The sequence below is a fragment of the Zea mays genome, chromosome 5 (genome assembly GCF_902167145.1).
Source record: "Zea mays cultivar B73 chromosome 5, Zm-B73-REFERENCE-NAM-5.0, whole genome shotgun sequence".
In the NCBI taxonomy this organism is placed as follows: Eukaryota; Viridiplantae; Streptophyta; class Magnoliopsida; order Poales; family Poaceae; genus Zea; species Zea mays.
In genome coordinates this window covers 15967356-16037989 of record NC_050100.1, presented here as the reverse complement: position 1 = coordinate 16037989, position 70634 = coordinate 15967356, and the positions used below count along the sequence as shown (strand labels likewise).

Genomic DNA, 70634 nt, shown 5'->3' with positions numbered 1-70634 from the left:
AACAACTATGTATTACGGTATACCTTCCTTCTTGCCCCATTCCACTAAAGGCATTAGGTATTGACACACTGTTCTGATATATGATAGAATTTAATTTTCTGTTTAATATTTAGTCCTGCTGCTCTTACATTTCTGATTAGATGTTTTTCAAGTATAGGTTGTCCAGGGAACTTTTAGTGGCTGTTGCCAGTGGATGGGATAAGCATGTGGTTATCATCGACAAAATAATTCCCCAGGCTTGGAAGGTTAGATACCTTTTCCTAATCTTCTATGTTGATTCATCAATCCCTTCTACATGCATCACAGCATCAAACTATTTATATGTTCAGCAGTCTGGTTCAAACATGTACTTATTCTGTATATTACACCACTGTTTTTCACACTACACTGTACTAGTGAACAATCACTCTGATGCATACCAGAAGCTGTTTACAGTTTGGTTTGAACATATCCTTATTCTGTATATTACACCACTGTTTTTCATTGCACTGAAATAGTGAACAAGCACTATGATGCATAACAGAAGTGTATGACCATCAAGGATGATTTTCTGCCTTGTGTTTCAGCATGCAGTGAAATATTGAGATCTCACATTGTTATTTAATTATTTTAGACTAATGCCTTACCTTATTACGAATTAATTTTCTAGCATAGTTAATTAGTTATTTCTGTTTGCCACCCCAAGGATGAGGAAGTGATACATAATCTGAAGAATGTACCTTCCTTAATCTGAATCACTTTGTTTCTATATTTGTTTCTACTACCAGAGCTCAGATGTTTTTATAGTAAAAAAAATATATGAAACACAATATACTTTGCTTTCAGTTTATAATCTACCGGTTTTTTAACTGTTGTCCTAATATGTGTTTGTATATATTTTAATATTTAGTTTTTTGCGTCCTGTTTTATGGCATAACCTGCTGTTGGTACATGGAAAATTTCATGGTCAGGATGAACCTGTGGCAAGGATTCTTGAGCTCTGCATTCTACATATTGCTATGGCTGAGATGGCATCAAAAGGAACACCCCACAAAGTTGTCATTAATGAGGTGCTTATTTTCTCCATATTTATTAGTTTCTCCATATTTTGACTCTACGAATCTCGCACCTGCATGTTTTGTTATAGCTATTACTCTTTCCATTTTTGAGTACTAGTAGAATAAACGGCTCTCGACCCTTGCCTTTCAGGCAGTAGATCTGGCAAAGCGATTTTGTGATGGTGGTGCCCCTCGGGTAATCAACGGATGCCTTCGAACATTTGTGAAGGATCATGTTGATGTTGCAGGCACGAGCCAGGAAGCTAAATCAAAATCATGATTTTTTGCAAATACTCATACAACAAAATGGTGGCTGAAGTAAAGAAGTACGGAGAGAACCTTGCTGTCTTGAGTTCAGGCGAATACCTTCTGTCTCCAAGGTTTAGCCTTCAACCTAAGGGAATCTAAAAGGTAAACATGATGGACTCATCAAGGAGCCACAACACGTTCATTCTTTTAGAATGTTCGGTTATTAGGTGAAGTATACAGAGCTGTAAACCGGTGATGCACATTCATGCTTCATCTAAAACAACCGAAGGTTATGGCTTCTGATAGCCTACTCGACGCAGATCGTTAAATGATCAGATATTAAGATGACCAGGAGTTGTGTAAAAGCTTGATGCATATGTAAAATGTTATATATACTTGGCATTGGCTCATTGCAATGGGAGAAGGATATTCTAGTTTCATAAGTTGATGTAAGACATGTACGCTCATTTTAGGATTATTAATCGCATATTGTGTTTGCTTCTATTTGGATTCAATTTAGTCCTTTAAAAAAACAAAATTCGTTTCAGACTTCTGTTCATTTTTTTCATACTGGTCTTATTGCCTATCTCTTCATTTTATTATGAAAGATATTTTAGCTAACATTTTATATAATGCAAGATGTTGCAGTTAACACGAATGTGCAGAGCAGCAGTGACGAAACGCGAATGTTCAAGTAGTCAGGTCTGTTTGATCCACTGCGATTATAATAATTAGCTAAAAGAATTTAATTATGATCTAAACAGACCAAGATTATGATGTGGACTATATAATTAAGACACAATATGCTTTGCTTTCAGTTTTTAATCTAACTCAAACATGTTTTTGGTCATTAAGATTTCTCCCTTGAACAAACCCATCACAATATAATTCAAATAGTCTGATTATTAGTTCAACATTTCATAATCTATATATAATTCAGATTATAGTAACAAACCAAACAGCTGCTGAGCCCGGAAACGGTCACAGATGATCTTAGGATCGAAACCCGTCAAGCGCACATCATACCCATACACTGACACCGGGCCCCATCGCATGCTATGACCCACAGGTCAGTTTGCATATCCCAAACGAGCGCGTGGGCAACCCATACCCTGGGTAACCGGCTGCGGCCGGTGTACCCTGTTCCCCTATAAAATCCAAGCGATCCCCAATCACCGCCTGCTCCCCGTCCCGTCCACCGATACACAACCCAACTCCCGCACGCATCTACCCCCACCACCAGACGACCTCCCCCCTCCCCCGCATTCTCTCACGCCGCCTGCGCTCTCCCCCTCGCGAGATAGACAACCCTAGCTCCCGTCTCCTTGCTTACCCTCCTCTCCAACCCCTCTCCGATCTCTATAAAAGACCCGAATTTCGAATTCCCCCTCGAACCCGCGATCCGCGCTTTCCTTCCCGCCCATTTCGGTCTCTGATTCGGCGCGGATTCGCTGCGCGGGAGCCCCCGAGGTTGCGTGCGTGATTCGGATGGCGGAGCCGGGGCTCGAGGGCAGCCAGCCGGTGGATCTGTCCAAGCACCCCTCTGGCATCGTCCCCACGCTCCAGTAAGTCCCGGATCTTGGTCATCTGGGGTTGGGGGTTGCGGAGAGATCCTGTACCGTACGTGCTAGGGTCGCGCGGCGGATGAGTTTCTTGGGTGTGCTGGAGTTGTCAGGGCTTGGGTCTGGGCAACGGGGTGCCTCCCTGTCTGTGGGTGGTGGTGTGGTGTGGTTTGGTTTGTGTCGTGTTTTTTTTCAGCTTCCCGGTACTGGGTACATCGAAATGAGCTAATATTGTGCATCGAGATGAGCTAATATCGTCTTAAATAGTTGTGGCTTTGATTGGAATTATTTAGTTGTCGTCCACTCGCGGAGGGTTAATTTCAGGTATTGGGCTTGTAAAACGAGACAGGACCAAACTGCAGAGTAGATCTGTTATGATTGAAGTTTATTCTTGGTGTAATAGTTGTAGCAACCATAATCTCTTCTTGACCGTATTTTCCATTCCATGTTTTGATTGGTCGGTGCATAAATTGTGTAATGTGATAATCAATCAGCCTCGTGTACTGAGATTTCGATATGTCATCTCATGGGTTAAGGTAAATGCTTTGGTTGATTTGAGTTGATCATAAAAAATAGGTGTCTAAGGTTGCCTTTGGTTCGAGGGATGTACCAGACAGGATGGGGCGATCTCTTTTTCATCAGTGTTTGGGGATGAGTTTATCCCTGCAGTGGCATATTCCTGAAATGTGTGGGCAGCTCGGTCCCGTTGAACCGGGGGATGAAGCCATTCCTTGCGGCCATCTCTGTGTCACCAGGTGCGAGCGCATTCAAACGGAGGGGCACATGGGGAAGCTTCGAGCTCAAGGAAAGCGGAGGAAATGAGATGGATGGAGAATATGCAAGGCACTGGATGAGCGCGGACGTGAAGAGTAGGGTGAGCTCCAGCGTGGGAAGGAGCGGGTCCGATGATCTCTTCCGGCCATATGAGATCTCTGGTTGGGCAGGTTACGCATCTCTGGTGGCAGCAATTCTGAAATTGCACGAGACTGTGCGAATGGATTGGCCAAACTCTTGGGCGGCTGTAGTTCCCAGCTCTTCTGTGATGTTGCGCGACTGCGGTACAATGTTGAAAATCAGGCTTTGCTCACACGAAGAAGGCAACAAGGATAGGTGTAGAGACAATGGCTGGTGGTGCCATGGTGGCATTAATACACCAGCTGGTTTCATCCCACCAAATCCTTCAAACTAAACAAAAATTGGAATGGACATATCCCTCCAACCAAACAAGAGCTGGGTCAATTCCGCCCAAAAAATAGGGACATGACCATTCCATCCTACTTAGTGTCCAAACCAAAAGCAACCTAAGGGACTGGTTTTTGTGAAAGATTTTTTATTATGATTTAGGTAAAAAATCTACAGGAGATTTCAACTTCGTGTGGGATTTAAGTGCTATTTGCTTATTAGTGCCACAACGAGTCCTGAAATGACTTTGATACAAAACTTTTTATGATCCAACCATTATAATGTAGGTTATCTTGAATGATAGTCTTACATTTATTATGATTTGTAGTTTTGTACATGTTGGAAATTGGCAGGAACAAGAAATTAATAGCACGCATATCATATGAAAAGGAATGATGAAAATCATTTTGTAGTGTCCCTACAATGCTAAAAACTTACAATAAGAATCATATGTTGCTTTTACAAAACAAAATTCACATGTTTACTGAAGTTCTTCAATCATTGTCTGCTTGATGTGATGTCATTTTTTCATGACAGGAATATCGTATCAACAGTTAATTTGGATTGTAAACTTGACCTCAAAGCAATAGCTTTGCAAGCACGAAATGCGGAGTATAACCCAAAGGTATACTGATTATCTCAAAGCAATGGCTTTGTACGGTATTTCCTGGTGGTTGTATCTAGCATATGATTTCATGGATATACAACACATGTTGATCCTTTTTCCTTTGTAATGATGTGCAATCTTGTCGGTGTTCAAATAACTTTGTGCTTGGATGGCCTGGCATATGAGATGTGTGTGGTTAATTTTGAACCAGCTGCATGCTCATATCTGTGAATAACCACAATATTCTTCGACAAATTTTCAGCTTCTATATGACTTGCTTGCTCTTAGGGCATTCTATTGAATGCAGTCTTTCTCAGTTATGATGATAATGATATAATGTCACATGCTGGTTTTTGCTAAGTTTTCTCTCTATTATTATATTTTTATCTTGACCCTTTTATCTGTAAACAGCGTTTTGCTGCAGTCATCATGAGAATAAGAGAACCCAAAACCACAGCACTGATATTTGCATCGGGTAAAATGGTATGTCATCAATGTCTTCTCTTATACTGTCAATTTTCAAGGATTTGCTTACTTTTGGTGGCAGAATTTCCCTTCTATTAAATTTATTGACATCAAATTATTGTTGCACATGTGGCCTACGTGAGATTTGATCTGTTTTTGCTGTGTCCCAATCTACCTCTCAATCATCAAGTATTGAAGAATAACGTTCTTACCCTCTGTAGCCTACACTAGGAAAATCTATGTTTTCCTTACCAGTTGATATATCACGGTGGGTGTTTACTTGGGATTTTGTTTTTATCAATATCTTCAGTAATCTAGACTTTCTTGGTTGTCATATTAAATATTGGTTTAATGCATTGATGCATCAATACTTCTCTTCCAAATGAAAAAGTTAGAACTGCATTTCTTTCATATAAAACTACAATCTTGTATCAACCCATCATAAGTGTTGTAGTGCTGAAACAAGTGGCCCGTAATTTTCTAGGTATGTACTGGAGCGAAGAGTGAACAGCAATCCAAGCTTGCAGCAAGGAAGGTGTGATATGGCTTGATATCATTTTATTTAAGTTGGATCTAGTTTACGGAGAGGCTTCTGCATTATAACACTTGTCTGTATTTCCAGTATGCCCGCATTATTCAGAAACTTGGTTTTCCAGCTAAGTTTAAGGTAACTTTTTCATACTTGTGTACATTGACCTGTTCTTTGAACAATATGTACATCAGTTGCTAAGTTGCTGTTCTAAGCCAGGATTTTAAGATTCAGAATATTGTTGGCTCTTGTGATGTCAAGTTTCCAATTAGGCTTGAGGGCCTTGCATATTCTCATGGTGCCTTCTCAAGTGTATGTCCAAGGATGGTTTATTTTATCACCACAGTAATTCTTTTACCCTTTTTGTCTGCATTCTTGGATAATGACATTTTTCATTTGTTTTATAGTACGAACCAGAACTCTTTCCTGGCCTTATCTATCGGATGAAACAACCAAAGATTGTTCTTTTAATTTTTGTTTCAGGCAAGATTGTTTTGACTGGAGCAAAGGTTAGTCGTCATTTCTTCTTGCACATGCTTAATAATACCGCCATTTGCTTCTCTTTTCCCTTCATTTCATACTCCATTGTTTGTAGGTGAGAGAGGAGACCTACACTGCCTTCGAAAACATCTATCCTGTACTGTCAGAGTTTAGAAAAATTCAGCAATGGTATGTAGTTCCTTTTATCATGCTTCAACCATAGTGCATGCATGACTCTTGCAACGGTTGAGATTATCTTGTTCTGTTGATAAAATGGTAGGGTGGATGGCTACAGCGTGCAGTTGACTTATGTCATGTACTCATTTATGGAACATGTGTGGGACTGGGCACCTGTATGTTATTTGTTGTTAGACTTGATAGTAAAATGTAGGAATCGTGTTTTCTACTGTGTATTTCTGGAAACATACTTTTATGATGGTATTCTGGTTATTCAAATCAGAAATAAGAAGCCCCTTTTAGAATGCTGGATCCCCCCCCCCCCCTGTTTTCTATGAAATTGAACTGATTCCCTTGAATTTGTACATGATTTCAATGAAATTCATCTGTTCCACAAGGACCCTATATTGCTTATATAACTCGTGACAGTGTGTGCGGTACTAAAATTAATTATGAAAAAAACTGATCTTTCACTTCTGATGCCCTCTTTGCAGATGACATGTGATGTGAAGGTCACGTTCTTCAAATTACAAGCTTCCTCGAGGATTCTCGTGTGACCATGAATTCTAAATGTACATAAAAGTCTGGCGGAACTTATAGCATCCTGTAATCTCTGTGAGCCGCGGTCTGTCAGTATTGGGTGGGCTTGCTGTGGTAACTGGTGGACATGTCGAGTTCATCCATTTGGGTAGGCCTTGGTGAACACGGACGCCCCACATCATGTCTCAGTTTGAGTAGTTTGTGTGAACTGAAGGGTACGTGCTTCTCCCATGTGGTTGCAGCGTTAACTTGAGTCAAGTGCTAACAAGAGTAGATAAAATTTTGCCCCAGTTCGTCTTTGTGACAGTCTTTTAAAGTCTTTTTTCTGAGTATCTTTCAAAGTGTTTTCAGAGTATCTTCCAGTGTGCTACTGCTGTGCGATGATGAGAAGGCTGGCACTGTATGTAACGGGGGCAACGTGACCGGTTGTAAGTTATGTATTGTAGTTGAGATGCTGTAGCGCCTAGGGCACTGGGATTGAACTTGTGGAGGAACCAGTCAGTCGACCGTTCTATTTGTGTGGCCCTCTGCTACTGACTAATGTGGCCTGTTCCAAATGTCGCTGCGATTTTCGTTTCTTTTACCATGTTGATGTTGCATGCTAAGGAGCAAGGGTGAAGAATTTGGATGCCACCAGAGATGCGTGTCCGGGAAAGAATGCTCAGCGAACATGATGTTCCTGGGCTCATGGCGCAGCCACATGCCTGCCTCGCTCGAAAACACTTTCGTATGCAATGAAATCGACGTTGACGAGTTGCTGGGTTGCGCATATCTATCCTGCAGCTGCAGTGATAAAGTTGTCGGCATACGTTAGCTTCTTGAGGCACTCACTACTGATTGACGCCTTGCTCTCTGCAAATGATTGAAGTGTTAAACGGATTAGGCTTATCCCACTGACAAAGCTACCTTTGAAGTGTCGCATTCAGTCGAGAGGCGATGTTGTCCTTGAGGTTTTCCACTCGAAAACAACTCGGGAGGTTTTCCACCGCTAGCACAATGTTGTCCTTGAGTAGGGATGGCAACGGGCATATTTTACCCGCGTGTCCGCGGGTAAAAACCCTATAGTGTGCGGGTTTGGGTGTGAGTTTATACCCGTGGGTACGGGTACGAGTTTGATTCTCAACCCAACGGGTTTTTTCTTGTGGGTATGAAAATGTTGTACCCGTGCCCGCAAACCCGCGCGTGTGTGTATATATATATATATATATATATATATATATATATATATATATATATATATATATATATATATATATGTATGTATGTATGTATGTATGTATGTATGTATGTATGTATATGTATGTATATATATAATATGACAACTTGTGGGCATTGTGCCCGCGGGTGCCATAAACCCGCGGGTAGCGGGTTTGGGTAACATACGCTACCCGTTGCGGGTAACAGGTGCGGGTACGGGTTTAACATTAATCTTGTAGATACGGGTTTGTAATCTCTATACCTACGGGTTTTAAACCCGTTGCCATCCCTATCCTTGAGGTTGATGTTCACTTTTCAGATTAGGATTGCAAAAACAAAACATAATAGCGGCTGTGCTAGTTCCCACTTCCAAACCTCAGTCCAAAAATATAAGAAGATGAATCTAGACACATATATAAAACAATTACTGTATGGATTTATTAATTATCTAAAAAAGAATTTTGATTTGGGATAGAGAGAGTATTTTATTTTTGATGCATAAAAAAACCATATGCGCCATCGTCCTAATTACTAGGACAATAACAGAGTTGATCGGAGCGTGCAGCAACAGCCAATCCGCACTCAACATCACGTTGCGCCGGCGCAAGGCGTCAACCGGCACCGGCAGCACCAGCCACCTGCCGCCGCCGTCGTCCGTTGCGCAGCGAAAGAGATGGAACCTGGAAGCAGCGGCAGCCAGAACTGATGCATGCGTGGCGCGACGCCGGCCGGCCTTCCTCCTCGCGTTGTCAGGTGTCACCCTGACCCGGCCGGCCCGGCGCCGAAGTACTGCGCGCCCAGCTCGTATCTGTTGGAGGCGCCGCCGCCGCCGCCCTGCTCCGGAGCCGCCGGCGGCGCGGCGCCGTGCTGGTGCGCGCCATCGTAGACGACGCGGAGGGCCGCGCTGGGGTCGCGCGGGTGCCACTCCACCTTCTTCTTGGCGCCGCACAGCCTGTGCCGGCACCGGAAGTAGCTCCTGCGCCATTGGACCATACACACATGACACATGCATGGACCCACCCACACGCCACGCCCACCATCAGTTCTGTGTGCAATTTGCTCGCCCGGCCGGCCGGCATTATTTGCTGGTTGACCGTGATTAATAGAGCGAGGACTCTTCTTCGGTTGATTCTTCTTCTCGTGACGATAAGATCAAGCAGCAGAGCATTGCATGCACGGTGGGTGATCGATGGGCGTCACATCGACTCAATTAAAACGATTTGATGCACAGGATCGGAACGAACGAATAAGATGCGTGGACAGCTATATATATAGTCAAAGTTGCACTAACTACATGGAAATGGATCGAAGGGAGAAAGTACCTGATTTTCTGGATGTTCTTGATGAACTTCTGGCCGTACTTCTTCCACTCGTACCCGTCCTCGGGCACCACCATCAGCTGGCTGCCGTTGCCGGCCTCTGCCTCCGCCGCCGCCGTCTCCTCGTCGTCGTCCTCCTCCCTCCTTTGGTTTCTCTCTTCTCCTCCGCTCACTCTGCATGCATCACTACAGTTGTGGCTAGAAACGTTAGCTACGCATAAATCGTCGTCGTCGAGAACCTAACCTATCTGTTGGGTGCTTAATTACTTTATAATCCGCTTCGTCTACAGTGATGCAGAACTAGTAGTATATAGCAGCGTAAACTAGGCGGTTCATACTTAGATCTATTTATTTGCTCCAAGCAGCCAGGGATGATATTTGAGACGTATACATAGGAAAGTGAGTCTATATATAGTTCATATATAGTATTAGGCCACGCATACATATATCATGAACTTGAACGACATCTGTTTGTGGACGACAATATATATACATCTCCATGTTGCTGCATGAGAATTTGACAAAAAAAAAAAAAACAATAATAACGAACCATGCTGCATGAGAACCAAAGGTATGATAAGTTGTCAACCAATAATAAACCGAGTGTGGTCCCGTTTTAGGCAAACGCATCAAAACATCATAGAAAGAAGAATAAAACCATTCTTTTGATGATTGCCAACGAACGAGAGAGAGAGAGAGATGCATACATTGTGGCTGGCTGTGAGCTTGAATCGTCCATGGATGCCGGCCGGTGACCGTACGTCGTCGTCTACGTCCTGCGCCCTAACGCTGCTCCCATGTCATCGCAAAGCTCAAGGAATGAAACGTTGAGACTAGAGAGGGCCGGGAGAGCAGTGACGAGAAAGCTCTTTGGGTGGTATATTTATTATCAAGGCTTAGTCAACCGAATTGAACCTTCTTAGATGCGACGTCAACTTCTGTCAAGACGGGATGGCAGAACTTTTGGGTTTCACATGCTGTCCTACCCAACTTCGCCATGCACTTTTGATCGAACCAGAAAAACACTGTGATCTCATCATCTCCTTATACTCCTTACACTGTGATCTGTCAATAGTGCCTAAATCCACAATAGATCAAAATCCCTCTCAAAGCTCTCTCGAACCACTTCAATCCACCTCAGCTCAACCCAAGCAACTAGGTGTACGTGGAAATAAGATACACAACTAAGAACTTGTTCGGTTAATCCTGTTACCCATAAATTGGATGAGATTTTAAAAAAAAATTAAGAAGAAATTTAACTCGTTTGAGATTTAAACTCACTCGATCCACATGGATTGAGAGCTAACCGAACAAGGCCTAATATTTGCAACAAAAAGTTACAACTGGATATTAGTCCCTTTAGTCACTAACCGTCCGATTGGTTACCCGCATAATCTCATCATTAGCCGTATTCTAAGGATGGGCACGGATGCGTGGCTGACGTCACTTGTCTTACGTCAGTGACAGTTCCTCGTGTTGCGTGGTATTGTTCCAAGAAGCTGCTGCTGCCTCGTTTCCTTTTGCCTTTATTTTTTTGAGAGAACAGGAGAGGAGCCCTACTGAACCTTTTGCCTTTATTAGCCAGCGGTAAAAAAAAAGTAATTGCCCCAAAAGGAAAAAAACACTCCTATGGGGAACAGGAACTGTACAGACGAAATAAAAGCGTGGTACGTAAAAATAAACCGATCTTTTTTGTTGTATGAAAATAACATCGTCATCTGATAATGGTAATACATGCTGGGATGCCAATTAAAACTATTTGTCGCCCTGGCCTATATGCGCCCCTGCTGTGATGTGGCCCATGCATCGGCGTGCTCGTAATGTTCATGGGCACAATGGTCCGTTCCGATGCGACGACAGTGGCGCGCGGTGGTGGCTGAGGAGGATCTGGATGCGGATGAGAGACGCGCTGGGGATGAGCCAAGACTATACTCTGGTTTGAGGCATCGCCTAATTATTAAGAACGGATGCGCTGGGAAAAGAAAAGAAGCAGCGTGAGTAGTGTGATTGATTTCTAGAAATGTCATTTTCATTGGCGTGGGGGCTAGTTTGGAAAATTATAGATGTTAATTTAGAAAATCAAATCTCCTCTAAGATTAGAGGGGCCCAATCTCCCCTCGATCCTAGAGAGGATTTGGGTTTTCAAACTAACACTAGAAAATTAAATCCATTCTATGATTAGAGGGGATTAAAGATGCTAGTCTAAAAACTTAAATCTTCTTCGAAATTAAAGGAGCCTAATTTTTCTCAATCCTAAGGGATTGAAGATGCTAATTTGGAAACTCAAATGTCCTCCGAAACTAGAGGGGATTTGAATTTTTTTAGTAGTTTGTTTATATATGGGTGCCGGAGGAGGGAGGACTCTTTATTGGTCGATCTCTCTTCTGCCTGCCCATGTAGCACTGCCTACCTATACAAGGACGAGACGGAAGCTGACCTGGTGGATCTCTCCTTTCTGCTACGGGGGGCCGATTGACGTGCTCAAGTCTTTATGTATGGTAGGCAATAATCCTGCCATACATAGGGGTGAAAACGGGACGGGATTACCCGGCAGGTACCGGATATGGGTACTTAAAATACCCTGTTTTTCGGGTACCGGATACGGGTAATTTTGTATACGGGTCGGATATGGATACTACCTGGATATGTATCAGTCGGATATGTGTAGGATACAGGATAATCACTATCCGGCAAATACCCGAGAAGTACGGGTAGGATACGGGTACCCGGTTACGCTTCCGTTCCTGCGTGTGTTGTGCCTGTGCGTTGTTCCAGCGTGCGTTTCAATTTTCTAGTGCCTGCTCGTTTTAATTTTGAAGTCTAGTCGGCCCACCACATGCAAACTAAACAGGCCCAGTCAGCCAGCCAGCCCCGGCCAGCCCATCCGACCATCTGTTCGTCGTTCAGACTTCAGACGACCACGCGACCAGCCGACCACGGACTCACACGGAGACAGGCGCCGCACCCGCACGGCCGTAGCTAGCCCTAGCCGCCAGGCACCAGCGGCCAGGCGGAGGCCCGAACGAGGACGACTGGACTGCCGAGCATCTCTTATTTTGTTTAGTCAGGTGTTTATGTCACTGAGATGGAGGATGTAAATCAGTTTTCATGTAACTGAGAATCTCTTATTTTATTTAGGAATTGACAGCACCATAGATGTAAATCATATCAAGATGTAAATCATATCACCTGTGTGAAATATCTACTATTTGTTATATACCTGTGGACTTGTGGAGTATGCCTAAAAGAGGGGATATGCTGCTGATTTTTTTTGAAATTGTGTTTTTAGTTCTATAATGAACTTGTGGTTAGTAACTTGAATTGTATGTGTCTATTTTGTCAATATTTGGCTTTTTCATCAGGACGGACTATCCGACTAATATCCGTTATCTATCCGGGTAATATCCGATATCCGTTTCTTACCCACTCTATTTATTACCCGATCTCATCCTGTATCCGTCCCGGATTTTAACTATCCGTATCCGATCCTGTATCCGAGAAAATTGTATTAGGATAGGATATGAGATGACCTAGTATCCGTCCCGTTTTCACCCCTAGCCATACATTCGGAGACAGCTGAAGCTGTTAGCTCATTTTCCGACCACAACCGAGTCTTGCTGCTGCTGCTGGATCGCCTCTCGCTTGACTAGCAGTAGTATGGCAATGAGTACCCGCGATTCGATACCTGATGGATATTTACTCCATTAGGGTATATATGTGGGCTAAATATTCTACCCGTGGGTCTGTTATTGGACAAAAATCTTCACCCAATGGGTAGGCAGGTATTAAAACGTTCCGTCTGCACCCATACCCGTTGACCCGTGGGTATAAAATAACCAATATAAACTTAGCCCAAACATGAACTTGGACTTTAGTCATCCATCTTTTTTACTATTTAACAACCTTTTAAACCATAATGTCATAGAAGGCTTAACGGCAATTAATGACCATTTGTAATGATGCTAGAAAATTTTGTAATGGTATTTATATGGATATACTTGATATTTGTATAGTATAATATTTTGATAGATTTTTAATTTTTGTGGGTACGGATGACCCGATGGGTGACCCATACCCACTTAGGTATGGGTATGGAGGTAAATTCATACCCACCAGTATATATGGGTGATCCGGTAGATTATTTTTGTGTCGTGGGTATGAGTATGGGGTAGTAATACCCGGTGGGTATTTACCTATTGTCATCTCTAAGTAGTAGTACGTGTCCCTCTCCTTGTAGTAAAGAATGCGATGAGAACAGTTGCAGGGTGATTAATGCGCACAAAGATTTTTGACCAGTCGGCCTTTCATTCACTTCTCCGGCCCAGCAAGGCGAAGGCAATCGTTATGCCATTGCCAGCCAGCAGCGGAAAGGGCAGTTGCCTCCTTTCTTCGGAGAATCGGAGTTGTTTGCCGCCGCCTCCACCTCTCCACCTCCAGCATATTATATTCTTTCTGGCTCTGCCACCGGAGTACAATGGAGGCTCGCGTTCATCTTCAACCCCCCCCCCCCCCCCCCCCCCCCCCCCCCCCCCCCCCGGGATCGGCCACAGCACGCCGGCGGTGGTGAAGTCTTTTCTTTGAACTGAAAATTAAAGCAACCACTTTTGGGCAGGCAGATTTGCTTTCACGTTTAGTTTATATATACCAACAGCAGTGACACCACGGTGTGTATATACATAATAACAGCCGCATACTAAAGTTAGAGTTTTTTTTCATGTGTGTGTGTGGTTCTCCATGACATAATGTTTATTTATTTTCTTTTTTATGTTGGTCGTCTTGCGATCCACATAATCTTTTTGGCAAAAAAAAACACCACGTACGACATACTCTGGGTTATTTTTGTGGCAACATAATACCACCACCACATATATATTGGTAATTTAGAAAACAGATGTTTTGTTATTTAGGCTATATTTCTAATGACGGAAGAGGCGTGAAACAAAAAATGGGCATCAGGGTTTTAGTTCTTTGTTTTGTTAGCCATATGCGTGGATAGTTTATTGAAAGTGGTATTTGGTCAAGTATTCGATCTGCTGGATTAATCCTAGCCGGTTTTCTCAGGTTGAGTCTGAGGGCAACGAGGATCACGTCGACTTATTAATCATTGCAAATCGGCTCTCATCTCATTACAATATATATATTTGGACCTAATTCAGCACCTCACAGGAAAAACAGGCCAACAAGACGATTGGCTGTATCAGCCAACATTACGTAGGGAATCCGGTCTAGCCGGGTTGGTAAACTAGCTCTAACTTAATCATTGCACGCGTGGACTTTTTATGTGAAAATTATGATCTCTGTCTCTGGCGTCAAAATTCTGACGCTTGTTGAGTCGATCGACGCATTAGCCTTACACTGGCCTCATGTCTTAGAATAAGCTAAATCTAGAATTTCACCAGTAAAACATTGAAAAATACCAGCGACTTGCTATTTTCACCAGTAAAATCAGCAAAGGATTCAACATGTATATATATAAGTCTCTTATTATAAGACCGCTCTTAAAACACCAATTAACTGATATGACACCATATTAATTTGTTTACGGGAAGACTTGTCATCTGCTAGTGGAGCTAGAATATAGGCCTTATTGGGCTATACTAGTGAGATGAAATTAAATCTCTTGTGCTGTTGAAAACGAGGATTCATATTCATGAGGTGGAAGAAGTGAGATTGAAAAGCATATCACAATGCTAGTATGAACAAAGAAAGGATAAATAAATGTTTTTTTTTCAAAGTCAGGATTTTAAAGGTGACATATATAAAGTTGTATTCAATTCAAGGTTCAGGTATATTCTACGGGAAAGGAAAATTACAATAATTCACCAGTGCCTTAGCTGAACTTATTATATATAAGTGGAAACAATTACATGCATTACATTACAACATTCAGTATAAAGGCATACATCTTGAAAATTGGGAAACCATACTACATAAACCATTTTTTCAAAAAAAAAAGCCTTTCATCTACGCGCGTACTTCGCATTTCTGATTTGCTGGTCACCGCTCGTACGTGCTTTGGGCATCTCACGTACAGTAGGCTGATGCGTGATCTTGAAGTCTTGCTCTAGTTCGCTTTTCTTTATGAGGTTTAGTAGCACGTTCGTATATTTATGTGTATTAGATATGACCAATTAAAACCTACTCATATTCAATTGTCTCTTTAGTTTTTTTATTACACAACTATAATTACTAACGAAAAAGCATATTTTTAGTACCCCGTGTGCAAATCTTTTCCAGCAATAAAATTTCATGCTTTTGCAAGAAGCTGGATGTGAAAGCCTTCCGGAAATCGTAGACCGGGATAAAACACCATCGTTCCTTTGCTGATGGGCTTCCAACTACATTCAAGAAAACACATATATACGTATTATGTTAGCATCGTTTTACAGTTTGTGGCCTTCGTACTGTCATCATCTGTAGGGTTCAGGTATATTAATTCATATTCTTTTTACCTGTACTTGGTAACCAAGCAGTGGATGAACATAGCCATTTGCAGCTTGGCAAAGTCAGCTCCAACACATAACCGCAAACCACCCCCAAAGGCCATAAAATCCTTTGAACCACCAACTGGTTCGGGAGTATCCTGGAGCATGTAAACATATATAATGTCATGAAAACAGTAGTACTTTAGGCCAGTTAATAGTTGTTGGTAACTATGAATTTCGCTACCTTCCATCTCCATGGATTGAACGCCGTGGGGTCCTCGTAAACCTTTGAGTTCAGGTGAGCTGCAGATGGACAGATCATGATCTTTGATCCTTCTGGGATAGTGTACCCTGAATGCATGAGTTGGGAAATGAGGATTTATGTACTGAAGTATTCCCAAGAACAGGGTATCGTCCTGAGTGTGCATGAGTTAGAATTGTTTTACTGCAAAGGCATGCATGGTGGACACCAAATGCATATACCATACATACCCTTTATGTATACGTCTTGGTTTGCCTGTCTGAACACCACCGGAGCGATGTTTGCTAGCCTAAGAGATTCATGTATAACCTGCATGTGATGTAGAAAGCCTATTATTATTAGGTGCCAGATAACCAAAAGATGTGATTTTTTGTTTGTTTGTTTTTACAATTAATTATAGCGTACGTACATGAGATGTGAATCTCATAGACTTGTACTCCTCCCAGGTGATATCAGAGTCCGGATCCACCCTTGTTTCCACGATTTTTTCATGCTCCTCCTGAAAGCAGGCATCGATCTCACATCAATACAAATCTGAGGTATACAGAGAGCTTTGACTGAGAAGTACGTGGACACCAAACGATGGAGATGTGTGGTAGTAAAGCGCGCGCGCGCGCGCGTTTACTTACGGTCAATTCTTGCAGGGCCTTTGGGTTGTCCGTGAGGAACTTGAGTATCGCGGTCAGTCCCATCGACGTCGTCTCGTGGCTCGCGAAGAGGAGCAGGAACAACAGGTCCAACGCGATGTTCTCGTTCATTATAGGGTCGGGCTTGTTGAGCTCGTCGATCACGAGGTCGAAGAAATCCACGGTCCTGCGCTCGGCCGTGTTCCTGCGCTCGTCGAGCTGCTGCTTCAGTATCTTCATGACGTTCTTGCGTCCCTGCATGCACTTGTAGAAGGCTGTCCCCGGAACGCAGAGCGGGAACGACAGCAGCCCCTTGGTCCAGGCGTCGAAGCATTTCCACAGGCTTCCTCCCGACGCCGCGTCGTCGTGGCTGATCAGCTTCTTCGCCGTGACGGCGAATATCATCTGCATATGCACACACAGATCGTCGTCCTTGTCGTGCCTGATGGAGTAATAGGTCTTCGACTAGGTATAGTCGTATAGATAGCATGCATGCATATGCAGAGTTTATGGAGTAAATTAATTACCCTGGAGGTGGCCGTCCTGACCTCGACGTCCGGGTGGTCGAGCCATGAGCGCAGCTCGTCGCGCGCGCTCCGCTGCACGTCACGGAGCAGCACCAGGCGGAGGGCCTCGGGGCCGAAGAGGCGGAGCACGAGGTTCCTGATGTGGCGGTGGAGCGGGCCGAGCGCGGAGATGATGTTGTCGTCGCCGAACACGCGCATGAAAGAGGAGGGGTACCAGATCTGGAAGCCGCGCTCCTCCTGCTGCAGCACGCGCGCGTTCAGCTCCGGGTCCAGCGACACGATCAGGTCCTCGCCAACTATGTTCGTCCGGAAGATGGGCCCGAACCTCTCCAGCCGCCGCTTGAAGAAGGGCACTAGCTCAAGGGTCGGCGACGCCGCGAAGAACTCGAGCGTCTCGCCGAGGAGCGGCAGGCCCCTCGACCCCGGCGGCAGCATCCGCCCTTCGTCTTTACCCGTCCGGGCGCCGTTCATCCATTTGAAGGCCGAACGGAGAAGCAAGATAGCTCCCAGAGCCACCGCCGACAGAGCGGCCAAGTAATGCATCGACATTATATTGCTGATATATAGCAATCTACTTGCTCTCTGCAACTCGTCTAGCGAGCTATATATGCTACCTTTATTTGCTGCTTAAGGATGGCCGCCCATTCATGCATATATATAGCCGCCGGCCGCTAGGCGGAGAGCAGCAGTAGCATACTGCATACCTTCTGCTGCTGCGGTGGCGGACCGCCCTGGGCGCGTGTGTTCAAAAGTACTAAGTCCTTGTTCGTTTCTGTCGGATTGGTGGGTCAGAATAATTTCTGACCGGATTGTTTCTCTAATTTATATAAATTTGATTAGCTGGAACAATTCCGGGTCCAATTCGACGGAAACGAACAAGGTCTAAGGGCGCGTTCGTTTATGCCGGATTTGACCAAGAATCATTCCAGCTCATCAACTCTTATATAAATTAGACAAACAATCCAGCTAGGAATCATTCCGGGTGCTCAATCCACCGGAACCGAACAGGCCCTAAGTGATAAAAAATAGCGTTTATAATACCACTATATTACATATTTATACATAGCAACAATTTTATAGCATAAACATGCTATATATCAACCAAAATAAAGTCTTATATGAGCACAAGGTTGATGAGAATTGAAATTATTCAATACTAGAGATAAGAGCTAACATTTGAAATATATAAAGGAAGGATACTATCGTAATTGGAATTCTATCCATTAATAATTTGCATTCCAGTAACGTTTTCATTGCTGCAAAAATAAACTTGGACTTACAAAGTATATCTATATAATCATTTTTAGCCAAATTAATCTTTATTTTTGAACATAATATGGCTATCGAGCTTATAAGAAAAATAGAAAAGTCGTTGGACGCTCAACTAATGAAGATTTGGACTTTAGCCAAAGAGCGGGGGCAGGGCCGCAGGGGACGGTGGCAGGGCGTGCCGTGGCACCGCGCTCGGGCTAAGCCGCTGAGACTAGGGATGAAAACGGATGGAAACGGATGGAAAAACCCCTCTCCCGTTTCTGTATCCGCATTTTATTATCGGAAACAGGAACGGGATAAAAGGAATTGCGAAAACGAACGGAAACGGAAATAATAATGGAAACTCATAATTTAATACAAATAGAAATGTTATTGATGTTTGACTAGTGATTGATTGTCAGAATAATAACATAAAACAAATAGATATAGAGAGGCAACATTCTATTGTTGTTTGGTTGCTAAATGTATATATTTAGCTATATCTGATGTTGTTTAAGACTTCAGATCACTTGTCATTTGTAAAGAGTCGGTGGTTACAATGGTCAATTGTGGTATAATTTGTCACCTAAATACACGAGGATTTAGTTTATATACTAATGCATATTATGCTCATCCCATATTTGTCAAATACGGAATAAATACGGATTCAATCCAGAAAAAACGGGATCCCGCAAAAACGGACGGAATAAGTCCTCTCCCGTTTCCGTCCCGTTTCCATATTTTTCCGTAAATACGGAAACGGTCGGGTCAAATGTAGAAAACGGTACAGATCGGGACGAGATTTTTTCCGTCCGTTTTCAACCCTAGCTTAGACCCGAAGCAGAAGTTATATGTCCATGTATTTTCTTTAAGTTATATGTGTTTATTTTATACTCCCTTCGTTTTATCTCTAAATTTTTATGTCCATATATATAGATGATTATAAACCTATGCATATATACACAACACGTACATTAATTATTATATAAATATGGCAAAAAAGTAAAACGAATTTTAATTTAGGACATAAGGAGTATGAAAAATCTTAGGTATTAATTTAAATACACATGTGTCTATATACTAGCCCAAAAGCAGCACAATGTAGTACGTAAGTACTATCGGGTAGCGCGTTTACGTATACTCCCGCAATCCATGACAAATAGTTCCTTTAGTCTATATACTAAAGTTTAGTTTTAGTCTATGTACTAAAGTTTAGTCTATATACTATTTGGTTTTAGGGATTAAAATTATTCAAAACACATTAAATGAATCATAAAAGGACTGAAATGCTTCTTAGTGTTTTCTCTCCATTAGTGCAACTGAAATAAAGGAGGGTCAAAAGTGGAATTTATATGATTTAGTCATTTTTAGTCACCTATCGAGAAACTAGAGAGACTAAAACAATTTAGTCTCTGTTTTATTCCGACCTTTGACAATTTAGGGACTAAATGATACTAAAATGGAGAGACTAATCTTTAGTTTCTAAAACCAAACATGACCTAAATGAATCATAAGAGTATCAAAGTACCCCTTAGCATCTCGTCATTAGTACAACTGAAATAAAGGAGAGACAAAAAATTGAATTTATATGATTTAGTCTCTTTTAGTCACTCCTTGAAGGACCAGATACTAAAACAGTTTAGTCTCTATTTTAGTCCATCGTTTGGCAATTTAAAGATAAAATGAGACTAAAATGGATAGTCCCTCAAAACAAACAGGATAATTGCACACACACGTGCTTGTGGGAAGAATCCTCAACCTCTAGTAGACTAGTAGAGTGTTAGTGACTGGTGTAGACTGTAGACTAACTAGCTGAATAACTGTAGCTTGCCTTACATTTCTTCCCGTCGAGCTATGGCATTGCATGCATCAAATTTGTATCGCATGACTTGCTTCTGGTGTGTGGGCGCAAATTAAACACGGAAAATTCGATCAGTCTTGAGGTCGGGATCGGAAGCAACGACGACGCAATTAATGCTCCATCGAAGAAAACAGGCGCCACGTACTGCACCTGAAAGTTACATGCATGGACGTCGACATTTCAGGGTTGATGAATGAATAGTCAGTTCGTCTTCGATCAAAGGCCGGCCGCCACTGCACGCGCGCGTCGGTCAGGCATGTCAGCTAGCCACAATAATAGTCGCTATATGTACTAGTATTACAAGTTGACTATTATACATGCACGGGATAAATGCAGGACCTGACGCGATGAGTCTTCCCATATAGAGACGTACATCTATATTATATTCGGCGGAAGGTTACCATAACTAACAAAAAATTATTAATGTTATAACAGTTAAAAATTTCAGGCAGAGTAAGTAGGGTATCAGCACTTACTCATATAAACATGAACATAGGAACTAATTGCATGACCGGATTTATAGGGACAAGTAAAATCTAGATCTACAGATAGATAGTATACATGACATTAGAACAGAACATTTCTGAACTAACTCAACAAGATTAACGTATAAAAGAAGAATCGACAATGATCTAACTATGAGGCCATCATCGCAATAAAATGAAAATGTAGATTTATTACTTACAGTGATTTCCACGAGTGTTGGTGAAGAACACGAGCGGACGTACATGAAGCACTTCCTAGAATTAAACCTGATTCGCCGACACCCATACGGGCCGTCAAAACGCCGGCGGTGGTTCGGAGACACCGCTCTCCCTTGATCTGTTGTACGGTAGACGAAGGGACGACAGTGCACAAAGAAGCGGCTGCGCGCAGAAATTTCCACTGACGGTTCATTTAACACAACAGCCACTGTAAATATCTCCTTTCCACTAGCGGTTCAGTTTAATTGAACCGCTAGTAGAAATTTATGTACACTGCGGTTCCTTAAGGTGGTTCCACCTGTTTATTTTTATTGGCACGGGTCAACTGAAACTGTCAGTATAAATTTCTGTATGCTGCCCAATTAGAGCTATTTTATACTAGTTGATATATGCTATTATTGGATGTCCTATCAACGGTATCTAGTTGTGCCGGCCGCAAGTACCACGCGTTAGCTAGAAAAATAATATATATGACGTTAGAAAATAAATGTATAGCTAAAATCCGTCATCTTCTATGTACTGTTTTAGCACTAAATAAGGCGACCTCTCAGCAAAACACGGCTATATAAAATTGTTCAGCATTATTTTTGACACCTGGACACGATCAGACGGTTCGGCCCTGTGACTTGAACGGTTCCTGCTCCTGCGATCAGATTAACTCCGGTGAGCTTACTTATTCCATACGTGGTTATTCTAAACTACCCGAGATTATTTCCTCCCTATAAATATAAAGGGGTACGACCGTTTGAGAACCCCTGAGCACATTCCAATCGAAATAATCAATTACTTTCTTTATTATTCCTACCCTAAGAGTAGTTGTAGTGTAGTTCTAGTTGTAGCTTTTCGCATATCCACCTTCACCCCTAGTCGACTCTTCATTGTTTAGATTCGTCTTGGATGGTCGGCCGACCCCAAGACGACCCTAAAATCTCACCTTGACGAGCCTGGCCATCTGCTAGGAGAGTGAATCCCTAGGCGACTCTATGCTGTCGGGACGCCTTGAGTGGCCTGCCGACCCGGAGCGATCTCTCCCAGGGGTGAGATCTAGGTTCCTACGAGGAAGAAGACGACCCTGCGCCATCGTGGACCGTCGGGTACGACGAGGTCTCGGATTGTCTGGCCCAGAGTCGTAGACCGTTCGCGCTGCTGCAGAGGGCATCACCAGGCGGCACGCCCCAAGTGTTTGGTGCCAGATCGGCGTCAACACACTTTTTGGTGACTCTGCTCAGAACGAAAGGTTGCATATCTAAAAATCGACTTCTATGGTCAATTCTAAAGGTCTCAACGGTGTTTCTTCAGACATCAAAACAAGGCTGACTAATTTGTCTGTCACTGAACATGAGGAATTAGAAGACTACAAGAAGAAGTGGGACGAGGAGTTCTAGAGAAAACAAGCTCAGAAGCGCGAGGTGATGGAGAAGTGGTATCTCTCGCACTTTAGGACAAATCGCCAGCAGAAGGTCGCCCAAAAGAGGGAAATAAACTTCGATTCCCTACCAACCTTGTTGCAGCAGTTCCCCTCTATAAGTAACACCGCATCATTCAATGATATTCAATATATTAATATTTCTTTTGATGATCAGATTAAAAGTATGACAGAGGATATAGAGAAAATGACGCACGTATTACAAAAAACTCACACAACTAATTGTTTGTCGTAAGAATTGGGTACCGAAACTATTGCGCTAAACACATCAGCAACAAATGGTTTTTATCAATCCCAGCCATATTATGGTATGTCGATGGACTCATATCTAGGACGACTGTTGCCGCCATCTTCACTAAAACGGTGGATCGGCTGTGAGCACAGTAGGACCGTCCGAGCATGATCTCGGACCGTCCGACACTCCATTGGATCAGCCCGCCCCTTACGTCTAGGGATGAAAACGAACGGGAACGGACGGGAAACTAAATCTCCCATTTCCGTTACCATTTTTTTTACCGAAAACGGGAGCGGGAGCGAAAAGGCGGTAACGAAAACAGTTACGAAATATATGGGTATACGAAAACGAACGAATATTCACCGAAAACGAACGGTAACCAGACATTAGCCGAAACAACTACATGCACACAACGGTGACAGCACACAAGCAGCCTTGAGGACTTTACAAATGACAACAGTCAACAGTTGCACACAGATTTAAATACACATAGGCACTAAGGCACACAAGTGCAGAGCTGCTGCTGCTCCATACAATAGTTTGATACAAAAGTTCAACAAAAGTTCATGGTTCATCACACACAACACACAAGATATATCAAGGTTCATGGTGCAGAACTGCTGCTGCTCCATACAATAGTTTGAATCAAAAGCTCATGGTTCATCACACACAACACACAAGATATATCAAGGTTCATGGTGCAGAGCTGCTGCTGCTCCATACAATGTATCTAAAGTTTACAAACATATTGCCAAGGATTAAGCACCATAACTAGTGGTAGACTCGCAGTTAAAGCTCACCATAATCATTCATGACATCGGGATCACTATCAGCATCTTGTTCCTACAAGTTTGCAGAACCAATAAGCCTAAAGCCATAGATCAGTAAAGTAACAAAGAGTTCTACAAATAATATGGAAAATGATTGCATACCTCAAAATCCATGCAGGGCTGAGGATTAGGAGTGATATGAATTGTTTCCGAAGGTTTTAGATCAGTCAAAATAGAATGAATAGTTACTGAATCTGATAATACAAAAGAAAAAGACATATGCATGAGTATACAACATAATAAAATTGAAGTTCAACATATTAAAAAATGGGTACGTTTTCTTGATGCATGAATCCAATCTTTAGTGCATATAAGTGCTTGTACCATCTCAGGGTCAAGGCGATTGCGATATGGATCAACAACCCGGCCAGCAGCACTAAAGGCAGACTCTAAAGCAACCATTGACACTTGTATAGACATCACATCACGAGCAATTTGTGAGAGAATAGGGTACTTATCTGTGTTGTTCTTCCAAAAAGCTAAAATATCAAATGGATCTTGCTTTAGAAGTGGTTCTGCCATGTATTTGTCCAATTCATTTAAATCATTTGTACCAGGCCCAACATCATCATACAAGAAACTCTCAAGTATAGCATTCTTCTTTTTAGCTAATGGTTCCGTTGGGTTGACATGTTGGTTTGCATTCATATCTTTGTTTGAAGGTTATGATCTTGCATAAAATAGAAATAGGTTCTTCATAGCAGCAACTAACTCATCAAGATGGACATCATAGTAGTCACCATAGAACTTTTTCATGTAGAATTCAACAAGCTTCTTCTTATACCTAGGATCAAGAAAGCATGCTAGTGCAAGACTCAAACTAGAACAACTCCAATATTTCTCAAACTTGTCACTCATAGATATTGCCATTGTTCTAATTGTCAAATCTTCATCCACATACCATTCATCAAGCAGTTCCTTTATTTCACAGAAATCTCTTGTCGGGGACCATAATTAGGGGTACCCCCAAGACTCCTAATCTCAGCTGGTAACCCCCATCAGCACAAAGCTGCAAAGGCCTGATGGGTGCGATTAAGTCAAGGCTCGGTCCACTCAAGGGACACGATCTCGCCTCGCCCGAGCCCAGCCTCGGGCAAGGGCAGCCGACCCCGGAGGATTCACGTCTCGCCCGAGGGCCCCCTCAAGCAACGGACACACCTTCGGCTCACCCGAGGCCCAGTCTTCACCGAGAAGCAACCTTGGCCAGATCGCCACGCCGACCGACCGTATCGCAGGAGCATTTAATGCAAGGATCGCCTGACACCTTATCCTGACGCGCACTCCAGTCGACAGAGCCGAAGTGACCGCAGTCACTTCGCCGCTCCACTGACCGACCTGACAAGAAGACAGCGCCGCCTGCGTCGCTCCGACTGCTGTGCCACTCGACAGAGTGAGGCTGACAGCAGCCAAGACCGGCCTCGGGCGCCATAGGAAGCTCTGCCTCGCCCGACCCCAGGGCTCGGGCACAACCTCCGCTCCGGAAGACGACGAACTCCGCCTCGCCCGACCCCAGGGCTCGGACTCAGCCTCGGCTCTAGAAGACGACGAACTCCACCTCGCCCGACCCCAGGGCTCGGACTCAGCCTCGGCTCCGGAAGACGACGAACTCCGCCTCGCCCGACCCCAGGGCTCGGACTCAGCCTCGGCTCCGGAAGACGACGATCTCTGCCTCGCCCGACCCCAGGGCTCGGACTCAGCCTTGGCCTCGGACGACGGTCTCCGCCTCGCCCGACCCGGGGCTCGGACTTGACCTCGACCTCGGAAGACAGACTCGACCTCGACCTCGGAGGAGCCTCCGCCTCGCCCGACCCAGGGCTCGGACCGACCACGTCACAGGGGGGCCATCATTACCCTACCCCTAGCTAGCTCAGGCTACGGGGAACAAGACCGACGTCCCATCTGGCTCGCCCCGGTAAACAAATAATGATGGCGCCCCGCGTGCTCCATGACGACGGCGGCTCTCAACCCCTTACGAAAGCAAGGAGACGTCAGCAAGGACTCGACAGCCCCGACAGCTGTCCTTCCGCAAGGCTCCAGCGCTCCTCCGACGGCCACGACATCACATGAATAGGGTGCCAAAACTTCTCCAGCTGCCAGACGGCATGTACTTAGGGCTCTAGCTCCTCTCTGCTAGACACGTTAGCACACTGCTACTCCCCCCATTGTACACCTGGACCCTCTCCTTATGCCTATAAAAGGAAGGTCCAGGGCTCTCGTACGAGAGGGTTGGCCACGCGGGAGAACGGGACGGCGCGTAAAGTCTCTCGCTCTCTCCCACGCGGACGCTTGTAACCCCCTACTGCAAGCGCACCCGACCTGGGTGCTGGACAACACAAAGGCCGCGAGTTTCCCCTTTTGCCTGTCTCCTTTTTCTTCCCCCCTTCGTGGTCCGTCTCGCGCCGACCCATCTGGGCTGGGACACGCGACGACAATTTACTCGTCGGTCCAGGGACCCCCCCGGGGTCGAAACGCCGACAGTTGGCGCGCCAGGTAGGGGCCTGCTGCGTGTTGACGAACAGCTTCCCGTTAGGCTCCAGATGGGTAGTCTCCAGCAACCTCTCCAACCCTGGACGATTCTCCGTTTCGGGAGTCTTGAGTTCATGTCCCTCGACGACAGCTACGACATGATACTCCTTTCTCCGCCGCGCGACAGCGACAATGGCGGCCAACAGCCCGCCCGCCGGCGGCGGAATCAACGACGTCTTCCCCACGTGGCGAAAGAACAACATTCGGGTTTGTCCCGTCACCTCCCCCGCCGACGGAGGAGGAGGCAGGGCAACCATGGCCAAGCAGGAGGCGACACCTCGTCGACTGTCGAGCGAGTCGACGGTGCCGACGCCCCAACGGGGGACACGTCAGGCGACGACCTCACGTCTGAGACGAAGACGAGCGTCGTTTCCCCGCACCACGCCAACTCCAAGCAGACGAACGACACCAGCACGCTCGCGAGGGACTTGCTGGGCGTCACCCTCATACCTGAGACGACGGTGCAGTCCGCCCTAACGCGACTTCGTCACCGCCTGTCGACAAAGAGGTACCGACCGATTCTCATCTCGTGCCTTTTAGATCCAGCTGCGACCCACCGAGCGACCCCGCTTTGGTGGACGCTTTTATAAAGGCATGTTCAAGCCCTCCGGGGTATCATATGCGGTCACCCTGGGACCGGCTGACGGTCGTCTCGACCTACGGACCCTCGGGTTCCGAGGAAGATGACGAGCCCAACTTTTGTTGGGATTTCTCCGGGCTCGGTAACCCCAGTGCCATGCGGGACTTCATGACCGCATGTGACTACTGCCTCTCCGATTGTTCCGACGGTAGCCGCAGCTTCGGCGACGAGGACTGCGACCCAAGTCGTGAATGTTTCCACGTCGATCTAGGGGGTCCCGGCGAAGGCAACCATCTTGGTATACCGGAAAACGGTGATCCCCTAGGCCTGCGCCTCGCGTTGACATCCTTCGGGAGCTAGCTGTGGTCCCAGTCCCTGCGGGGGGTCAGGACGCACAGCTCGAGCAAATCCACGAGATGCAGGCCAGGCTCGGCGAGGGAGCAGGAACACTTTGAGCCGTTCCGGCGGAACATCGGGCAGGAATGGGCAGACCAAGCTCCGGCCGGAGAAGCGCGTCATCTGCCCCAGGGCATCCAGCACTGCATTGCTGACGACGTCAGGGCAAGGCCGCCACCGGCTTCCAGTGGGATCAGCCAGAACCTGGCTGCAGCAGCAATACTACTCCGCGCGATGCCGGAACCATCAACCACCGAAGGGCGGCATATCCAGGGAGAGCTCAAGAATCTCCTGGAGGATGCCGCGGTCCGACGGACCGAAAGCTCTGCCTCCCGAAGGCAGGGGTACCCCTCGGAGCATCGCGCCGCGACTTCCCGATTCATGCGGGAAGCCTCGGTCCACACCGGGCGCACGCGCAACACAGCGCCTGTGGCCCCGGGTCGCCTCGGCAACGAGCACCACCACCGCAACCGTCGAGCCCACCTCGACGAGAGGGTGCGCCGAGGCTACCACCCCAAGCGTGGGGGACGCTACGACAGTGGGGAGGATCGGAGTCCCTCGCCTGAACCACCCGGTCCGCAGGCTTTCAGCCGGGCCATACGACGGGCGCCGTTCCCGACCCGGTTCCGAACCCCGACTACCATCACAAAGTACTCGGGGGAGACGAGGCCGGAACTGTGGCTCGCGGACTACCGGCTGGCCTGCCAACTGGGTGGAATGGACGATGACAACCTCATCATCCACAACCTCCTCCTATTCCTCTCCGACACCGCTCGAGCCTGGCTGGAGCATCTGCCTCCGGGGCAGATCTCCAACTGGGACGACCTGGTCCAAGCCTTCGCCGGCAACTTCCAAGGCACATACGTGCGCCCTGGGAATTCCTGGGATCTCCGAAGCTGCCGCCAGCAGCCGGGAGAGTCTCTCCAGGACTACATCCGGCGATTCTCGAAGCAGCGCACCGAGCTGCCCAACGTCACCGACTCGGACGTCATCGGCGCGTTCCTCGCCGGCACCACCTGCCGCGACCTGGTGAGCAAGCTGGGTCGCAAGACCCCTACCAGGGCGAGCGAGCTGATGGACATCGCCACCAAGTTCGCCTCTGGCCAGGAGGCGGTTGAGGCCATCTTCCGGAAGGACAAGCAGCCCCAGGGCCGCCAGCCGGAAGATGTCCCCGAGGCGTCCACTCAGCGCGGCACCAAGAAGAAAGGCAAGAAGAAGTCGCAAGCGAAACGCGACGCCGCCGACGCGGACCTTGTCGCCGCCGCTGAGTACAAGAACCCTCGGAAACCTCCCGGAGGTGCCAATCTCTTCGACAAGATGCTCAAGGAGCCGTGCCCCTATCACCAGGGGCCCGTCAAGAACACCCTTGAGGAGTGCGTCATGCTTCGGCGCCACTTTCATAAGGCCGGACCACCTGCGGAAGGTGGCAGGGCCCACAACAACGACAAGAAGGAGGATCACAAGGCAGAGGAGTTCCCCGAGGTCCACGACTGCTTCATGATCTACGGTGGGCAAGTGGCGAACGCCTCGGCTCGGCACCGCAAACAAGAGCGTCGAGAGGTCTGCTCAGTAAAGGTGGCGGCGCCAGTCTACCTAGACTGGTCCGACAAGCCCATCACCTTCGACCAGGGCGACCACCCCGTTCGCGTGCCGAGCCCGGGGAAATATCTGCTTGTTGTCGACCCCGTCACCGGCAACGTCAGGCTCACCAAAGTCCTCATGGACGGAGGCAGCAGCCTCAACATCATCTACGCTGGGACCCTCGGGCTCCTGCGGATCGATCTGTCCTCGGTCCGGGCAGGCGCGGCGCCTTTTCACGGGATCATCCCCGGGAAACGCGTCCAGCCCCTCGGACAACTCGATCTGCTCGTCTGCTTCGGGACTCACTCCAACTTCAGAAGGGAAACCCTCACGTTCGAGGTGGTCGGGTTCCGAGGAACCTACCACGCGGTGCTGGGGAGGCCGTGCTATGCCAAGTTCATGGCCGTCCCCAACTACACCTATCTCAAGCTCAAGATGCCGGGCCCCAACGGGGTCATCACCGTCGGCCCCACGTACCAACACGCGTACGAATGCGACATGGAGTGCGTGGAGTACGCCGAGGCCCTCGCCGAATCCGAGGCCCTCATCGCTGACCTGGAGAGCCTCTCCAAGGAGGCGCCAGACGTGAAGCGCCATGCCGGCAACTTCGAGCCAGCAGAGACGGTTAAGTCCGTCCCTCTCGACCCCAGCAATGACGCCTCCAAGCAGATCCGGATCGGCTCCGAGCTCGACCCCAAATAGGAAGCAGTGCTCGTCGACTTACTCCGCGCAAACGCCGAAGTCTTTGCGTGGAGTCCCTCGGACATGCCTGGCATACCGAGGGATGTCGTCGAGCACTCGCTGGATATCCGAGCTGGAGCCCGACCCGTGAAGCAGCCTCTGCGCCAATTCGACGAAGAAAAGCGCAGAGCCATAGGCGAGGAGATCCACAAGCTAATGGCCGCAGGGTTCATCAAAGAGGTATTCCATCCCGAATGGCTTGCCAACCCTGTGCTTGTGAGAAAGAAAGGAGGGAAATGGTGGATGTGTGTAGACTACACTGGTCTAAACAAAGCATGTCCGAAGGTTCCCTACCCTCTGCCTCGCATCGATCAAATCGTGGATTCCACTGCTGGGTGCGAAACCCTGTCTTTTCTCGATGCCTACTCAGGGTATCACCAAATCAGGATGAAAGAGTCCGACCAGCTCGCGACTTCTTTCATCACACCTTTTGGCATGTACTGCTACGTTACTATGCCATTTGGTTTGAGGAATGCGGGTGCGACATACCAAAGGTGCATGAACCACGTGTTCGGCGAACACATTGGTCGAACGGTCGAGGCTTACGTCGATGACATCGTAGTAAAGACGAAGAAAGCCTCCGACCTCCATTCCGACCTTGAAACGACATTCCGGTGTCTCAAGGCGAAAGGCGTAAAACTCAATCCCGAGAAGTGCGTCTTCGGGGTCCCCCGAGGCATGCTCTTGGGGTTCATCGTCTCCGAGCGGGGGATCGAGGCCAACCCGGAGAAAATCGCGGCCATCACCAACATGGGGCCCATCAAAGACTTGAAAGGCGTACAGAGGGTCATGGGATGCCTTGCGGCTCTGAGCCGCTTCATATCGCGCCTCGGCGAAAGAGGCCTACCTCTGTACCGCCTCTTAAGAAAGGCCGAGTGCTTCACTTGGACCCCTGAGGCCGAGGAAGCCCTCGGGAACCTGAAGGCGCTCCTCATGAATGCACCCATCTTGGTGCCTCCCGCTGCCGGAGAAGCCCTCTTGATCTATGTCGCCGCTACCGCTCAGGTTGTCAGCGCCGCGATCGTGGTTGAGAGACGAGAAGAAGGGCATGCATTGCCCGTCCAGAGGCCGGTCTACTTCATCAGTGAAGTACTGTCCGAGACCAAGATCCGCTACCCGCAAATTCAGAAGCTGCTGTACACGGTGATTCTGACGCGGTGGAAGTTGCGGCACTACTTCGAGTCTCATCCGGTGACTGTGGTGTCATCCTTCTCCCTGGGGGAGATCATCCAGTGCCGAGAGGCCTCGGGTAGGATTGCAAAGTGGGCGGTGGAAATCATGGGCGAGACAATCTTGTTCGCCCCTCGGAAGGCCATCAAGTCCCAAGTCTTGGCGGACTTTGTGGCTGAATGGGTCGACACCCAGCTTCCAGCAGCTCCGATCCAACCGGAACTCTGGACCATGTTTTTCGACGGGTCGCTGATGAAAACAGGAGCGGGCCCAGACCTGCTCTTCATCTCTCCCCTCGGGAAACACCTCCGCTACGTGCTGCACCTCCATTTCCCGGCGTCCAACAACGTGGCCGAGTACGAGGCTCTGGTTAACGGGTTGCACATCGCCATCGAGCTAGGGGTCCGATGCCTCGACGCTCGCGGTGACTCGCAGCTTGTCATCGACCAAGTCATGAAGAACTCCCACTGTCGCGACCCAAAGATGGAAGCCTACTGCGACGAGGTTCGGCGCCTGGAAGACAAGTTCTACGGGCTCGAGGTCAACCACGTCGCCCGACGATACAACGAGACTGCGGACGAGCTGGCTAAGATAGCCTCGGGGCGAACAACGGTTCCCCTGGACGTCTTCTCCCGAGACCTACATCAGCCCTCAGTCAAGACCGACAACACGCCCGAGCCCGAGAAGGCCTCGGCCTAGCCCGAGGCGCCCTCGGCTCAGCCCGAGGCACCCTCGGCCCCCGAGGGTGAGGCACTGCGCGTCGAGGAAGAGCGGAATGGGGTCCCGCCTAATCGAGACTGGCAGACCCCGTACCTGCAATATCTCCACCGAGGAGAGCTACCCCTCGACCGAGTTGAAGCTCGGCGACTAGCGCGGCGCGCCAATTCGTTCGTCTTGCTGGGGGACGGGAAGGAGCTCTACCATCGCAGCCCCTCAGGCATCCTCCAGCGATGCATATCCATCGCCGAAGATCAGGAGTTATTACAAGAAATACACTCGGGGGCTTGCGGTCATCACGCAGCGCCTCGAGCCCTTGTTGGAAACGCTTTTCGACAAGGTTTCTACTGGCCGACCGCGGTGGCTGACGCCACTAGAATTGTCCGCACCTGCCAAGGGTGTCAATTCTACACAAGGCAGACCCACCTGCCCGCACAGGCTCTACAGACAATACCCATCACCTGGCCGTTTGCTGTGTGGGGTCTGGACCTCGTCGGTCCCTTGCAGAAGGCACCCGGGGGCTACACGCACCTGCTGGTCGCCATCGACAAATTCTCCAAGTGAATCGAGGTCCGACCCCTAAACAGCATCAGGTCCGAACAGGCGGCGGCGTTCTTCACCAACATCATCCATCGCTTCGGGGTCTCGAACTCCATCATCACCGACAACAGCACCCAGTTCACCGACAGAAAGTTCTAGAACTTCTGCAAGGATCGCCACATCCGGGTGGACTGGGCCGCCGTGGCTCACCCCATGACGAATGGGCAGGTAGAACGTGCCAACGGCATGATTCTGCAAGGACTCAAGCCGAGGATCTACAACGACCTCAACAAGTTCGGCAGGCGATGGATGAAGGAACTCCCCTCGGTGGTCTGGAGTCTGAGGACAACGCCGAGCCGAGCCACGGGCTTCACACCGTTCTTTCTAGTCTATGGGTCTGAGGCCATCTTGCCCACAGACTTAGAATACGGTTCCCCGAGGACGAAGGCGTACGACGACCGAAGCAATCGAACCAACCGAGAAGACTCACTGACCAGCTGGAAGTGGCTCGGGACATGGCCTTACTACACTCGGCGCGGTATCAGCAGTCCCTGCGAAGCTACCACGCCCGAGGGGTTCGGTCCCGAGACCTCTAGGTGGACGACTTGGTGCTTCAACTACGACAAGACGCCCGAGGGCGACACAAGCTCACGCCTCCCTGGGAAGGGCCGTTCGTCATCGCTAAGGTTCTGAAGCCCGGGACATACAAGCTGGCCAACAGTCAAGGTGAGGTCTACAGCAACGCTTGGAACATCCAACAGCTACGTCGCTTCTACCTTTAAGATGCTTTCAAGTCGTTAGTATACCTCGTTTACATACGAAGTCTAACCATCAAGGAAGGGTCAGCCTTGCCTCGGCAAAGCCCGACCCTCCCTCGAGGGCTAGAAGGGGCGAACCCCCTCTACGTCAAAATTTTCCTCGAAAAAAGTCTTCCATCAAAAAGACTTTCGCGTCTCCCGGCTATATCAGTAACAGGACCCCAAGAAACGAATAAGGGTGCATGTAAGTGGCAAGGCCGACCGAGCCGAGGGATTCCTACGCCTCTGGGATACGGATACCTCACTCGTCGCCTACCACGAAAAATAACTCTTACTTGGGTAAGCAATCCTGCTACTGACGAACGAGTCCGGATACGCAAAACAGGAGGAAAAGAGACACAACCTTATATTACAATAATAAAGTGTTCGGGCCTCGGCGGCCGCAAAGGACACATATGCATTCAAAATAAACTGCTCCGGCAGAATCAGACATCGCCCAGAGAAGGAGCCGCGCCCTCGGCTTCGTCCCTACCCTCGGCGAGATCCGCCCCGGCCTCGGACGATGGCGCGAGCGGGAGGATCTCTGCTTCGAAGGTGGTCTCCAGCACTGCGCTTGGACCCGCGGCGACCGCGTCAAGCCTCTGGACTTCGGCCAGGGCAGCTTCATCTTCGTCGGGAAGGCAATATCCTTCGCTGACCCGCTCCAGATCCACGTCGTAGTGGGATGCAAGCACGGCGAAGGCCCGCCTGATGCCGTGATGCAGCGCCTCGCGGAGTCTGTCGCGCGCGTGGTCACCCAAGGCCTGCAGGCGACTCTGAGGGGAGCTTCCCGAGGGGACGTCGTCGAAACCAAAGACCCGGCAGAAGGCCGAGATGGCCTCGGACATGGCCGCGTGGTCGGCCTCCCTCTGCTCGGCCACCTGGGCAAGTGCCTTGATGGACTCATCGAGGGCAGACTCGAGCCCTGCAAACAGCCAAAGCAGAAGACTTCAAACACTGGTTGAGGAACGAAGCTGAATCAAAATCTGAAAACATCCAAGACATACCTTCGGCTCGGGCACGCTACTCCGAGGATGCGGCTTGGGCCGCGGCTAGATCTGCCACAAGGGCTCTGGCCCGAGCAGACGCCTCGGCTAACTGGACTCCAAGAGCCTCAGCCCGGCTTTCAGCCTCGGCGGCCTGACCCTGAGATTGGTCCCGCTCGCCGATGACCTGGCCAAGCTCCGACGGCTGCCGCTGCGCCTCTGCGCGTGCCGCCGCTGCCTCCACCTCCAGATCGACACAGAGCAACCGAAGGTCCGCCACCTCGGCGCTCCGTTGGGAGAGGCGCTCGGTAGCCCCGGCAAGCGTGGTCCTTAGAGACCGCAGCGAACCCTAGACATTGGCCTCGCGGCGGATGAACGACGACTTGGCGGCGCTCGTATCCGTCAGATCCTGAAGAAAGGAAGCGGGGCGTCACAAAGAATGTCGTGAACACGTGAAAGGTATGCTTGAACTCATTACCTGGAGGATCTTGGGAACATCCCTGCGAAGGACCTCCAAGGTCGACCGAAGCGACCCCACCGTTGCCTCGGCACACTCACGAAGCCCGTCCCAAGACTGCTCCTCTCGCTCATCTTCAAGAACGAAGAGGGGATCCGAAGCCCCACTGGTCCAGAACTGGAGCGACTGACGCCGCCCATCGGGACTGCGCCGAGCGGGGACGAGGCTGCCGCTCCCTAGGATGGGTCGCGGTTCCGCGACACCCTCCTCTGAGGCATCAGGTAGCAGCGCCTCGGCCATCGCAGCATCGGCGGCGACAGATGACTCCACGGCCAGAACGGCAACGGCCTCAGTAGCAGCCGGTGCCGACGCCGGCAACGCGTCTGGTGAGCTCGAGGCCGCAGCCGCGCCGGCAGCCTCCCTCGGCACGACGACCGCCTCGACGGAGGAGTCGGCCTCGGGAGCTCGCCCCACGGCAACTGGTGCCGCCTGAGCCCCCCGCTTTGGGCGTCTTGCGAGGAGGTCAGCTGGCCGGCGAGGCCCGGCGCGGCACTAGCCGCAGAAGCCGACGCCGTCTTGAGGACCTTCCGGGGAGCCAGACCGGTCAAACCGTGCCTCCGCTTGCTAAGGAGAAAGGGAAAACCAGGATCAGGACATACGAGGGAGGAGCCAGGACGAAGATATCCTAAGATACTTACCCACTCCGGGCCATGATCAATCGTGCCTATGGGGAGGTCTCTCGAACCTCGATCCCCGATGGTACCACCGAGGTCTGTCCCGCTGCCGGCTTCGGTACCATCCTTGCCTTGGGCGCCCGAGGCACCCGATGAATGGACTGCCCAGGTGCAGCCACGACGACCCGAGGATCACCCTCGTGCGCAGTCGGCACGGGCAACGGTTCTCGGGGAACAGGCGGCTCGGCCTGACTCCCCGGGGTCACATCAACTACCTCGGCCAAGGGGTCAAGTACCCCCTCGGACTGCCCCTATTCTTCGGACCGGGACCCCGACGTCCCGGCCCCGGATACTGACGGTGCCAGCCCACTTGGGGGCTGGCTCGACGACCTCTGGCCCAGCCTCAGATCTGGGTTGAGGCCGAGGCGGGCAGCCATGTCGTCGTCTTCATCATCGTCTTCATCATCGTCGTCGTCGTCAGGCGTCTCCGGCGACGGCTCCCTCGGGAGCCCATCCCTCTCCTGCTGACGACGGAGCCTTTCCAAGGCGTCCCGAGCCCGCGTCCGCTCGCGGGCCTGAGCCTTCTTTGCGTCCTTCTTCTCCTTCCTCTTCTCGACGGCGACCCTCCGCGTAGCTCGGTCCACTGCGTCCTCCAGGACCGGTGGCAGGGAAGGCTTGTGAGCCCCTACCTCCTGGAAACGAACAAAAAGTCTTGGCTGTGAGAATCAAGGGCAATCCGACACAAGAAGAAAGAAGGAGCGGACACTCACCAGGGACACACACCCGCGATCGGGATGCATCAAGAGCTGGGAAAGGGCGCCGACGTCTGACTTCCCTACCGTGCCGGCTACCCGCCTGTGGAGGTCATCGAAGGGAAGGGGATCCGAGGTCATCCGCAAACCCTCCAAGTCGACCCCCGGTGTCATCTCCCAAAGCGGCAGCCGCCGCTCCGTCAAGGGGAGCACCCTCCGGCGATGAATGGCGGCAACCACCCCCGCGGCGGTGAGCCCTCTTTCTCGTAGCTCCTCCAAGGCCTTCAAAAGGGGCTAGAGATTCTTCTGTCTGTCGCGCGGGGTCCCGTAGCGCCAGTTCTTGGCGGCGGTGGTCACCACTTGTTGAGAAAACGACGGGAGCCTCCCGTCGTCATTTCGGAGATAAAACCACCGGCGCTGCCACCCTTTGTTCGAAGACGCAAGGATGGCAGGGATGTACTGCAGCGACCGCGCCTGCCTCAACTGGAGGATGCAGCCACCGGCCCGCACCGCCATGCAAACTCTTCTCTCCCCCGTCGGTGAGGCAAAAAGCTCCGCGGAGAAGAGATGGGTCCATAGGTCCCAGTGGGGGCAATCCCCAATAATCCTTCGCAAACCGCCGCGAAGATGGCTGCTTGCGAGATGGAGTTGGGACTGAGGTTGTGTAGCTCCACCCCGTAGACGTGCAGAATCGCCCGCATAAAACGGCTTGCCGGCACTCTGAACCCTCGCTCGTGAAAGGAGACGAAGCTCACCACATACCCCGGCGGCGGGGACGGGGCGGCTCCGCTCGGAGGGGCCATCCACTCCGGCTGTGAGTCACCGGAGAGAGGGCGAAGCAAACCATCAGCAACAAGGGCCTCCAGGTCATCCGCCGTGACGGTGGAGAAAGGCCACGGGTCGCGCGGCGAAACAATGGTCACCCGGTCGGCCATCACCAAGCAGAAGAGGTGGCAGCGGAGAGGACTGGGAGCGCGATTTCCTTTCTCTGGCTATTCCCTCGGGTTGCGAAAACCTAAGTGGGAGGCGAGCAGCAGAGTAAAGAACCGTCACCGGTCCCTCTTTCGAATATATAAAGGCCCAGGCGAGACCCGTTCAACATTTCGCCCGAACCCGCCGCGAGATTCAAAACTCAAAGCGAGACGCCCGTTCCTCGAACGGCTCGCGCACGCACAACGGCCGCCCCGCGAGCCACTCGTCCCGTCGCACTAACTCTGCGGCAGGACAGGCGGCACGTTTGGCAGGCGAAGCAGGCGACGCTTCACCTCCGCCATAATGACCGCGTCAAAAAAGGTGCGCCACGTCATTCGATTTCGTATCCTTTTCCACTTCCTCTTTCTCTCTCTTGCCACAGGGACCGGGAAAGGGGATACTTCGAAAGGGATCCTTCTCCGCGAAGGAAGCGGGCCCCGAGCCCCCCTACTGATCAGAGGTTCGAAGGCTGGCCCCTCGGAAGGGTTCAACAACCGCCTCAGAGCACTCGGGCTCCGCGCCCACTACTGGTCAGAGGTTCGAAGGCCGGCCCCTTGGAAGGGTTCAACGACCGCCTCAGGCCACTCGGGCTCCGCGCCCACTACTAATCAGGGGATCGTAGGCTGGCCCCCGAAGGGTTCTGACAGCCGCCTCAGAGCACGCAGAGCAAGGGATGACCCTGGGTACGTTCGATACATAGCCAAGGCTCGGGCTACGCTCCCGAGGTACCCTAGGACATTTCCGAGACCGACAGGAACGATTTTGTAATGGAATCCCACCAGAGGGAGGCATCGAGCCCTCGGACCCCGTCAAAAGGGGACCGGGTCCGGCAAATCACCCGCAGGTACTTTTGGAGCGCGCCTCCGGGCCACTAGCCGACCCCTAACGAATGGGGCACGAGCGTCCACTCGGATTACCCGTTAGACACTCACTGGAAACACCATGTTCGGCGTCCTCCGAGGGAAACATGGCGCTTTCCCCCCCTCCTCCTTGCGGAAAGGCGACGCAGGGGCGTATGTAAAAAAGCCGAGTCTGTCCTTGACCGTCCTGTTGCTCTGTGCGGAGGCTCGGGGGCTGCTCTCGCAAACCCGGCTCCGGTCAAACCGTTGACAGCGTCAACATACCAGCCCGAGAACTTGGGACCCGACTATGCACCCGGGCTACGGCCAGTTCGCATGAGGGAACAACCAGACCGGCTGAAGCATCACGAAACGCGCTAAGACCTCGAAGGAGTCAAACCACTCCTCCGAGGCCTCGGGGGCTACACCCGAAGGGTGCGCTCGCGCGCACCCACCGGAATGAAACGCAACCGAGAAAGGTCGGTCCCCTTGCAAAAAAGTGCGACAAAAGCCTCCAAGCGAGTATTAACACTCCCTTCGAGGCTCGGGGGCTACTGTCGGGGACCATAATTAGGGGTACCCCCAAGACTCCTAATCTCAGCTGGTAACCCCCATCAGCACAAAGCTGCAAAGGCCTGATGGGTGCGATTAAGTCAAGGCTCAGTCCACTCAAGGGACACGATCTCACCTCGCCCGAGCCCAGCTTTGGGCAAGGGCAGCCGACCCCGGAGGATTCACGTCTCGCCCGAGGGCCCCCTCAAGCAACGGACACACCTTCGGCTCGCCCGAGGCTCAGTCTTCGCCGAGAAGAAACCTTGGTCAGATCGCCACGCCGACCGACCGTATCGCAGGAGCATTTAATGCAAGGATCGCCTGACACCTTATCCTGACGCGCGCTCCAGTCGACAGAGCCGAAGTGACCGCAGTCACTTCGCCGCTCCACTGACCGACCTGACAAGAAGACAGCGCCGCTTGCGTCGCTCCGACTGCTGTGCCACTCGACAGAGTGAGGCTGACAGCAGCCAAGACCGGCCTCGGGCGCCATAGGAAGCTCCGCCTTGCCCGACCCCAGGGCTCGGGCACAGCCTCGGCTCCGGAAGACGACGAACTCCGCCTCGCCCGACCCCAGGGCTCGGACTCAGCCTCGGCTCCGGAAGACGACGAACTCCACCTCGCCCGACCCCAGGGCTCGGACTCAGCCTCGGCTCCGGAAGACGACGAACTCCGCCTCGCCTGACCCTAGGGCTCGGACTCAGCCTCGGCTCCGGAAGACGACAAACTCCGCCTCGCCCGACCCCAGGGTTCGGACTCAGCCTTGGCCTCGGACGACGGTCTCCGCCTCGCCCGACCCGGGGCTCGGACTCGACCTCGACCTCGGAAGACAGACTCGACCTCGACCTCGGAGGAGCCTCCGCCTCGCCCGACCCAGGGCTCGGACCGACCACGTCACAGGGGGGCCATCATTACCCTACCCCTAGCTAGCTCAGGCTACGGGGAACAAGACCGGCGTCCCATCTGGCTCGCCCCGGTTTACAAATAATGATGGTGCCCCGCGTGCTCCATGACGACGGTGGCTCTCAGCCCCTTACGGAAGCAAGGAGACGTCAGCAAGGACTCAACAGCCCCAACAGCTGTCCTTCCACAAGGCTCCAGCGCTCTTCCGATGGCCACGACATCACATGAACAGGGTGCCAAAACCTCTCCGGCTGCCACGACGGCATGTACTTAGGGCTCTAGCTCCTCTCTGCTAGACACGTTAGCACAACGCTACTCCCCCCATTGTACACCTGGACCCTCTCCTTACGCCTATAAAAGGAAGGTCCAGGGCTCTCGTACGAGAGGGTTGGCCGCGCGGGAGAACGGGACGACGCGTAAAGTCTCTCGCTCTCTCCCACGTGGACGCTTGTAACCCCCTACTGCAAGCGCACCCGACCTGGGCGCTGGACAACACGAAGGCCACGGGTTTCCCCTTTTGCTTGTCTCCTTTTTCTTCCCCCCTTCGTGCTCCGTCTCGCGCCGACCCATCTGGGCTGGGACACGCGGCGACAATTTACTCGTCGGTCCAGGGACCCCCCGGGGTCGAAACGTCGACATCTCTATACAATAGATTTGCAGTTGGATATAAAGTTCCGGACAGTAACTCGGTAAGATCATAAAAATTTTGCAAGCACTGGAAAACTTTTGCAGCCATGCCCCATTCACTATCAGAAGGAAAAATGTTGTTATACTTTTGACGGTTTGCTGTTTTTAGCCTAATGAAAGCTGCTTTGTAGTGCAAGGCATCCCTAAGCATCAAATAGGTTGAATTCCACCTAGTTGAAACGTCAAGTTGTATGCCCTTCGATGTATCTAAACCACATTTGGTAGCACGTTTCATGAGTTCCTCCCATTGTAAGGGAGAACCCTTAACAGTGAGGACCAATGCTTTAATTTTTTGTAGTGCTTTCGAAATGACAGCCATCCCATCTCTAGCAACCAAGTTAAGTACATGGCATGCACATCTAATATGGAAAAAATGCCATCGCAAACCAAAGCAGTCCCATTCTCTCTAAGGTCATCAATAATATCGTTGACTGCCACTAAGTTGCTAGATGCATTGTCCAAAGTCAAAGAAAACATTTTTTGTGTCTTTTTTTATTGTTACCACCTACATGTCCCTCATCGTCCTCCTTGTCATCATCGATACTCACAATACCAATAGCAGGCGCTATTACCTGTGTGCTAGTACCATCAATCCCTGGTTCAAGTGGTAAACGAGCAGTAGCATCACCAGCAGTAACACTCTTTGCTCCTACAGACGAAGACCCTGGAATCCCCTGACTGTCTCTTGCACATAATGTCCTCTTTGTCCCTGAAAAATCAAAAAACAATACATTGTATGAATTTGTTTGCAAATACAAACAAGTAAACCAGTAATAGTTTAGTGTCACTACCAACCAGTACCTGAAATGAAATTGGCACCACTGGTGCTATCTTTCCAAGAAGATGGCAGCGATGGAGGTTCAGGCAAGAAACTAGAAATACCTAGTTGCTTCTTGGGTGGCATGGATTTGGCACGGGGACGACATCCCTTGCCTCCACTGTTTGACATCGTCACGGATCATAATCAATATTTCCTAACTGGAGAAAACGAGCAGTGACTCAGTGAGCAACAAAAAATATATTTCTGTGTGATAGGACAGAACAATTTATCAATCACAAAAACAATTTACCACTTTACCAATTACCAGTCAATCACAACAGACAACTACTAGGCGAGTGCACATGATTCATCTGCGCAGGTAGCTATGGGCATTTTAATGGTGGCCAGCTGAATATATGAGCACCAATAATGGTGGCCACCTTTTAAATTAAGCTGTTCGTAGGTATACAAAGCCACATGATTAAGCTGAATATATGGGCATTTTAATTAAGCACCAATAATTGTCCGACAAAACCAATTCAGCTATGGGCATTTTAATTAAGCTATTCGTAGGTATACAAAGCCACCAATAATGGTGGCCAACTGAATATATGAGCACATGATTCATCTGCGCAGGTAGCTAGTAGATGTCTATCTATCAGAATGGGGAGAAAGCAGATGGAAGGTGGCAGAAGCAAGCCGCTGCACACACATCGTATTGGCAATATACCTGATTTAGAGCTGACGAGCTGGCTGCCTGGCTTGCCGATGTGCCATCCGCCACAGGGACAACCGGAGAAGTCGAGCAGCAGATCTGTCCGCCGCAGGCAGAACCGAAGGACGGGAGGAGACGCAGAGTCCTACCGGCTGCTGCAGTCTACAGACCACAATGCCAACTGCCACGGTGCCGCCGCCCGCCGCACACCCAAAGCCAAAGTTTGTTCGTCTCCTATTGTTGATTAGGTATGTTAGGGTTACGGTCTCAGGGATAGCCGGACAATGCACATGAAATTCCCTACCTGGGCTATGGGCCAAGAATTAATGGCTCATGGGCTTTGACGCTCACGGGATAAAACGGGAAATTCCCGGTAGAATATGGGATACCATAAATACGGGCGGCTAACACCTCAAACCGTTTTCGGTCCCGTTCCCGGATATACCTATCCCGGTTTCCTTACCATTTTCACATTTTCCCGATAAAACAAAAACGGACGGTTCTAAATGGGAATACGGAACGGGACGGGACAGTATAATTCCTGTTCATTTTCATCCCTACTTACGTCAAATTGTTCATAGTCACACAGGGCCCACCAAAAGGCTCGTAGCCGATGCTCGGCACCGTCCGACCACATAGGTCGGATTGTTCGAAATACCGAAAGTCACCCATGATTGTCCTAGTGTAGAAGGTCAGCATAAAGATAGCCGGCCACCTAAGCCCTGAGATGAATATCTCGACAATAATAGCTCATGGGATGAGCCAAAAAAAGTTATGTGTCGTTGAAGCCAAATCTTCTGCTCACTCTCACCAACACTCGGCACAAAAGGGGAAAGTTAAGCTCACATTTAATGTTGCTAAATGTGATGAAACATTTGATGAGTTACTTAAGAATGGTAACATTAAATTGTCGCATGCAATTCCTGTGATAGAAGAGTTGAAAAGGTGTGAGTATTGTAAATGGCATGGCTCCTTTCTTCATAACACCAATGATTGTAATGTGTCCGTCGACAAAAGCAATCAACTATATATGAAGGTCAGTTGAGATTTCAAGAAATGAATATTGACAGACCACATGTCCCTGGTAGCACATTAGAGCCGAAGAGCAAAAAAGTCTTGGTTCGGCCATGTGCGGCCGATAAAGGCAAAGGTAAAATATTAACACTAGTGACCCTCACATGCCAAATCTATCATGCAGAGTGTTTACTCGGAAAGCTCTAGACAATACAAAGGCTAATAAGACTGAAGGCGTCAGGGGCAAGCACGACCGGACACTCGATCACGGTCACATGTCCTGTGAACGCTAGACGGTCCGGTCACTAAGGCCGGACAGTTCGGATAAGGCATAGACCATCCAGATTATGAAGGCTGAACGGTCCACAGACAACCAGAAGCAGCAACGACCTCAGTCTGTCAGACCACAGTGTCCTAAAATAGGTACTCAGAAGCAAAACACTTCTAAGATGCATGGCCGACTCAGTAGAGCCAGCCCTAGTTTTGATCAGCTTCTTGCTAAATATATGAAGAAGGTTGTTCCACACGACCGGACAATAAAACGAACAAAGTAAAAAATGATATGTACAAAAGCAAGGGCCGACTAAACCAGCCCAAAAAGTAGTGCAAATAAGATCGTCTGGTCATTCTCCTCTATGGATGTCATGGTGCTTTCTAGTCTATTCATCGTCGATGTGTTTCCCTACTCAAGTGCGGTCTGGTATGTCGATAAATCCGTATTATTGGCCCAATCCGTTTTTATTAGGGCTAGGGGGCACCACAAGTTTTTGCCTATTGACATATTGATCAGGTAAATATGGCCGGAGAGGATACAATCTGAAATGGCCTCTATACATTAGAGTTCTATCAATTAGTTATATTATATGATCACAAGAGTCGGTGACTTACATTTGGCTATAGAGTTCATATTTTGGAAACAAGGGAATTTATAGAATCTATTGTTTCCAAAAGAGTCTGGTAGTACCAGGTTTTTTTGGTTCACCAAACTGAGAGCACCTAGAGGGGGGCGAATAGGTGATCCTGTAAAAACTTGAAACTTAAAGCCACAAACTTGATTAAGTGTTAGCACAATAAAATCAAGTGGCTAAGGAGAGATCTTGTGAACCACAAATGACACAGTGAGAACAGGCACAAGAGACACAGAGATTTATCCCGTGGTTCGGCCAAGTACAAAACTTGCCTAGTCCACGTTGTGGCGTCCCAATGGACGAGAGTTGCACTCAACTCCTTTCAAGTGATCCAATGATCAACTTGAATACCACGGTGTTCCTTTTCTTTTACTTTTTCCCGTTTGCGAGGAATCTCCACAACTTGGAGTCTCTCGCCCTTACAATGAGATTATCACAAAGAAGCACAGATGTAAGAGTGGGAGGAGCAACACACAAATCCACAGCAATACGCACACACAGCCAAGACTTGAGCTCAAATGAATAACACAAGGTTCACCACTAACACGGAGCTCAAATCACTAAGAATGCCAATCGAGTGCGCAAAGATGGAATGTGAATGATCAAGAATGCTTAGAGTATGCTTAGTGTGCTCCTCCATGCGCCTAGGGGTCCCTTTTATAGCCCCAAGGCAGCTAGGAGCCGTTGAGAGCAATCCAGGAAGGCAAATCTGGCCTTCTGTCGACTGGTGCACCGGACAGTCCGGTGCACCACCAGACACCGTCCGGTGCAGATTTCTTTCCTGTTCTGGCGCAGCCGACCGTTGATGATTTGGAGCCGTTGGCGCACCGGACACTGTCCGGTGCACACCGGACAGTCCGGTGCCCCCATCAGACCGTTGGCACGGCCACGCGTCACGCGTGGATTGCGCGGCCGACCGTTGGCTCACCGGACAGTCAGGTGATTTATAGTCATACGTCGCCGTTCAATTCCCGAGAGCGGCCTTTTCACCAGAGCTAGCCTGGCGCACCGGACACTGTCCGGTGCACCCAGACTGAGCAGAGTCTTGGCTGCTCGAGCCAAGTCTTTTCCATTTGTCTTTTTGCTGATTCTAGCACTTAGACCAATATGTTAGTACACAAAAACCAATGTACTAAGTCTAGAATCATACCTTTGTATTGATTTGCACTTTGTCCACCATTTGGCATAGTTTAACACATAACCATTTGTGTTGGACACTTAATCACCAAAATACTTAGAAATGGCCCCAGGGCACATTTCCCTTTCAATCTCGCCCTGTTTGGTGATTTATGCCAACACAACAAAAAGCAACATATAGAAGTGCAACATCAATGCAAATGAGAACAAGAATTTGTTTTGATTCAAATTTGGCATATTTGGATCATTCTTTGCCACCGCTTGGTTTGTTTTTGCAAATCAAACTCAATTTCCTATCTCTAAGTCAAATTCACTTGTTGAGGCATAGAGAAAGGTACCCAAGAGAAATTGATCAAAGATTCAAAAACTCCCCCTTTTTCCATAATCAAACATTCTCCCCATAAGAGACCAACTTTTGACAAAAAGAGACACTTAGAGTATTTTGACAAAACAAAAGTTCTAACTCTACTATTTTCAAAATTCTCAAGTGGTAGCTGATCCATTTGCTTTGGCCTTAATTTCTCCCCCTTTGGCATCAAGCACCAAAACGGGATCATTTTTGGCCCTTTTAACCTCATTGCCTCACCAAAATTGTCAACTAAGAGCAAAAAGGCAATAAGAGACATGGAGATGAACTTGGAGTGAGTTACCCTCTCATCAGAGTGCAGTGGAAGTCTTTTATGGTCCAAGTCCACCTTTCCCTTTCAATACACCTTTGAGACTAATTTAAGAAAACTCAAGCACATGGTTAGTCTCAAAGGATCAAGTTGTAGCACATCTCCCCCTAAATATGTGCATCACTCACACATGGACTTTTGAGGTCCGGGGATTGCTTTGTACAACTTGATCACCATAATTAAGCAACAAAAAGCATAAAGGAACATGATCGAAGGCATAAAACACATGTATGCTATACATCAATCCAAGTTACGCGAATCTAGGACATTTAGCTCACTACGCAGCCTGCAAAAGGTCTTCTCATCTAAAGGTTTGGTAAAGATATCGGCTAGCTGGTTCTCGGTGGTAACATAAAACACTTCGATATCTCCCTTTTGCTGGTGGTCTCTCAAAAAGTGATGTCGGATGTCTATGTGCTTTGTGCGGCTGTGTTCGACAGGATTATCCGCCATGCGGATAGCACTCTCATTATCACATAGGAGTGGGACTTTGCTCAGATTGTAGCCAAAGTATCGGAGGGTTTTCCTCATCCAAAGTAGTTGCGCGCAACACTGTCCTGCGGCAACATACTCGGCCTCAGCGGTGGATAGGGCAACGAAAGTTTGTTTCTTAGAACTCCAAGACACCAGGGACCTTCCTAGGAATTGGCACGTCCCTGATGTACTCTTCCTATCGACCTTGCATCCAGCATAATCGGAGTCTGAATATCCAATCAAGTCAAAGGTAGACCCCTTTGGATACCAGATCCCGAAGCAAGGCGTAGCGACTAAATATCTAAGAATTCGCTTCACGGCCACTAAGTTACACTCCCTTTGATCGGATTGAAATCTAGCACACATGCATACACTAAGCATAATATCCGGTCTACTAGCACATAAGTAAAGCAAGGAACCTATCATAGACCGGTATGCTTTTTGATCAATAGACTTACCTCCTTTGTTGAGGTCGACGTGTCCGTCAGTTCCCATTGGAGTCTTTGCGGGCTTGGCATCCTTCATCCCAAACCGCTTGATCAAGTCTTGCGTGTACTTCGTTTGGGAGATGAAAGTGTCGTCCTTGAGTTGCTTCACTTGGAACCCAAGGAAGTAGTTTAGCTCGCCCATCATCGACATTTCAAACTTTTGAGTCATCACCCTGCTAAACTCTTCACAAGACTTTTGGTTAGTAGAACCAAATATTATGTCATCGACATAAATTTGGCACACAAATAAGTCACCATCACAAGTCTTAGTGAATAAAGTTGGATCGGCTTTCCCAACCTTGACAGCATTAGCAATTAAAAAGTCTCTAAGGCATTCATACCATGCTCTTGGGGCTTACTTAAGTCCATAGAGCGCCTTAGAGAGCTTACACACGTGGTTGGGGTACCGTTCATCCTCAAAGCCAGGGGGTTGCTCTACGTACACCTCCTCCTTGATTGGCCCGTTGAGGAAAGCGCTCTTCACATCCATTTGGAACAACCTGAAAGAATGGTGAGCGGCATAGGCTAACAATATGTGAATTGACTCTAGCCTAGCCACAGGAGCAAAAGTCTCCTCAAAGTCCAAACCTGCGACTTGGGCTTAACCTTTTGCCACAAGTCGTGCCTTGTTCCTTGTCACCACCCCGTGCTCGTCCTGTTTGTTGCAGAACACCCACTTGGTTCCCACAATGTTTTGCTTGGGACGTGGCACCAATGTCCAAACTTCATTTCTCTTGAAATTGTTGAGCTCCTCCTGCATGGCCAACACCCAGTCCGGATCTAGCAAGGCCTCTTCTACCCTGAATGGCTCAATAGAAGAGACAAAAGAGTAATGCTCACAAAAATTAACTAATCTAGAGCGAATAGTTACTCCCTTGCTTATATCACCCAAAATCTGGTCGACAGGATGATTCTGTTGAATCGTCGCTCGGACTTGTGTTGGAGGGGCTTGGGTGCTTCTTCCTCCATAACATGATCATCTTGTGCTCCCCCTTGATCACACTCCTCTTCTTGATGAACCTGTTCATCGTCTTGAGTTGGGGGGTGCACCATTGTTGAGGAAGAAGGTTGATCTTGCTCTTGGTGTTCCTGTGGTCGCACATCTCCAATTGCCATGGTGCGAATTGCATCCGTTGGAACATCATATTCATCTACATCATTAGGATCAACTTGCTCTCTTTGAGAGCCATCAGTCTCATCAAATACAACGTCGCTAGAGACTTCAACCAAACCTGATGATTTGTTGAAGACTCTATACGCCTTTGTATTTGAGTCATAACCTAACAAAAACGCTTCTACAGCTTTGGGAGCAAACTTAGAATTCCTACCTTTTTTCACTAGAATGTAGCATTTACTCCCAAATACACGAAAGTATGAAACATTGGGTTTGTTATCGGTTAGAAGCTCATACGAAGTCTTCTTGAGGAGGCGATGAAGATAGACTCAGTTTATGACGTGGCAAGCCGTGTTCACGGCTTCCGACCAAAACCGTTCGGGCGTCTTGAACTCTCCAAGCATCGTCCTTGCCATGTCGATGAGTGTCCTGTTCTTCCTCTCTACCACACCATTTTGTTGTGGTGTGTAGGGAGCGGAGAACTCGTGCTTGATTCCTTCCTCCTCAAGGTACTCCTCCACTTGAAGGTTCTTGAACTCGGACCCGTTGTCGCTCCTTATCTTCTTCACTTTGAGCTCAAACTCATTTTGAGCTCTCCTTAGGAAGCGCTTGAGGGTCCCTTGGGTTTCTGTTTTATCCTGCAAAAAGAATACCCAAGTGAAGCGGGAAAAATCATCAATAATTACTAAACCATACTTACTTCCCCCGATGCTAAGGTAGGCGACGGGTCCAAAGAGGTCCATATGCAGCAGCTCTAGGGGTCTTGATGTAGTCATCACGTTCTTGCTATGATGAGCAATTCCCACTTGTTTACCTGCTTGACAAGCTACACAAGGTCTATCTTTTTCGAAAGTCACATTTGTTAGACCTAACACATGTTCTCCCTTTAGAAGTTTGTGAAGGTTCTTCATCCCCACATGTGCTAAACGGCGATGCCACAGCCAGCCCATACTAGTCTTAGCAATTAAGCATGCATCTAGACCGGCCTCCTCTTTTGCAAAATCAACTAAATAAAGTTTGTCGTCTAGTACACCCTTAAAAGCTAATGAACCATCGCTTCTTCTAAAGACAGACACATCTACATTTGTGAATAAGCAATTATAACCCATATTACAAAGTTGACTAACGGACAACAGGTTATACCCGAGCGACTCAACTAAAAACACATTAGAAATAGAGTGCTCGGATGAAATAGCAATCTTTCCTAGTCCTTTAACCTTGCCTTGGTTCCCATCACCGAATATGATTGAATCTTGGGAATCCTTGTTCTTGACGTAGGAGGTGAACATCTTCTTCTCCCCCGTCATGTGGTTTGTGCATCCGCTGTCGATAATCCAGCTTGAGCCCCCGGATGCATAAACTTGCAAGGCAAATTTAGGCTTGGGTCTTAGGTACCCAACTTGTGTTGGGTCCTACAAGGTTAGTAACAATGGTCTTAGGGACCCAAATGCAAGTTTTATCTCCCTTGCATTTTGCCCCTAATTTCCTAGCAATCACTTTCTTATCTTTTATACAAATTGCAAAGGAAACATTGCAAGCATTGTAAATTGTAGAGGGTTCATTACTTACTTTCCTAGGTGCATGAACAATATTTCTTCTAGGCATATGATGAATAACATTTTTTCTAGCTAAATTTCTATCATGCATAATAGAAGAACTTGAAGCAATCATGGCATGTGATTCAAAAGCATTATAACTTCTATTATAATGAACATTCCTAGAATATCTCCTATCATGGTATATGAACGCATGGTTCTTTTGAGCACTATTAGTTATAGGAGCCTTCCCTTTCTCCTTGGCGGGAATGGGAGTCTTATGACTTGTTAAGTTCTTGGATTCTCTCTTAAAGCCAAGTCCATCCTTAATTGAGGGGTGTCTACCAATAGTGTAGGCATCCCTTGCAAATTTTAGTTTATCAAAGTCATTCTTGCTAGTCTTAAGTTGGGCATTAAGACTAGCCACTTCATCATTTAATTTGGAAATGGAAATTAAGTGTTCATTACAAGTATCAACATTAAAATCCTTACACCTATTACAAATTACTACGTGATCAATACATGAGCTAGATTTATTAGCTACTTCTAACTTAGCATTCAAGTCATCATTAATACTCTTTAAGTTAGAAATAGATTCATGGCATGTAGATAGTTCACATGAAAGCATTTCATTTCTTTTAACTTCTAGAACAAGAGAATTTTGTTCACTAACAAATTTATCATGCTCTTCATATAAAAGATCCTCTTGTTTTTCTAACAATCTATTTTTCTCATTCAATGCATCAATTAATTCATTGATCTTATCAATTCTGGTTCTATCTAAACCTTTAAATAAACTAGCATAGTCTACTTCATCATCACTAGACTCATCATCACTTGAAGAAGCATATGTAATAGTACTTCTAGCATTTACCTTCTTCTCCTTTGCCATGAGGCATGTGTGATGCTCGTTGGGGAAGAGAGCCGACTTGTTGAAGGCTGAGGCGGCGAGTCCTTCATTGTCGGAGTTGGACGAGGAGCAATCCGAATCCCACTCCTTTCCAAGGTGTGACTCACCCTTTGCCTTTTTGTAGGTCTTCTTCTTTTCCCACTTTCTGCTCTTCCCTTGTTCCTGGTCACTACCATTATCGGGACAGTTAGCAATAAAGTGACCAATCTTACCACACTTGAAGCAGGAGCGCTTCCCCTTCATCTTGCTCTTGTTGGGGTGCTCCTTCCGACCTTTGAGCGCCGTCTTGAAGCGCTTGATGATGAAGGCCATTTCATCTTCATTTAGCCTGGCCGCCTCAACTTGCACCACCTTGCTAGGTAGCGTCTCCCTGCTACTTGTTGCTTTGAGAGCAACGGTTTGAGGCTCGTAGATTGGACCATTCAACGCCTCATCAACGTACCTCGCCTCCTTAATCATCATTCGCCCGCTTACAAACTTTCCGAGTATTTTCTCGGGCGTCATCTTGATGTACCTAGGATTCTCACGAATAGAGTTTACAAGATGAGGATCAAGGACAGTGAAGGACCTTAGCATGAGTCGGACGACGTCGTGGTCCGTCCATCTCGTGCTTCCATAGCTTCTTATCTTGTTGACCAGGGTCTTGAGCCTATTGTACGTTTGAGTTGGCTCCTCTCCCCTGATCATTGCAAACCTTCCTAGTTCGCCTTCCACCAACTCCATCTTGGTGAGCATGGTGATGTCGTTCCCCTCATGCGAGATCTTGAGGGTGTCCCAGATCTGCTTGGCATTGTCCAAGCCACTCACCTTATTGTATTCTTCCCTGCACAAGGATGCTAAAAGAACAGTAGTAGCTTGTGCATTTTTATGGATTTGTTCATTGATAAACATGGAGTTATCGGAACTATCAAATTGCATCCCATTTTCTACTATCTCCCATATACTTGGATGAAGAGAAAACAAGTGGCTACGCATTTTGTGACTCCAAAATCTGTAGTCCTCTCCATCAAAGTGTGGGGGTTTACCAAGTGGAATGGAAAGCAAATGAGCATTTGAATTATGCGAAATACGAGAATAATCAAAAGAAAAGTTCGAGTTAATCGTTTTCTTTTTCTCCTCGTATTCGTCGTCCTTTTGAGAAGAGGAAGATTCGTCGTTGTCGTAGTAGACAACCTTCCTGATGCGCCTCTTCTTCTTTCCGTCTTTCTTCTTTTGACTCGAGCTGGAGTCATTGACTTTGTCGTCCCTTGGCTCATTGAAGATGGACTCCTTCTCCTTATCGTCGATCACCATCCCCTTTCCCTTAGGATCCATCTCTTCGGGCGGTTAGTCCCTTTCTTGAAGAGAACGACTCTGATACCAATTGAGAGCACCTAGAGGGGGGTGAATAGGTGATCCTGTAAAAACTTGAAACTTAAAGCCACAAACTTGATTAAGTGTTAGCACAATAAAATCAAGTGGCTAAGGAGAGCTCTTGTGAACCACAAATGACACAGTGAGAACAGACACAAGAGACATAGAGATTTATCTCGTGGTTCGGCCAAGTACAAAACTTGCCTAGTCCACGTTGTGGCGTCCCAATGGACGAGAGTTGCACTCAACTCCTTTCAAGTGATCCAATGATCAACTTGAATACCACGGTGTTCCTTTTCTTTTACTTTTTCCCGTTTGCGAGAAATCTCCACAACTTGGAGTCTCTCGCCCTTACAATGAGATTATCATAAAGAAGCACAGATGTAAGAGTGGGAAGAGCAACACACACAAATCCATAGCAATACGCACACACACAGCCAAGACTTGAGCTCAAATGAATAACACAAGGTTCACCACTAACACGGAGCTCAAATCACTAAGAATGCCAATCGAGTGCGCAAAAACGGAGTGTGAATGATCAAGAATGCTTAGAGTATGCTTAGTGTGCTCCTCCATGCGCCTAGGGGTCCCTTTTATAGCCCCAAGGCAGCTAGGAGCCGTTGAGAGCAATCCAGGAAGGCAAATCTTGCCTTCTGTCGACTGGTGCACCTGACAGTCCGGTGCACCACCGGACAGTCCGGTGCACCACCGGACAGTCCGGTGCAGATTTCTTTCCTGTTCTGGCGCAGCCGACTATTGATGATTTGGAGTCGTTGGCGCACCGGACAGTCCGGTGCCCCCATCAGACCGTTGGCCCGGCCACGCGTCACGCGCGGATTGCGCGGTCGACCGTTGGCTCACCGGACAGTCCGGTGATTTATAGTTGTACGCCACCGTTCAATTCCCGAGAGCGGCCTTTTCACCAGAGCCAGCCTGGCGCACCGGACACTGTCCGGTGCACCACCGGACAGTCCGGTGCACCCAGACTGAGCAGAGTCTTGACTACTCGAGCCAAGTCTTTTCCATTTGTCTTTTCTCTGATTCTAGCACTTAGACCAATATGTTAGTACACAAAAACCAATGTACTAAGTCTAGAATCATACCTTTGTATTGATTTGCACTTTGTCCACCATTTGGCATAGTTTAACACATAACCATTTGTGTTGGACACTTAATCACCAAAATACTTAGAAATGTCCCCAGGGCACATTTCCCTTTCACAAACTCCACCAAAAGGCAGAGAACATGTAAAAAGTGTGTTGGCGCTGATCTGGCACCAAACACTAGGGGTGTACCGCCTGGCGGTGCCTCTACGCGGACGGTCCACGGCTCTAGGCCAGATGGTTCACGACCTCGCTGCAGGAGCGACTCCTTCCCTATGTCGCGCCCAGACTATCCACGCTTTGGGACAGACGGTCTACGATGGCGCAAAGTCGTTTTCTTTCTTGCAGGAACCGCCCCTGCGGGAGAGATCTTAGAGTGCTCTAGGTTGGTAGGCCACCCATGGCGTCCCCAGACGGCGTAGAGTCGCCTAGAGATTAAGAGATCAGGTTGAGGAAGAGACCTAAAGATATTCATCCTCCTAGCAGATGACTAGGCTTGTTAGGCTGAGATCTTAGGGTCGACAGGCCACCCACGACGGATCTAAATGACGTAGAGTTGAATAGGGGTAGGTGGTAGATATGTGGAAAGGTATAACTAGAACTACGCTACATCTACTCATAGGGTAGGAATGATAAAGAAAGTAATATATTTGTTCGATTGGACTGGGTTCGTGAGTTCTCGGTGGTCATAGCCCTTTATATTTATAGGGGGGTATATTTATAGGGGGGTCTGGAACTATTCCTAGGCGAAATTCAACACGGATAGGTTAGGATAACCACGCATGGGATAAGTACTCTCGCCCAAATTAATCTGATCGAGGAAGCACGGACCGTCCGAGCCACATGGCTGGGTCGTCCGGTCGTGCCAAGGTGCCAAATATAGTGTTGAACACCCATGAATAATTATCATATAATCTGTACGCCATACCTAATATATCTACTACGACTCTACTATTAAATTTGTTGTTGTTTGGATTTGTTCCATGTAGAATAGGGTGGCTCTAAAACATTTATGCTCAAATGTTTACTCATCCGGCTCTCCAAAATCTCTCGGGCGGAGTCGCTTACTGTCATGGAACGGCTCTATCCTAACAAACTAAACACTACAATGAGGGACTCTCAGCAAAACGCTGCGGTATAAAACCGCCCATGAATAATTGCCATATAATCCGTACATACATCATACTACTACCACACTATTTTCATCATCATACATATATATCACGCATGCGCACATGCTTATCGTAAATATATTATACGAATTTGTGGATTTAAATATACCTAAAATAAAATTACATAAACATCTAAGACGCCTTCGTTGAAACAACTTCACTAGCTTCGTGCAAAAGCAGAAAAGTAGAGCATCTTTGAGCCACGGGCAACGACTAATATTAAAACAATTATTAGATGTAAGCGTGCAAGCAGCTCACTTAGTCGGTTGGTCCAACCGTATATGTAATCATGGTTTGTTAGTGTTTTTTTATAAAGTTACACGAGATGGTGGTGAGAGAATTCAAATGTTAAATATAGCAATACGGTTAGATATAAATTTAACGGATTAAAAACCGGTTATCACGCTTACATATAATAGCTACTTACATATTGGTCGTTGCCTGAAGCTGCGTGTCCTAAAGAGGGCCGAAAGAAGAAGCAGTTGTCTCTTTCGTGTGTGTACAACTGTGCATACGTGTGCACTTCGGTTCACGTCCCTCTCCACCGGTGGGAACAGAAGTACCCATTGGCCATTGCCTCCATTAGAAGAAGCGGGACGTTATGTTCCTTCCATTTCAAGCAATTCAACATGTAAATTTCATATCTTTAGACATATTATAAAATTTTAGATTATTAGTTCTGCTGAAGATTAAATTCGAACATAATTCCCAACTGTATTTTTACTTATTTTAAATTTATTAAACAAATTACTTTTTGTCAGTTTTGGACTCCTTTATTGGAATCAAGTAGATAGGAGAATTCATTATCCAAATGTGACACAGTACCAATTATTGGGACGTTATCTAATAATATATATAGTCACGTTTCGATACAGGGGTGTTTGGTTTAGTCCATCATCTTTCTATTCCTCACTTTTTTTGTTTGTTTGTGAAATAGAATGAATTGATACATCATCATTTTGATTTCTCGTAATCTAATAATTAGTAATAATATGAGAAATAAATTTATTTCTACCAAATTTGTAGAATAGATTTATGATATACTATCTCATCTAACATGAATTAATTTATCAAACTAAACACATCATACGTATATCATATATCAGACTTTGAGCACCTGGGTAAGGTATGGGGCATTGGATATCTATGTCCCAGTACGAATAGATCCAAACTTCCGTAGATCCTAGTTTTGGTGTAACGACTCTGGCACCGAAAAGGTGTTTTGCATTCATTGTGCTCTATCCAATCCTAGCCACGTCATTGTGCTATCATCAAAATCGATATGGTAGATAAACTAACTAGACTCTCCTGCCTGCCATCCCGGGTCTGAGTCTCCCACTCGGCGGGGTGTTTGCAATTTTCATTCATTATATTTTCTCACTTTAAACGATATGCATGTTTACCGACCACAAGATGTCTTATTATGTACTTCCTTTGTTTGACACCGTTGATTTTTTTTTAAAAAAAACTTTAATCACTCGTTTTAGTAAAAAAATAATGAGTTACTAGCTCAGTGCTCATGCGTTGCAACAAGATCATATAATATCTGGATAACTTATATATACAAATGTGTGTTATACTGTTATGAAATAGAGGACGACATTCACGAGCCGTCCGGGATGACGTTGAAGAGAAACTCGGGTCTGTGACGCACGAGCACTCACCTAGTAGTGTAGTATACAAGATTTAACAAGACAATTTAAAGGCAAAAATTCAAGAATGATCTTTCATAGACTACTGTAAATTTATGACTAAAAGCTCACTGTAATTGACTTGCTTGAAGAACACAATAATACTACTGTGAATATGTGATACAACTTAATCACAGTAGTAAAATTACATCTGATGTTATATTTGGTAAAAAAATATTTTTTCAGAGTTCAGAGCCAACAACTAAACTTAAGTGTTACAAGGTACAACGAACCTTACTATTCAGATTATTAATATAAAAACTCAAGACAGGTTGTCGGGGACCATAATTAGGGGTACCCTCAAGACGCCTAATTCTCAGCTGGTAACCCCCATCAGCGTAAAGCTGCAAAGGCCTGATGGGTACGATTAAGTCAGGGATCAGTCCACACGAGTGACTCGATCACGCTTCACCCGAGCCTAGCCTCGGCCAAGGGCAGCCGACCTCGAGAGACTTCCGTCTCGCCCGAGGCCCCCCTTTTTACGGCGGACACATCACCGGCTCGCCCGAGGCCCTGGCTTCGCTCAGAAGCAACCCTGACTAAATCGCCACACCGACTGACCAAGTTGTAGGAGCATTTAACGCAAAGGTGGCCTGACACCTTTATCCAGACACGCGCCCCCCCCCGGCAGAGCCGAGGTGACCGCCGTCACTCCACCGCTCCACTGACCAGTCTGACAGAAGGACAGCGCCGCCTGCGCCACTCCGACTGCGGTGCCACTCGACAGAGTGAGTCTGACAGGCAGGCAGGCCTTGCCAAAGGCGCCACGGCAAACTCCGCCCCGCCCGACCCCAGGGCTCGGACTCGGGCTAAGACCCGGAAGACGGCGAACTCCGCTCCGCCCGACCCCAGGGCTCGGACTCGGGCTAAGACCCGGAAGACGGCGAACTCCGCTCCGCCCGACCCCAGGGCTCGGACTCGGGCTAAGACCCGGAAGACGGCGAACTCCGCTCCGCCCGACCCCAGGGCTCGGACTCGGGCTAAGACCCGGAAGACGGCGAACTCCGCTCCGCCCGACCCCAGGACTCGGACTCGGGCTAAGACCCGGAAGACGGCGAACTCCGCTCCGCCCGACCCCAGGGCTCGGACTCGGGCTAAGACCCGGAAGACGGCGAACTCCGCTCTGCCCGACCCCAGGGCTCGGACTCGGGCTAAGACCCGGAAGACGGCGAACTCCGCTCCGCCCGACCCCAGGGCTCGGACTCGGGCTAAGACCCGAAAGACGGCGAACTCCGCTCCGCCCGACCCCAGGGCTCGGACTCGGGCTAAGACCCGGAAGACGACGAAACTCCGCCTCGCCCGACCCCAGGGCTCGGACTCCGCCCTGGCCTCGGCCGAACGACCTCCGCCTCGCCCGACCCCAAGGCTCGGACTCCGCCCTGGCCTCGACCGAACGACCTCCGCCTCGCCCGACCCCATGGCTCGGACTCGGCCTCGGCAACAGAAGACAGACTCAACCTCGGCTTCGGAGGAGCCCCCACGTCACCCTGCCTAGGGCACAGGCCCGCCACGTCAACAGGAAGCGCCATCATCGTCCTACCCCGAATCGACTCGGGTTACGGAGAACAAGACCGGCGTCCCATCCGGCCAGCTCCGCTGGATGGGCAATGATGGCACTCCACAAGCTCTGTGACGACGGCGGCCCCCAGCTCTCTTACAGAAGCAGGGCGACGTCAGCGAGGACTCGACCGCTCTAACAGCTGTCCCTCCGCCAGGCTCCGTCGCACCTCCGACAGCCACGACATCACGCCAGCAAGGTGCCAAGACCTCTCCGGCTGCCACATTGGCATGTACCTAGGGCGCTAGCTCTCTCTTCGCTAGACACGTAGCACTCTGCTACACCCCCCATTGTACACCTGGATCCTCTCCTTACGACTATAAAAGGGAGGACCAGGGCCTTCTTAGAGGAGGTTGGCCGCGCGGGACCGAGGACGGGACAGGCGCTCTCTTGGGGCCGCTCGCTTCCCTCACCCGCGTGGACGCTTGTAACCCCCCTACTGCAAGCGCACCCGACCTGGGCGCGGGACGAACACGAAGGCCGCGGGACTTCCACCTCTCTCACGCTCGGCTCCGGCCACCTCGCCTCTCCCCCCTTCGCGCTCGCCCACGCGCTCGACCCATCTGGGCTGGGGCACGCAGCACACTCACTCGTCGGCTTAGGGACCCCCCTGTCTCGAAACGCCGACAGTTGGCGCGCCAGGTAGGGGCCTGCTGCGTGCTGACGAACAGCTCCCCGTCAAGCTCCAGATGGGCAGTCTCCAGCAACCTCTCCGGCCCGGGACGATGCTTCGTTTCGGGACTCTTGAGTTCATGTCCTTCGACGGCAGCTACGACATGATACTTTTTCCACCGCCGCGCGACAACGACAATGGCGGCCAACAACCCGCCCGCCGGCGGCGGAATCGACGACATCTTCCCCGCGTGGTGGAAGAGCAACATTCGAGCTCGCTCCGTTCTCTCCCCCGCCAACTGTGAATCATCTAGGCCCCTTTGGTAATGTTTTGGTAATTAATGACAACTACTTGTGGACTAACGATTCTTGGAGAAATAAGAATGCAGGGTTGGACCACATAGAACAGGAAATGTTGAAGAGTCATACGCATTGGTTGTGGATCAGATGAAGGCAAAGGTATAATATAGGTTTTACTTTTGCTGGTCTTGAGGAGTTTAGAGAAGATACCTGACCGGATTAGTAGGCTAGATAGCCGTACTATTAAGAGGGGTCAATGACTTAGATCTATGTAAAACTTAGTGCCTCATAGAGCATCAAGTAGTTGCATTTGCATAAGGACTAACAGCGCTTCTCATTTCGTGAGTTAAAAGTTCATTCAAAAGCATGTTTGAAATTTGAGAAGTCTTGGTCGCGCGGACTGTCCGGCCCTTGGGGGCGGACCGTCCGCGATCCTCCAGAGGGTCCGAGGTTTGACCATTTGTGTTGACTCTGTGTTCTTTTGCACTGCGGACCGTCCGGGCCTTAGGGCCGGACCGTCCGCAGTCCTGACCAGAGGAAGGTGGCTTCGGGTCAGTCCCTGAATTATAGGCGGACGGTCCGCCTGTGAGGCGCGGACGGTCCGCATGTGTCTAACTCGTTTTTGAACAGGGACTGTGTGTTTTTATAGATTTGTACTACGGACGGTCCGGGGGACCAGTCCGGACAGTACTGTCTCAGGTCGCGGACGGTCCGGGATTTATAGCCGGACGGTCCGCGTGTGTTAACTCCGTTTGATCCGAGGCTCGGGTGTTTGAAATTGCCAGGTCGCGGACGGTCCGGCCTTGAGGGGCGGACTGTCCGGACCCACCTTTTGAGTCTGCTCTGACATGTTTCAACGGTCATTATAGCCGTTATGGTGTACGGCGGACCGTCCGGCCCTAGGGCGCGGACGGTCCGCGTGTGCGCAGAACTGTCCCCTTTTGCACATAACGGTTGGTTTTAGATGGGGGACTATAAATAGAAGGGTAGCTCGTGTGTGAGACCTCTCTTGGCTATTCCTTGCACACATTGAGCTCATTTGTGATCCTCCAACTCACTCTCTCACACTCTTTGCTTGAGATTGCATTCTAGTGAGAGATTGAGGGTTCCTAGTGCATTTGCATCATTTGGTGATTCTTGAGGCACTAGGTGGTACACCGAGCAAGCGTCGTTGGCTTGTTACTCTTGGAGGTTGCCGCCTCCTAGACGGCTCGGGTGATTGTCTCCGTCGAGCTCTCCAAGAAGATTGTGGAGAAGCCGCAGTGTTGATTGTGAGGGGTTCGCGCCTACCTCGCCGGAGCGGCAAAGGTGACATTAGTGGAATCGAGGTATTGAGTGATTTCTTGTCCACTTGGCTCAAAGATCAAGTCGTGTCTTGATAGAGGAGCAAGTGAGAGCTTGAAGTCCACCTCAACGTGGATTAGGGGTGATCGGCAAATCACCGATACCACGGGATAAATGTCGGTGTCTATTCCTTCTAGCATTACTTATTGCCTTGCAATTGATTAGTGTTTTGCTTATTGTTCTTCAAGTATTCAATCTCCGTAGTTGTCTTTCATACATTGTTTACTTATTGACACTAGTAAATTTATTCCTCTTATTGTATTGATTAAATTTACTTAGTATTGTTGTTTTTAGTCAAAACCGTCTATTCACCCCCCTCTAGCCGGTGTCCTAGATCCTACAAGTGGTATCAGAGCCGAGGACTCCATTGTTTGTGGATCTAATCATCCCGGAGTGGGACAAAATGGCTAGTAACAACAATGTGCACATTGGGAAGCCACCGCACTTTGATGGAAACAATTATGATTATTGGAAAATAAGAATGTCAATGCATCTTAGAGCAATGGGTGGAAAAATTTGGCCAATTGTTAGAGATGGATTTGTTGTATTGAAGGAAGATGAACCATCCGTTAGTGATAATGAGAATATCCTCACAAATGATCAAGCCATGAATGTCTTTTATGATGCTCTTGATATAAATGAGTTCAATCGTATCAAGAATCTCACAACCGCTCATGAGATTTGGGTAAAACTAATGGAAATTCATGAAGGAACTACAATTGTGAAGAGTGCCAAACTATATGTGTGCAAAGGGAAGTTTGAGCAATTTATTATGAAAGAAGATGAGAGTGTATCCGATATGTTCAATCGATTGAATGAGATTGTAAATGAACTCAAGGGACTTGGTTTTAATGTACCGGATGTGGATTTCACACACAAGTTCCTTAGATCACTTCCGGAGAAATATGAGACTATTGTGACAATGCTAGTAAGGAGTGATCTATCTACAACCTCTCCAACCGAAGTATTGGGAGAAATTCTCACTCAAGATATATTTAAGAAGTCACAAGCCGATGCTTTAAGTTTGGCAAAGAAGGTGAAAAATGAATCTATTGCTCTCAAAGCCAAGGCCTCAAAGGCAATTGAAAAGGAAGATAGCAATGATGAAGAAAATGAAAGTGAAAGTGATGGTGACATGGCTTTATTTGTAAGGAAATTCAATAAATTCATGAAGATGAAAAGAGGTCAACCTAGAAGAGGTCAAACATCTAGAAGAAATGCTTTCAATGATAGAAAATGTTTTGAGTGTGGGGAACCCGGTCACATTGCCATGAATTGTCCAAGCAAGAAGAAGAAGGGCAAAGATGAAAGTGACAAGAAGAAAAAGAAATACTATAACAAGAAGAAAGATGGCAAAGCCTACTTAGTTGAATGGGACTCGGATGATAGCTCGGATGATGATGATGATGACACCTCATCCAAGCTTAATGCCGGAATTGCCATCAAGGAAGCTCCCTCACTCTTCTCATCCCCCCATTGCCTCATGGCAAAGGGAGATGCTAAGGTAAAAATCATCACCGATTTAAATGATATAAATGATGATGATGATATCGATGATGTTGATGATGATGGCTATTCATATGATGATCTTGTTAGAATGTTAGGTGAGGCCGATGACTACATGCACAAAGAAAAAGAAAAATTTAAGGCCTTGAAGGAATTGTATAAAAACCTCCAAGTGTCTTTTGAGGAGCTCAAGACCTCTCACAATGACCTCAAAGAAAATTGTGAGAAGCTTGCGGATGCTCAAAAATCATCTATTGTGCATGAAGTTGAGGTGGTCACTAAGGATGTTGGAGTCACTTGTGACTTACTTGATAGTCTTACAAGTGAACCACTACCTACTAACTCTATTTGTGATAAATGCAAAATTTCTCTCAATGATAATATTGCTCTTGATGAATCAAAAATTATTGTTGAGAATGAAGTGTTAGTGGATAGAATAAATACTCTAACTCATGACCTAGAAAAGGCATATGGTGGTAAGAAGAAATTGGATTTCATATTGGGAAGTCAACGATGCTCTCTTACCCGTGAAGGTCTTGGATATGTTCCCAAGAAAGGAAAGAATGCTTTTGTAAAGCAAAAGACATTGTTTGTGAAAGAATGTGACAAAGTGTGTCACAAGTGTCACAAAAAGGGACATGTTAAGAAAAATTGTCCCAAGTTCAAACATGTATCCCCCACTTGTTTTGAGCATTGTTATGTTCTTTCTCATAATGCAAAAGGTGTTCATGCTAAATTTGTTGGTACTTCAATTGTTGGAAACAAAAAGAAAGCTATTTGGGTGCCAAAGACCTTGGTCACTAACATCCAAGGACCCAAGCAAGTTTGGGTACCTAAAAGAGATTGATTTCCTTTTGTAGGTAAACTACAAGGCGGGAGGGAATCATTGGGTGTTGGATAGTGGATGTACTCAACACATGACCGGGGATATGAAGATGTTTACCCAAATGAGTGAGGAAGATTGCTCAAATTATGATAGTATCACATTTGGAGATAATCGTAAAGGAAAGGTTAAAGGTTTGGGTAAAATTGCTATCTCAAATGATCATTCTATATCAAATGTGCTATTGGTTGAGTCTTTGAATTTTAATTTACTTTTCGTAGCTCAATTATGTGATTTAGGATTTTGTTGCAATTTCACAGTTGAAGATGTTATTATCTCTAGTGTTGATGGTAGCAATCTTAAATTTAAAGGTTTTAGACATGAAAATCTTTATCTTGTTGATTTCTCATCTAATGAGGCAAAGCTCACAACTTGCTTATTTTCAAAAGCTTCACTAGGTTGGTTATGGCATAGAAGACTTGGTCATGTTGGGATGAAGCAACTCAATCGGCTAACCAAGCATGACTTAGTTCGAGGCTTAAAAGATGTGAAGTTTGAAAAGAACAAATTGTGTAGCTCTTGTCAAGCCGGTAAGCAAGTGGCAAACACTCATCCAAATAAAAGTCAAATGTCCACTCATCGACCTTTGGAATTACTTCACATGGATTTATTTGGGCCCACATCTTTTGTAAGTATTGGTGGTAATTCTTATTGTCTTGTGATTGTGGATGACTATTCAAGATTTACTTGGGTTTATTTTCTACGAGACAAATCCAATGTGTTTGAAACATTCAAGTCATTTGCTATATTGGCTCAAAATCAATTTGACTTTGACATCAAAAAGGTTAGAAGTGATAATGGGTCGGAATTCAAAAATGCAAGAATTGATCAATATTGTGATGAGAAGGGTATCAAACATGAATTCTCTTCCAAATATACCCCGGAACAAAACGGTATTGTTGAAAGAAAGAATAGAACTCTTATTGATATGGCAAGGTCTATGTTAGCGGAATATAATATATCGGATTCTTATTGGGCCGAGGCAATAAATACCGCTTGTCATTCATCAAATAGACTATATTGTCACAAGCTCTTGAAGAAAACTCCATATGAATTGCTCATTGGTAGAAAGCCAAATATCTCATATTTTAGGGTATTCGGTTGCAAATGTTATATTTTGAGAAAGGGAAGCTGGCTTTCTAAATTTGAGAAGAAATGTGATGAGGGTTTTCTTCTTGGATATTCATCAAATAGTAAGGCTTATAGAGTCTTCAACAAAACTCATGGTATTATTGAGGAAGCATATGATGTTGAATTCGATGAAACAAATGGGTCTCAAGATGAGAGTGATAATCTCGATGATGTTGGGGGAACTCAATTGATAAATGCAATGAAAACAATGGCCATTGGTGAAATAAAACCAAAGGAAGATGATGATGAAGATAGTGTGGTTGTCATTCCTTCATCCTCAACTATAAATGAGGAAGATCACCAAAGCCAACAACTCGATGAAACCATGGATACTCATGATCAAGGTACTTCAAGACCTACGGTTCCTCCTAATGCTTCAACAAGCAACTATCAAACGGTATCAAGAATTCATCATTCCATTGTGAAGGATCACCCGGTTGATCAAATTGTGGGTGATATTAGTAAGGGTGTTCAAACTCGCTCTCGCATAGCTTCATTTTGTGAACATTTCTCTTTTGTATCTTGTATGGAACCTAACCGTGTAGATGAAGCTCTACTTGATGTTGATTGGGTGAATGCAATGCATGAAGAATTAAATAACTTCGCTCGAAATGAAGTTTGGGAGCTTGTTGAGAGACCAAAGAACCACAATGTTATTGGTACAAAATGGGTGTTTCGCAACAAGCACAATGAAGATGGTGTGGTAGTAAGAAACAAGGCAAGATTAGTTGCACAAGGATATACTCAAATTGAAGGATTGGATTTTGGGGAGACATTTGCTCCCGTAGCAAGATTAGAAGCAATCCGGATTCTACTTGCTTATGCTTGTGCACACAATATCAAGCTCTACCAAATGGATGTAAAGAGTGCCTTTCTAAATGGTAAGATTAGTGAACTAGTGTATGTTGAACAACCTCCCGGTTTTGAGGACCCCAAAAGACCTAACCATGTGTTCAAACTTTCTAAAGCTCTCTATGGGCTTAAGCAAGCTCCACGCGCTTGGTATGAAAGGCTTAGGGATTTCTTGCTTTCCAAAGACTTCAAAATTGGGAAGGTTGACACTACTCTATTCACTAAAAGAATTGGCAAAGATTTATTTGTTTGTCAAATCTACGTTGATGATATTATTTTTGGATCTATTAATGAATTATTTTGTGAGGAGTTCGGAAAAATGATGTCAAAAGAATTTGAAATGTCTATGATAGGAGAATTGAGCTTCTTTCTTGGCCTTCAAATCAAACAATTGAAAGATGGAATTTTTATAAGTCAATCAAAATATTTGAAGGACATGCTCAAGAAGTTTGGTTTAGAAAATGCTAAGCCTATCAAGACTCCAATGGCAACAAATGGTCATCTAGACTTAGATGAAGGAGGTACTATAGTTGATCAAAAACTTTATCGTTCAATAATTGGTAGTTTGCTTTATATTACCGCATCTAGGCCCGATGTTATGTTTAGTGTATGCATGTGTGCTCGATTTCAAGCTTCTCCTAGAGAGATTCACTTGAAGGCCGCTAAAAGAATTCTAAGATATTTGAAGTATACTCCCAATATTGGTCTATGGTATCCCAAAGGTGCTCAATTTGAATTAATTGGATATTCGGATTCGGACTATGCGGGGTGCAAAGTTGATAGAAAAAGCACCTCCGGTTGTTGTCAATTTCTTGGTAGATCTCTTGTTTCATGGTCTTCTAAGAAACAAAATTCGGTTGCTCTATCTACCGCCGAGGCGGAATATATATCGGCCGGAAATTGTTGTGCTCAACTATTATGGATGAAACAAACCTTATTGGACTATGGAATTATTTTCAAGAATGTGCCTCTCATGTGTGATAATGAGAGTGCGGTAAAATTGGCTACCAATCCGGTCCAACACTCAAGAACCAAGCATATTGATATACGGCATCACTTCTTAAGAGATCATGTTGGCAAGGGAGATATCTCTATTTATTCCATTGGCACCGATGATCAATTAGCAGACATTTTTACAAAACCTTTGGATGAAACAAGATTTTGTTCTCTAAGAAGTGAAATGAATGTGATCGATATCTCAAATGTGACTTGAAGTTGATCACACATGTGTCGTCTTGCATCTCGGGTCTAAGTATGCTCTTTATGCTATTTATTTGGTATTATTTGTGCATTTTTCATTTCTAATTGCTCTAGATAGTTTAATTCAAAAATCTTGCATTACTCAATTACATCATATGTATATGCATGCATACCAACTCTTGGATTGGTCAAAATGTCCATATATGAGCACCAATTCGGATTCGGAATTCAAAATCAGAAAGTGGACAGAAATTGGAAAAATGAGTATCAGGCCGCGGACCGTCCGCCCATGGACCGCGGACCGTCCGCAGCATCAGGAAATGGACAGTCCGAGCAGCCTCGTAGACCGTCTGAGATCATCAGGGCGCGGACCGTCCGCCGCCCCAGCGCGGACCGTCCGCGACAGGGCAGAAAAAGGGACAGAGCCCGCAGACTTGCCAGTTGTGCCCATTCGCTTGTTCTCTCTTGCTCTCCACTCGCCATATACTCTCTTGTGTCGAGTGTGCGCGGACCGTGAAGTGAAGTTGCGTGCGGACAGTCCGACAGCTTGCAGCAACATTCCCTCAACATGTCTTCATCACGGTATCTTCAAATCTTGTGGATTTAATCAAATTTCATCAACTTTGAGATTATTTGGGTTTCTTCTCTGATCTGAAATTGAGCAGTGGGTTTCAAAATCTAATTGGTGGGATTGATAGTTCTTCTCAATATCAATGCTATGCCAAATTTTGAACTTGTTTGGCTGGGTATTATCTGCAAAAACATCAAAGTGAACACTTGTGGCGGCTAGGTTTCTTGGAGTCGCCCCTGGTCGGTCGCGGACCGTCCGCCTGGTGGACGCGGACCGTCCGGGCCTCTGGCGCGGACAGTCCGGCCCCCTAGCGCGGACCGTCCGGACCCTGGCAGAGCATTGCCATTCCATTCCTTTTTATAAGTGGTGATTGATCTCAATTATTTATGGATGTCTGTCACCTTGTTGCAGTGGTTTTGGTGGTCTCCGCAAGAAACTTGCAGGTCGCTTTAAATCCAAGCGCCCTCGTGGCAATGATGATGACTACACACCGACCACTGATTCAGAGGCCCAATCCTCAGCTGGGGGCACTGAATCCATGGATGCTGAAGATTTTCTTCATGTTCATCCTGATTATCCCATTGATATCCAAGGCTGGACTTATCCCAAGAGGAGATTTTCTATGGCTGAGTACTGCTCTAGACGGACTGTGAACCAGTATGCTCTGCCATCTGATACAAATATCCAGTTTTTCCACACTCAGCTGCAGTTTGATGTCTTTTGGGGCACCCTGGTGGATACCAATTTTCATAAGCATCAGGTGATTGATTGGTCCTTCTTGCTCAGTCAATCAGTCATGGAGGGTCTCATCCCCAAATTTGAAACATGTGGGTTATATCAATTTATGGGGCAGCGCACCGATTTCAATGAAATGGCAGTTAAGCAATTCTTGGCTACCTCAGAGATTGATATTGCAGAAGAATCTATCACCTGGATGACTGGCTTCAAGCGGTATTCTGCTTCTTTTGCTGACTTTGCCGCTGCCAACAGTCTAGACTATGGCACCATTTCTGCTGGGGTGGATCTTTATACTGAAGATAATTTTGAGGATTTTGTGCAGTTTTATGAGCCAGCCAGGCTCGGTATACCCAGGAGGTTTGGAGAAACAGCAGCACTCAGACATCATCCTGCTGTCATCAACAAGATTGCCAGAGTCACCATTCTTCCCAAGAGTGGTGATAAGAGTAAACTTCGAGATAAGTTCTGGAACATAATCCAGCACATCATGAATGGTGAAGTCATGAACATTGTTCTTTTCATGATGAGGCAGCTTAATGATTTAAAGATGGACAAGAATCAAAACTTGGCATATGCTCCCTACATTATGGCTCTCATTAAATCCAAGACAAGATTTGAGGGCCCATGTGAGATTGTTCACACTCCATTCAGGCCTTTTAAGAATGAGATAGGGTTTCTCACCAGGCCACTCACTCCATTCCCAGATGATGAGGAAGACCCTGGCTATGAGGGTGGAGCAGCTCCTAATGTTGAGGAACAGCAGATGCCTCCTCCTCCTCCTCAGCCTCAGCACTATTGGGAGCCTGCTCCAGGATATTTTGATCCTTATTTTCACAATATGCAGCAAGGGCTGGAGACTCATATTGATACTCGCTTTGAGGGGTTGATGTCACATGTGGATCACCGCCTCGATGACATGCAGTCTCGCTTTGACAGCAACTGGGATGCGCTCAACTCTGAATTTTCTGACTTTCGTGATCAAATTCACACTAATGTCACTGATCCCATCATGTCAAGGCTGAATAATATGCAACAAAGTTTTCAAGATAACATGGGTGCTCTCTCCAGTCAGTTTGACAATCTTTCTACAACTGACAACATGCATGATATAAGTCAGAGGCAGCAGCAGCTCCAGCAGGACTTTGGCCAGTTCTCCTCCCTGTTTGACACCTTCAGCACTCATTATTACAACATGCATCCTCCGCCGAGTGATCAGTAAGGCCTCTCCTTTATGGCAATTGATGCCAAAGGGGGAGAGAAGTGATGAGAAGTTGTCAGGCGTCTCCTTCAGGGGGAGTTGGTGGTTCTATGTGGACACTAAGACCATGCATATGCATTTTACCTTTTTCACGCCGCTTTAGTTTATGTCTTATGCATTTGGAACTTGGTTTGATCTATTAACTCTATGTCGTATGTCTGTGGACTATTATCTGTACCTCTATGTCGTATGTCTGTGGACTATTATCTGTAATATTCTGTGGGATGAACTATGTTTTAGTTCAAATTACTCTGTGTGTGGTTAATCGAGATGTGATTATAATTGCTGCGCTCACTCTACGAATCATCTCTTGTATGCCTCGATAACCATGATTGTAGGAAAGTCTCCATCAAGCTCCAATATATTATGTGTGTTATATCTTCAACTTCAAATAATCCTGCACACACTTAGGGGGAGCCCTTCTTGCATACTGAGTTTTTATTTGGATTTATCTATCTCTTGGACAGAACTTCAAATCAAGATAAGTCCTATGAAACTCATCTCCAAGATCTATCTTATACCTTAGGTATGAGAGAGATTTGGAGAAACTAAACTTCTCTTTAATATACTATGTGGTGTTGTCATCAATTACCAAAAAGGGGGAGATTGTGAATCATCTAGGCCCCTTTGGTAATGTTTTGGTAATTAATGACAACTACTTGTGGACTAACGATTCTTGGAGAAATAAGAATGCAGGGTTGGACCACATAGAACAGGAAATGTTGAAGAGTCATACGCATTGGTTGTGGATCAGATGAAGGCAAAGGTATAATATAGGTTTTACTTTTGCCGGTCTTGAGGAGTTTAGAGAAGATACCTGACCGGATTAGTAGGCTAGATAGCCGTACTATTAAGAGGGGTCAATGACTTGGATCTGTGTAAAACTTAGTGCCTCATAGAGCATCAAGTAGTTGCATTTGCATAAGGACTAACAGCGCTTCTCATTTCGTGAGTTAAAAGTTCATTCAAAAGCATGTTTGAAATTTGAGAAGTCTTGGTCGCGCGGACTGTCCGGCCCTTGGGGGCGGACCGTCCGCGATCCTCCAGAGGGTCCGAGGTTTGACCATTTGTGTTGACTCTGTGTTCTTTTGCACTGCGGACCGTCCGGGCCTTAGGGCCGGACCGTCCGCAGTCCTGACCAGAGGAAGGTGGCTTCGGGTCAGTCCCTGAATTATAGGCGGACGGTCCGCCTGTGAGGCGCGGACGGTCCGCATGTGTCTAACTCGTTTTTGAACAGGGACTGTGTGTTTTTATAGATTTGTACTACGGACGGTCCGGGGGACCAGTCCGGACAGTACTGTCTCAGGTCGCGGACGGTCCGGGATTTATAGCCGGACGGTCCGCGTGTGTTAACTCCGTTTGATCCGAGGCTCGGGTGTTTGAAATTGCCAGGTCGCGGACGGTCCGGCCTTGAGGGGCGGACTGTCCGGACCCACCTTTTGAGTCTGCTCTGACATGTTTCAACGGTCATTATAGCCGTTATGGTGTACGGCGGACCGTCCGGCCTTAGGGCGCGGACGGTCCGCGTGTGCGCAGAACTGCCCCCTTTTGCACATAACGGTTGGTTTTAGATGGGGGACTATAAATAGAAGGGTAGCTCGTGTGTGAGACCTCTCTTGGCTATTCCTTGCACACATTGAGCTTATTTGTGATCCTCCAACTCACTCTCTCACACTCTTTGCTTGAGATTGCATTCTAGTGAGAGATTGAGGGTTCCTAGTGCATTTGCATCATTTGGTGATTCTTGAGGCACTAGGTGGTACACCGAGCAAGCGTCGTTGGCTTGTTACTCTTGGAGGTTGCCGCCTCCTAGACGGCTCGGGTGATTGTCTCCGTCGAGCTCTCCAAGAAGATTGTGGAGAAGCCGCGGTGTTGATTGTGAGGGGTTCGCGCCTACCTCGCCGGAGCGGCAAAGGTGACATTAGTGGAATCGAGGTATTGAGTGATTTCTTGTCCACTTGGCTCAAAGATCAAGTCGTGTCTTGATAGAGGAGCAAGTGAGAGCTTGAAGTCCACCTCAACGTGGATTAGGGGTGATCGGCAAATCACCGATACCACGGGATAAATTTCGGTGTCTATTCCTTCTAGCATTACTTATTGCCTTGCAATTGATTAGTGTTTTGCTTATTGTTCTTCAAGTATTCAATCTCCGTAGTTGTCTTTCATACATTGTTTACTTATTGACACTAGTAAATTTATTCCTCTTATTGTATTGATTAAATTTACTTAGTATTGTTGTTTTTAGTCAAAACCGTCTATTCACCCCCCCTCTAGCCGGTGTCCTAGATCCTACACCAACGGAGGAGGAGGCGGGGCCATCAAGGCCAAGCGGGAGACCGCGCTTCGTTGGTCGTCGAGCGAATCGACGCCCCCGACGCCCCGACGGAAGGCACGCCGGACGTCGACCTCGCGTTCAAGACGAAGGCAAGCGCCGTCCCCCCGCGACACGCTGACCCCGAGCAAGAAGACGACGCCGGCGCGCTCGCGGAAAGCCTGCAGGACGTCGCCCTCGTACCTGAGATGACGGTGCAACCAGTCCCCGATGTGACTACGTCGCTCCTCGTCGACCAAAAGGTACCGACTAACTCCCATCTTGCGTCATTTCGACTCGGCCTCAACCCGCCAAACGACCTCGCTTTGGCGGGCGCTCTCATTGAGGCGAGTGCAACCCCACTGGGGTTTCGTATGCGGTCGCCTTGGGACCGGCTGACGGACGTCTCGACCTACGGGCCCTTTGGGTCCGAGGAAGATGACGATCCCAGCATCTGTTGGGATTTCTCCGGACTTGGCAACCCCAGTGCCGTGCGGGACTTCATGACCGCATGTGACTACTGCCTCTCCGACTGTTCCGACGGAAGCCGCAGCCTTGGCAACGAGAGCTGCGGCCCAAGCCGCGAATGTTTCCACATCGAGCTAGGGGATCCCTCCGAAGGCAACCATCTCGGCATGCCGGAGGATGGTGATCTTCCTAGGCCGGTGCCTCGCGCCGACATCCCACGGGAGCTAGCTGTGGTCCCCGCTCCGGCGGGGGGTTACGACCCACAACTCGAGCAAGTCCGCGAGGCGCAGGCCAGGCTCAACGAGGGAACAGGAGCGCTTGAGCCGATCCGTCGGGACGTCGGGCAGGTATGGGCGGGCCAACCCTTGGCCGGAGAAATACGTCACCTGCCCCAAGGTCTCCAGCACCGCGTCGCCAACGATGCCAGGGTCAGGCCGCCGCCCGCATCCAGCGGGGTTGGTCAGAACCTGGCAGCCGCAGCGATGCTCCTCCGCGTGATGCCGGAGCCATCAACCACCGAGGGTCGGCGAATCCAGGGAGAGCTCAAGAATCTCCTGGAAGGCGCTGCGGCCCGACGGGCCGAGAGCACTGCCTCCCAAAGGCAAGGATATCCCTCGGAACCTCATGCCGCGACTTCCCGATTCATGCGGGAAGCCTCGGTCTACACCGGGCGCACGCGCAACACCGCGCTTGCGGCCCCGGGCCACCTCGGCAACGAGCACCATCGACGCGACCGTCGGGCCCACCTCGACGAAAGGGTGCGCCGAGGCTACCACCCCAGGCGTGGGGGGCGCTACGACAGCGGGGAGGATCGGAGTCCCTCGCCCGAACCACCCGGTCCGCAGGCCTTCAGTCGGGCCATCCGACGGGCGCCATTCCCGACCCGGTTCCGACCCCCGACTACTATCACGAAGTACTCGGGGGAAACGAGACCGGAACTATGGCTCGCGGACTACCGCCTTGCCTGCCAACTGGGTGGGACGGACGACGACAACCTCATCATCCGTAACCTCCCCCTGTTCCTCTCCGACACTGCTCGTGCCTGGTTGGAGCACCTGCCTCCGGGGCAGATCTCCAACTGGGACGACTTGGTCCAAGCCTTCGCTGGCAATTTCCAGGGCACATACGTGCGCCCCGGGAATTCCTGGGACCTTCGAAGCTGCCGGCAACAGCCGGGGGAGTCGCTCCGGGACTACATCCGGCGATTCTCGAAGCAGCGCACCGAGCTGCCCAACATCACCGACTCGGATGTCATCGGCGCGTTCCTCGCCGGCACCACTTGCCACGACCTGGTGAGCAAGCTGGGTCGTAAGACCCCCACCAGGGCGAGCGAGCTGATGGACATCGCCACCAAGTTCGCCTCTGGCCAGGAGGCGGTCGAGGCTATCTTCCGAAAGGACAAGCAGCCCCAGGGCCGCCCATCGGAAGAGGCTCCCGAGGCGTCTGCTCCACGCGGCGCCAAGAAGAAAGGCAAGAAGAAGTCGCAATCG

At 48.1% G+C, this 70634-nt stretch overlaps 5 protein-coding genes across 7 annotated transcripts in view; 2 read left to right on the top strand and 3 right to left on the bottom strand.

Moving 5' to 3' along the window:
- Positions 1-1790, top strand: part of LOC100279806 (uncharacterized) — a 3667-nt gene extending 1877 nt beyond the window's left edge. Inside the window, exons 4-7 of one of the 2 annotated variants that reach the window (NM_001384183.1) lie at positions 1-17; positions 158-245; positions 951-1049; positions 1189-1789. The exon at positions 1-17 is cut by the window's left edge and continues 38 nt beyond it. In NM_001384183.1, the coding sequence (NP_001371112.1) occupies positions 1-17; positions 158-245; positions 951-1049; positions 1189-1317 (333 nt within the window). In that variant the 3' untranslated portion in view covers positions 1318-1789. Of the gene's footprint in view, positions 18-157; positions 1050-1188 lie in introns of both variants that reach the window. The other variant, XR_004858170.1, reaches the window with a different exon arrangement.
- Positions 1791-2484: 694 nt separating this feature from the next.
- On the top strand, positions 2485-7411 carry LOC542241 (TATA-binding protein 2). The gene is made up of 9 exons (NM_001111849.2): positions 2485-2851; positions 4568-4655; positions 5049-5120; positions 5587-5637; positions 5725-5769; positions 5851-5943; positions 6039-6140; positions 6227-6300; positions 6783-7411. Coding segments are annotated over exons 1-9 (603 nt in total). The 5' UTR covers positions 2485-2774; the 3' UTR covers positions 6784-7411.
- A 749-nt stretch (positions 7412-8160) lies between these two features.
- Positions 8161-10564, bottom strand: LOC103626027 (probable WRKY transcription factor 2). Its single transcript, XM_008646410.2, has 3 exons — positions 10052-10564; positions 9348-9530; positions 8161-9001 (listed from the first exon to the last, which is right to left on the bottom strand). Exons 1-3 carry the CDS (start codon positions 10081-10083, stop codon positions 8782-8784), a joined length of 435 nt encoding a protein of 144 aa, XP_008644632.1. The 5' UTR covers positions 10084-10564; the 3' UTR covers positions 8161-8781.
- A 4547-nt stretch (positions 10565-15111) lies between these two features.
- On the bottom strand, positions 15112-17820 carry LOC103626026 (cytochrome P450 87A3). Its single transcript, XM_008646409.2, has 7 exons — positions 17185-17820; positions 16661-17062; positions 16441-16530; positions 16262-16340; positions 16014-16120; positions 15797-15927; positions 15112-15682 (listed from the first exon to the last, which is right to left on the bottom strand). Exons 1-7 carry the CDS (start codon positions 17731-17733, stop codon positions 15592-15594), a joined length of 1449 nt encoding a protein of 482 aa, XP_008644631.1. The 5' UTR covers positions 17734-17820; the 3' UTR covers positions 15112-15591.
- Positions 17821-23258: 5438 nt separating this feature from the next.
- Positions 23259-41081, bottom strand: LOC103626025 (uncharacterized). 2 transcript variants are annotated; one of them, XR_552673.4, is made up of 5 exons: positions 40852-41081; positions 40163-40339; positions 39934-40070; positions 23594-23685; positions 23259-23504 (listed from the first exon to the last, which is right to left on the bottom strand). XR_552673.4 is itself a non-coding variant. In XM_023300059.1 (5 exons), exons 2-5 carry the CDS (start codon positions 40308-40310, stop codon positions 23451-23453), a joined length of 357 nt encoding a protein of 118 aa, XP_023155827.1. In that variant the 5' UTR covers positions 40311-40339; positions 40852-41070; the 3' UTR covers positions 23259-23450. The 2 variants fall into 2 exon arrangements, 1 of the variants encoding a protein (XP_023155827.1); XM_023300059.1 differs by having other exon boundaries at positions 23594-23611; positions 40852-41070.
- Positions 41082-70634: the final 29553 nt, after the last annotated feature.

What these genes read in the sequence shown, in the direction of transcription:
- LOC542241 (NM_001111849.2), top strand. Translation starts at nt 2,775, where the DNA reads ATGGCGGAGCCGGGGCTCGAGGGCAGCCAGCCGGTGGATCTGTCCAAG. An exon ending in GGCATCGTCCCCACGCTCCA is followed by an intron (nt 2,852 to 4,567) that starts GTAAGTCCCGGA and finishes TTTTCATGACAG; the next exon opens with GAATATCGTATCAACAGTTA. An exon ending in CCAAGCTTGCAGCAAGGAAG is followed by an intron (nt 5,638 to 5,724) that starts GTGTGATATGGC and finishes CTGTATTTCCAG; the next exon opens with TATGCCCGCATTATTCAGAA.
- LOC103626027 (XM_008646410.2), bottom strand. Translation starts at nt 10,083, where the DNA reads ATGGACGATTCAAGCTCACAGCCAGCCACAAT. An exon ending in AGCTCACAGCCAGCCACAAT is followed by an intron (nt 9,531 to 10,051) that starts GTATGCATCTCT and finishes CCACAACTGTAG; the next exon opens with TGATGCATGCAGAGTGAGCG. An exon ending in AAGAACATCCAGAAAATCAG is followed by an intron (nt 9,002 to 9,347) that starts GTACTTTCTCCC and finishes CCAATGGCGCAG; the next exon opens with GAGCTACTTCCGGTGCCGGC.
- LOC103626026 (XM_008646409.2), bottom strand. Translation starts at nt 17,733, where the DNA reads ATGTCGATGCATTACTTGGCCGCTCTGTCGGCGGTGGCTCTGGGAGCT. An exon ending in TCAATCCATGGAGATGGAAG is followed by an intron (nt 15,928 to 16,013) that starts GTAGCGAAATTC and finishes TACATGCTCCAG; the next exon opens with GATACTCCCGAACCAGTTGG. An exon ending in TGCTTGGTTACCAAGTACAG is followed by an intron (nt 15,683 to 15,796) that starts GTAAAAAGAATA and finishes TCTTGAATGTAG; the next exon opens with TTGGAAGCCCATCAGCAAAG.
- LOC103626025 (XM_023300059.1), bottom strand. Translation starts at nt 40,310, where the DNA reads ATGTCAAACAGTGGAGGCAAGGGATGTCGTCCCCGTGCCAAATCCATG. An exon ending in TGGTGCCAATTTCATTTCAG is followed by an intron (nt 40,071 to 40,162) that starts GTACTGGTTGGT and finishes TTGATTTTTCAG; the next exon opens with GGACAAAGAGGACATTATGT.